The 68,425-nt window shown below is 34.9% G+C and overlaps 5 protein-coding genes across 19 annotated transcripts; 4 read left to right on the top strand and 1 right to left on the bottom strand.

Moving 5' to 3' along the window:
• The first annotated feature begins 3,322 nt into the window (after nucleotides 1-3,322).
• On the top strand, nucleotides 3,323-12,758 carry LOC110109203. Of its 7 annotated transcripts, XM_020840152.2 has the most exons (6): nucleotides 3,323-3,481; nucleotides 3,578-3,752; nucleotides 5,066-5,304; nucleotides 7,614-7,838; nucleotides 8,735-9,536; nucleotides 10,438-12,758. In XM_020840152.2, the coding sequence occupies exons 4-6, from the start codon at nucleotides 7,629-7,631 to the stop codon at nucleotides 12,360-12,362; spliced, it is 2,937 nt and encodes a 978-aa protein (XP_020695811.1). In that variant the 5' UTR covers nucleotides 3,323-3,481; nucleotides 3,578-3,752; nucleotides 5,066-5,304; nucleotides 7,614-7,628; the 3' UTR covers nucleotides 12,363-12,758. The 7 variants fall into 7 exon arrangements, with proteins under 7 accessions (XP_020695811.1, XP_028556277.1, XP_020695814.1 ...); XM_028700444.1 differs by having other exon boundaries at nucleotides 3,354-3,752; nucleotides 5,170-5,281; XM_020840155.2 differs by having other exon boundaries at nucleotides 3,354-3,752; nucleotides 5,066-5,281.
• Nucleotides 12,759-18,178: 5,420 nt separating this feature from the next.
• On the bottom strand, nucleotides 18,179-24,412 carry LOC110109238 (tryptophan synthase alpha chain-like). Of its 2 annotated transcripts, none has more exons than XM_020840206.2 (9): nucleotides 24,202-24,412; nucleotides 23,959-24,105; nucleotides 22,649-22,714; nucleotides 22,245-22,353; nucleotides 21,532-21,608; nucleotides 20,816-20,893; nucleotides 19,924-20,001; nucleotides 18,502-18,561; nucleotides 18,179-18,417 (listed from the first exon to the last, which is right to left on the bottom strand). In XM_020840206.2, the coding sequence occupies exons 1-9, from the start codon at nucleotides 24,343-24,345 to the stop codon at nucleotides 18,283-18,285; spliced, it is 894 nt and encodes a 297-aa protein (XP_020695865.1). In that variant the 5' UTR covers nucleotides 24,346-24,412; the 3' UTR covers nucleotides 18,179-18,282. The 2 variants fall into 2 exon arrangements, with proteins under 2 accessions (XP_020695865.1, XP_020695864.1); XM_020840205.2 differs by lacking the exon at nucleotides 19,924-20,001 and adding an exon at nucleotides 19,195-19,272.
• A 7,508-nt stretch (nucleotides 24,413-31,920) lies between these two features.
• On the top strand, nucleotides 31,921-42,121 carry LOC110109221 (eukaryotic translation initiation factor 5A-2-like). Of its 3 annotated transcripts, none has more exons than XM_020840180.2 (6): nucleotides 31,921-32,060; nucleotides 32,153-32,287; nucleotides 39,342-39,464; nucleotides 39,566-39,622; nucleotides 39,704-39,778; nucleotides 41,718-42,121. In XM_020840180.2, the coding sequence occupies exons 2-6, from the start codon at nucleotides 32,165-32,167 to the stop codon at nucleotides 41,817-41,819; spliced, it is 480 nt and encodes a 159-aa protein (XP_020695839.1). In that variant the 5' UTR covers nucleotides 31,921-32,060; nucleotides 32,153-32,164; the 3' UTR covers nucleotides 41,820-42,121. The 3 variants fall into 3 exon arrangements, with proteins under 3 accessions (XP_020695839.1, XP_020695840.1, XP_028556254.1); XM_020840181.2 differs by having other exon boundaries at nucleotides 31,941-32,086; XM_028700421.1 differs by having other exon boundaries at nucleotides 31,963-32,056.
• A 2,569-nt stretch (nucleotides 42,122-44,690) lies between these two features.
• Nucleotides 44,691-54,686, top strand: LOC110109195. 4 transcript variants are annotated; one of them, XM_020840139.2, is made up of 8 exons: nucleotides 47,649-48,046; nucleotides 48,158-48,252; nucleotides 50,931-51,048; nucleotides 51,163-51,281; nucleotides 51,662-51,845; nucleotides 52,022-52,165; nucleotides 53,934-54,241; nucleotides 54,460-54,686. In XM_020840139.2, exons 1-7 carry the CDS (start codon nucleotides 47,744-47,746, stop codon nucleotides 54,222-54,224), a joined length of 1,254 nt encoding a protein of 417 aa, XP_020695798.1. In that variant the 5' UTR covers nucleotides 47,649-47,743; the 3' UTR covers nucleotides 54,225-54,241; nucleotides 54,460-54,686. The 4 variants fall into 4 exon arrangements, with proteins under 4 accessions (XP_020695800.1, XP_028556272.1, XP_020695798.1 ...); XM_020840141.2 differs by lacking the exons at nucleotides 47,649-48,046; nucleotides 48,158-48,252; nucleotides 54,460-54,686 and adding exons at nucleotides 44,691-45,015; nucleotides 45,132-45,226 and having other exon boundaries at nucleotides 53,934-54,449; XM_028700439.1 differs by lacking the exons at nucleotides 47,649-48,046; nucleotides 54,460-54,686 and adding an exon at nucleotides 44,974-44,992 and having other exon boundaries at nucleotides 53,934-54,449.
• A 3,492-nt stretch (nucleotides 54,687-58,178) lies between these two features.
• LOC110109194 (probable WRKY transcription factor 4) lies at nucleotides 58,179-62,681 on the top strand. Of its 3 annotated transcripts, XM_028700438.1 has the most exons (5): nucleotides 58,179-58,693; nucleotides 58,772-58,978; nucleotides 60,819-61,495; nucleotides 61,579-61,734; nucleotides 62,116-62,681. In XM_028700438.1, the coding sequence occupies exons 1-5, from the start codon at nucleotides 58,580-58,582 to the stop codon at nucleotides 62,378-62,380; spliced, it is 1,419 nt and encodes a 472-aa protein (XP_028556271.1). In that variant the 5' UTR covers nucleotides 58,179-58,579; the 3' UTR covers nucleotides 62,381-62,681. The 3 variants fall into 3 exon arrangements, with proteins under 3 accessions (XP_028556271.1, XP_020695796.1, XP_020695795.1); XM_020840137.2 differs by having other exon boundaries at nucleotides 58,179-58,978; nucleotides 60,825-61,495; XM_020840136.2 differs by having other exon boundaries at nucleotides 58,180-58,978.
• The last annotated feature ends 5,744 nt before the right edge of the window (nucleotides 62,682-68,425 follow it).

Genomic DNA, 68,425 nt, shown 5'->3' with positions numbered 1-68,425 from the left:
TATATATATATATATATATATATCCTAATTATAGACATGATATAGAAGTATATACAATATATTTTCATTTAAAATATCATACTAAATTTTCTAATTATTTTTTATTTCATTTTTTTTTTGTATTGCAAAGCTCTCTTATCCCTAATCTCTTTCATTAAATTTCTATTAACTTTTCTTTTCATTGTTAATCCACTTAACCACACCTTGTAGCAAAAAAAGGTTTAATCTTTGAAACAAAGAGAATATCTCATGAATGAAAAAGCATTTGGCAAGGAGTTAATCTTAGTCATCATAAGCATCAAATAGGACCATGGCTTATTTTTAATGATAATGGACCATCAAATAAGAAGTAATTAAAACACGAGGGAGAGAAGAGCAATTCATCTTACAAGTTAAAACTCCCTCCACATTAATTAGCTAGCTTAAATGGGACATGCATGCCATGCATGCCTTTTCCATGACCATGGCTTGTGATCATGGGAGTCATGGGACCACTACTTATGGACCATGCTTTTCACAAATTAGTTCAATCCATAAAGGAACATGGAAAGATCAAACCATCTTTTGACCAAATATTTAAATAAGTTCTATTTTGTTATTTAAAGGACTTCATAGAGGAATTTTCGTTTTGATGATAACAATAGACTCTTCTTTTGACTTACATAGATTAATGATCAAATTTCTATTACCATTAGTAAATTATTTTATGAATGTCATTATGTTTTTATTGTGAATTTATTTCATTTTTAAACACTAAATGTAGCATTTAAGAAGAGAGAGAGAGAGTGAGAGAGAGAGAGAGAGAGAGGGTTGGGCTGTGGAGTTGAAGTACTTCTATTAGAGGGGATAGATGAATGGACACATAAAACTAGAAATAGGTAGATAGATAGATAAATATAACGTAAGAGAAATAGCGAGAGAAAAAAAGAGGTAATCGTAATATTTTAGTTCAAAAAGATGGGGGGATCAATAAAATTTCTTATAGTTAAAAAGAAATTACAATGCATGTCTCTCCAATTAAGGAAGAAAAGGGTTATAATGAAGGTGTCAATTAGGTATTGAACGACATAATGAATTATATTTAATGATGTGATAGATCATAATGGATGAACAAAACTAGCTTGTTGGCTAGAACAGTGAGGAATGAAGAGAAATAGTGAGGAAGCCAATTGGTAGGATTTTGAAGACCTTGAAGATGACCTTCTTTGTATCTTGCACGACAAATAGGTCGTTAGAAAGAGGCTTGTTGAAAGTGAAGCCAACATGATGAAGCTAGCAGAGCTGACTTACTAGATGTAAGCATCTAGGATTAGCAATCAAATGGGGAGAGATTATTCTGTGTGTATGATGTACGCAGTTCTACGTCCGGAAACGAATCAGGTGCAACCACATCAGTGCGCGATACCGAGTAGTAAAGAGCCACGGTATTGAGCGAGGGTGACATGACACATTCTGATTGATCTCCGGACAACATTCGGCGTCCGCAAAAAATAATTTTTCTCAATTGGATTTGTGTGGGTTAAATGGGAAAAATTATTGTGTCCTCCCACCTGACGTAGAGATGCGTCCTCCCACCGCCAAAAAACTAGGTTTTTGCTCGGTATTGCTAGGTATTATTTGGTAATAACGAGGAATATCATCATGTGAAGACCAATACCGAGTTATACCGAGCTATACCGAGCAATACCGAGCACATACCGAGTTTTCTCTAGGAAAAATTAGGTATTTTTTTGTATTGCTCGGTATTGCTCGGTATAGCTCGGTATAACTCGGTATTGGTCTTCACATGATGATATTCCTCGTTATTGTTTGGTATTGCTAGGTATTTGCTTGATATTTCTTGTTTTTTAGTGCGATTTTAGCTCTGGGAGAACGCATCTCTACGTCAGGTGGGAGGACGCAATAATTTTTCGTTAAATGGAGTGCATGGGTTGTCAAAAGAATATTGTTGGCCGATGTAGATAGACCAAATTGTACTGATACACTTGTGGCTACAATTGAATGTGGAAATCAAAGTATTAGACCTATTACATAAGAATATGATCATCAAGAGACTTGAATATGATAGGAAAGGACATATGACTATGACATAATAGTAAAAAATAAGACTTGACATATCATGAACATGATTTCCTTTATAAATTATTAATATAAACTTGCACAGTCAAACCACATAATATCAATGTATTATATAAAAATATATCACTAAGTGAAATATAATATTATCATATATGATATATATGAGATAAATAAGGTTTAAACCTGTTTCAGATTATGTTTGGATAATATTAACTGCTTTGAGCATTATTTACATATCTAACATCCAAACTATATTATTTACTTTTATACCACATAAATACAATTCCACTCATGTAAAATACCACTCTGTTGACTCTTGTCAAAAACCCCATCCCGACCCTTTCTCGCGCCCTTCATGAAACTCAGTGAACCAACCCAAATTCAAATTGAAGCGGGTGGCAAATCTTCTTGTTTTGAAGCAAGCGGCAAATCGCTGTGGGCGTTCTAAACCAGTGACTCACAACGATGATGGCATAATTACAATAATATAGGTGTTTTGTATGTACTTACAATAGTTAAAATGAATGGTATAGTTTAGGTGTTATGTATGTAATTACAATAATTTTAGATATTTTATATGTAAAAGCTCCGAAATATAATAATATAAATAATATATATTCGCATAATATTGGGAAAAATACATGTAAAGTTATGACATTATATAAGTGATATTATAATGTTAATTTAATATAACAATATTTATAAAATAATTATATTATTTAAGATAAATAAAATACTTATCATTTAAGAATGAAATTTAAAATATTAATCAATTAATATTAACGTATTCTTTCATTTATTAATATTATACTATTTGTAAGATAATATTAAATTCTTTAAAATATTAACCAATTTAAAGTCCCAACGGATTAATCATTGCTAATGATTAATAGCTAAATCTTCCGTTTTGATTTATCTCCTCAAATTAAAAGAAAATGAGCCCCCTTTTTTAAAAGAATTTTTTTTTAATTTATTTAAAAAAAAAAGTCTTTTGTAGTTATTTTATTTTGTTGGTAATCGTCATAAAAATGAGTTCAATGATAAAAAACTCAAGATTACATTTACATAGAATATTATTATATGCAAATAATAAAAATAATATAATATAATAAAATAAGCGAGATGAAGATCCGAAGAGAAGAAAGGGTGGAGATGGAATGATGAGAAGAGGCAAATGAGAGCGTATAAAAATTAAAAAAAATGTCATTTTTATTGCCTCGCAAGGCCAAATGGCCAATAAAGGAAATGAGAGCAGGAAATTCGATGTGGAAATCAAAGCTAGGAGGGGGAAAAAGGCATGGAATTAGAAGACCGGATGTTGACAAATTTCCTGTCACATTTCTCAGAAGGTCGTTCTTTCTAGTGAGAGAGAGAGAGAGAGAGAGGAGATTTTCTTCTCGCTGTAAGTAACGATTCTTCCCCCAATCTGATGAAAATCTCAAGCCTCTTGTCATTGGAAATATTCCATTAATTTCAACTCCTTCGGCGTTTGTTATAGTCTTCTTCGACATCTTCCCTTTTTCTTCCTTCTTCGGAGCTTTGAAGAAGCGGACTTCTTTGATCTCCATGGAAGGAGGGCTTCGGGCTTTTGGGTTCTTCTTCTTTCCGGTCATGGTCGTGATGAAGAATCCGCGGCAGCGGGCTTCGTTTGCAGTGAGAGGATGCAGGTTGAGGTAATCGTATTGGTGGGTTTTGCGAGATTTGACATTAATAGTTCTCTGATGCAATTTGGGATGTATCTGGTGTGATTTTTGTTATTTAGTTTGGATTATTACTCAGATGACTCTTCATTTCCACTTTTTAGGTATTAGCATTTAACAATTTATGTGATTGAGCTAAAGATTCTTACTTTTTACCTTCCAAATCCGTTGTTTTTCAGCTTCAATCTGATGTATGGATTTGGTCCGGAGTTTTAATGTGTTGGGTTAAATTTTCTATCTTGTGGCTGGATTTGAAAATATTTGATATTCTGTGAATGATGTATTTTTTTCTGTTAGAATTATTATAGTTATTAACTTATTATGCTTAAAGATATTATCTTATCAATATTGTCATATATGAGCATTTATAATATTTATTATTGCAACCTATACTCATTATTGAGGATATTCTCATTTATTTTTCTCTTTTCTTGCATTCATATAAGCATGTTTCTTTAAGCATCAAATTTAATCAAGTAAAGATGTAGTCTCTTATGGTTTCTAATTTTGTATAAGAGCCTCCCTTTCCTCCATCTTCTCCTCATTCATGGGCGATCGTTCTATTGTTGGAGGCACAATAGTTCTTTTCAGTGTTATTGTTGGGTCTCTAGTTATGGATATTTTGCTTGGTTCTATTCATTGCTATCATCTCATGTAAGAGGGATTTTTCATCCATTTCTTCAATTTTGTTTGGTTTCCTTGCTTTCACTTGGTTCCACTTGTCATCATTGTCTCTTGACAAGTGGAGATTTGCCCAATGTTCTTATTGTTTTTGCTTGATTTCGTTGCTTCCATTGGGTTCTGCCCGTCGCCACCGTTCTTGCCAAGCATAGCATTGCCATTAGTTTCTTTGGATTCGGCTTGGTTCAATTACTTTTGCTTGGTTCCTTTCATTGCTATTGTATCTCGTTAAGGAGGAATTAACCTTCGATTTTTCTCAAATTTACTTGGTTTTGTTGCTTTTGCTGGGTTCTGCTCAACCCCACTGTCACTCGCCAAGGAGGGATTTGCTTGCGATTTTATTTTTGGGTTAGTAAGCTCTCAATTAGTTATCTAGCCCATCATGAATTTCTAGGGTAATTGTAGAATTATTAAGAGTTATTGGGTAATTGTAGAATTATTAAGAGTTATTGTTCTTAATGATGTCACTTACAATTTGGGAACATTATTTTTCTTAATGATGTCAACATTTGGTGCATTTATTGATTGATTGTCCATGCATTGTAATGCTTTTATTTATTGATTTGTTTTCTTTAATGACTAGATATTATGCTGGGTTATTTTAGGTAACACAATGGTTGGAATGCTTGTGCCATTGTTTCAATTGCTGAACTTAAATGTCTCATCTTGTTCTCCTTCCAGTTGCAAATTCTAATTTGGGCTACTGCAGAAACATCTGAATTGCGTTCCACAAAGCTGTGCTTCTGTTTGGATGTTTTGCTTCAGATTATGCAGGATGCAAACTAGTTGCACTGACAGAATCTAATAGGAAAACTCTGCAGGTTGATTTTTCGTTCTTGACAGGGTAATCTGATTCTTGCTTAAACATGCATTTTTTTCATCTTGTTAAGCTGAATCTGTTTCTCTTTGTAGCATCGCGGTTTTATTTTTGTTGAATGATTGAGGTTCTTTCTCAACCAGTTTAGATTTAATAACCTGATAGAAATGAAATGGACATTTTCTCGCTAGAGTTGAACAAAATACATTTAGGCAATATATACAAAAACTTTGCTATTGAACTTTATTTTAGCTTCATCATTTCGTAAATTAAGTATGTCACAAATTTTATTTTTATGTGAAGCATCCAAAGAAATCTCTATCCCATGCATTCGCACTCTCTATGGCTTTACCACCATCGAGAATACACTTGTCGAGTCGTTTATTTGTTTCATACAACATAGTATAACATATCCGACGCAAACTCTCCAAATGAAGCCTTAGTGATATTTTACGCATGATGAAGTTGTTTCTTTATTTCACTTTTATTTGGGTTATTATAAAAAACAGAATGTTAATAATGTGGTTATCACTGATTTCGTTGGTACTATTAATGCTTCTAATGATTATGCAACCTTGGTAAGCAAGCTTTCATGCCTAGGAGTGTCTTAAGACTGCTTGGTTTAGAAAGTAACCAGACTTGTCTTTCCAAGGACTTAATAGATAGCTTAGAATTAAATTCCAAAATAAAAGATTCATGTGCAGTTTGTGGTTAGGACGCCATCGTAAATCATTGATTAAACAAACTATGTGTTTCGGTGTAGTATATGTAATAAAAAGGGATTTCTTGCGGGATTTCGGGCGACTTTTCGATGGATACGAGGATTATTTTTGGTCGTTGATTTCATCTTCTTTTGGGTGTTATATGAAGGTTAACAGGTTTCTTTAGGTTGATTGTTTTGAGTAACCTTAGTTATATTTCCTTTTGCAATGTGATGTTTCCAGCGATATTTTAGTACTTCTTTCTTTGTTTTCCCCTATAAAAAGTATTTTTTCTTTAATTATCTTATCTTTCATGTCTAAGCTGGGCATGCCTGAGGTTTTCCTCTATTGTTAGCTTTATTTGTTTATTAAGAGGAGACGATTTAACTTTTTTTTTGGCATTTTTGACATCTTTTAATATTTCTTAAATATGTCTCACATGTCACTCATCATCTATTTTCTTTGATTAACCATATAAATTACTGTCTATAATTCTTGAATTAGCTTTTCCATTGCACATTATGATAGGTGATTCTATTTTGGGACAGGCAAAAGTACCAGAATGGAACGAAGAAACTTCTGTTAGTGTCAACAAGGATAGTCTTGTTTGTTTTCTCTAAATTGTTGATAGTTATAATAGGAGCACAAACATGATGTCTGACATTAGTCTCATTTTCAAATTCTAGTTTGGCCTTTATGCTGAACTTTTGATGAGCAAAATATGAATTGGCAATGTAGCTTGAAGCTCCCTCAATAATCATCTCTGGCTCTGTATATTTATAATCTGAGTAAAATGTGTTTATTTCTGATTTGTGTTCAAGGGTCTAAATATCCATGAAAATGCCCAATTAACCTAGAGCTAAATATGTTCTGGTTTATTCGATGTAATGCTAGTATTTGGCTAGGGAGTCGACGGTTTATTAAACATGTGTATACCTTGGTTGATTCTTGTTAGATATGGTGCACGATGGTATAGTCCTTGTGGAGCCGTGTAATGATAATTGTAGGGTGATTTAGTATCAAATATCTTGGATTTGGCACTAGAAATGTCAGAAGGCTACGAGATCACGTGTTCATCGCATATTTAGTGTGAAAAGGATGTCAAAAGAAGTTGATGGGTCGTGTGTGGATTGACTTGCTTTCGCACTAAAACCATTAATGGCTTATGCAAACTTAACCCAATTATTAATCGAGGGATTTATATGCACCATGTTTGAAATTATTATTTAATTTGTTATGAGAATCCACATACTTCATTTAATATTCTTTTGTTTGATTGGTTGATGTAGTGTGGTGGCAGGATTAGAGCTTGGGGTAAGAGAATGGGCAAGAGAATGGGTAGAAGCTACCCTATTGAATTACTATTTTGAACTTTTATTATTTCTTTCAAACAGCCCATTGTTCTTTTGGCGTGATAAGGGATCTTCAACAAGTAACTATGACTGGATTTATTTTGAACAACTTCCTTTTTGTTGTTATCAAGTTGCAGAATTAGAATATTCAATCTCATATGACTTTTAATGGAGAAATATGGTTAACTACAGTTTTTATTGTTTTTTTTTTCTGGAGTCTCTTAGAGAATGCCTTCAGACCGTCTTCAATTTCCTTAATTGACATATTTGAATTTTTTTCTAGAAATTTGTTCAAAAAATGAATTGCAAGAGTTACATTCCAGAATACTATACAATGAGAGGCCTTAACGACACAGGAAACAGTTGGCCTTTATTCTATGACGATAAGTTGTTGAATGGTCATCTTCACAATGGTTGCATGTTTACTTCATTGAACGGGTATTCTGAATATGACAAAGAAATGCTCAAACGGACAATGCTTGAACATGAGGCCACTTTCAGAAAACAGGTATGTATGCTCTGCACATGATGTGCTTTGCGCCTCTATTTTTTTTTTCTTTTTTGGAAATGGACTAGCTTTTCTTGTTAATCAATTCAATGAGTTCTACACATATTAGTCTATGAACTATTATTATGTTGCTAATAATATCTGATATGTTATGTTTTATTTGTTTGTTAATGCTTTGAGCTTTACAAAAAACTCGTTCAAAGTGTCCATAGCAATAGGGTTACAAAAAAGTGTATCATTCAGCTTTTGTAGTATTAAAGAAGTAGATACATCATTTACTGTTCTTTATAAAGATTTTGTTACGAATCATCCTAAACCGGCCCAGGAGTGGCCGGTTCGGACATACAGGAGGCGGGCTAAGCCGCCTCCTCTTAAACCCACCGCTTAAGTGGGTGGGTCCCACCTCCTTGGGCGGCAACTAGAGAGAGAGAGAGGAGGGGGGCGGTTCATGCAAGAGAGCAATTTCAAATAAAATTATATTAGGAAGCTTTTAATTAGGAAGATGTATTTAAAGAGGATGAGAGGCTAGGGTTAGGACATGCATAATTTGAGTTGTTCTTTTGGAGAGTTCCTTGGTGTCTTGGGCTCTAGATCTACAATCTAGAGATTTGGAGAGACGATCCTCCTCTCGAATTGAGGATCAATTGTATCTTGCTTTGAGTTTTGCTTTGCTTTGTTTCCACTATCGCAATCTATCGTTTCTAGATTGATTTGTCCAAGTTTCTTGTTTTTTCTTGCTGTTTTGAACCAATTATTGCTAGGGTTGTTTGAGAACTCAAGTAAATCCGTTAGGATTGCTTGCGAACTCAAGTATTTCCTATCAGATTTCATATTTGCTTAATCTTTTTTTCTGTTTTACCACTTGGCTAACATTATTATTTCTTCTTGTGACCCAGGTCTATGAGCTTCATCGCCTTTATAGAATTCAGAAGGACCTGATGGAGGAGTTCCAGAAAAATGGCTTATACAGATTTTCCTCATGGTCAGTCAAGTCAAAGACTAGTTTATCTTCATCAGAGGCTCAATCTCAAGTTACAGGAAGGATGTGGCAAATTTATCAACAGCCTGCCTTGAGCAGTAGCCAGAGTAGGGAAACAACTACAGTCACTAATACAAATGTTTCTCCCATTAGTACTCATCAGTCTTGTTTTGGTACACTAGAAAATGGACCTATGGGAAGAGATGGCGAAGTAAATGCCAGCTTTAGAGCGTCTACTAATAGGATGTTTGATCTGCAAGCCCCAGCTGATGTATATATCGAGGCTGAAGGCTCCGAAAGATCAGAGAAGGAAGAGATTATTGATTTTTCATCACTAACTGCAACACCTTATTCGAGGAAATGCAATGGAGGTCCTGAGAAGGAAGTAAAGCTTACTTTAGCAAATGTTAGCTGTGCTAATGGAGGTGCTCACAAATATGAGTCTCATAGAAAGAAAAGCCTTTTCCATTGCTTGGCTGATCTAAATGAACCTATTGAAGATGCATCCTTGGTGGGAACAGCTTATTCATTTTCCTCTCAACATCTTGGCGTAGAAGCACAACTGGATGAAAATCACAGGCCAAATGGTTCATTGAGATCAACCAATTTATGGCTGCAGATTTCATCGTCCAAAAATCAGGATTTTGATGAAAGTGGTTCCTTACCTGAAATAAAGAAAGAACCAAGCCAAGTATGCTCTCATTTTATTGTTGAAACAGGTAAGATTGAAATCAATATGGAGAATCCACCATGCTGTCTCTTATTACTTATTTATAGTTAATTAAACTTAACATAAAATCTGTGAATTTTGAAATCATTCAATAGTAGCTAATCTAACAGTTGGCTGGTCCAATTCTGAGTCAACTACCTAATTTTCCACCAGTAGCCGACCTGTTGACCATTCGTCTATGGGTCCATCTAAGGATATATAAAATATTTAGTGTCTTATAGATACAGATTAATTATTCTGTGCAGACGTCGAACGTTGTCCAGAGATCAATCAGAATGCGCCACATCACCCATTCGCTTGATATCGCGGCTCGGTACCACTGACGTGGCGCATTCTGGTTGATCTACGGATGACATTTTGCATTCGGCCTCCGCACTGAATAATTTCTCATAGATATGTTGGCTAGACAAAGGCTAGTTTTTTTACAAGCATGAATTAAACTGAATTTTTTCGTAGTATGGTCCAAGGTTTGCTTGCCATGTTTGCATAGGATCATCTTCTATAAAGACTAGCCAACTCCATTAGTTAGTTTGTGGCTGGGGATAGTAATGAACAATCATGGACAACCTTTTCTAATCTTCACCTAAAAGTAACAATTCATTGCAATGCTTCAAGCTAATTACAATGGTCCTCTTAACTTCCTATTTAATGGTAGTGTAGACATGGTCTAATGGACGTGTGACTTATGTTTACTTTTTTTATGTTTCATGCCCTAAATTCCCCCTAGTTTAAAAATTTTAATGGCGTCCAACTTCTGGAATTTTAAACAAGATAATTTTGTTAGAATTTTACTCTATCATTGACTGATTTTAACAGACATTTTAGAAGTTCTTTTGTCCCAAATCCTTCCAATGAAATGTCTTCCAACTCTGCTTGGCTGTATTTTGCAGGGAAATCTAAATTCGATCTGAACATAGATTCTGGTAATGAGAAATACTCGATGTCCTTAGAACCAATACAGATGAGCCCAATCAAGGCCAATGGCATTCTCTTAGATGATCTAAACAAAGCTGAGACAGTATTTGGTCAGAAGAAACCTAGTTTTTTGGAAATCCCTAGAGAAGGCTCAGACTGTGCTGTCTCAGCTTCTTTGTTTCCAACATGGATGAAGCCATCAGGTGGTGAGAAGCAGTCATCTGCTCCACTTCAAACAATATCAAGCTTCCACAAATCAACAACAATGAATAATGTCATGATGTTGGACACCGCTACTGAGGACCCAAGTGGTTTTTGTGACAGATTGCAGTTGTGTAGCGATTTAAGGTCAAACCATCTTGAAAATGGAAAATTCTCACATCAAAATGGATTTAACCATGGTTTCCATCAAGATTCTCATTCGGTGTCACAGCTAAGCATTTCATATGGTAATCTGGACGTCAACTTGAAAGAAAGTGATTCTTTTGATATTCGAAATGCAGTAACTGCTGCGAAGAATGAGGCAACGAGTGAAAGGGATGGCGACTTTGAAGAACTGTCACCAGAACTCCCTTGGCTCAAGAAAAAGCCCAATTGTAATGAGTTTCTGAATCTAGGCAGGTTGTCCTCCGGACAAGATTTGTGTTTTAGCTCATCAAGTCTAGGAAATGAGGGGGAAGTAGAAATAAAAACATCGATTCCTTCATGTAAATTGGAAGACTTACCAGCAAATATGCAATGCATTGAGGAGAAAACACTAAGGAATGAGGTACCCAGTTGTTCAAGAGAAAAGAGTAATGGATTCCCTATTTTCGATCAGATTCAGCCAAATCTAAATTTTTTGAATGAAAAGCATCAGCAAGTAGATGAGTTGCAGCATGATAGTGTGTTCAGAGACATAAATCCACTTAAAAAAGAGTTATCTGCTGAAAACAGTAAGAGCTTTAGGAATCATATTGATTTGAACTGCGAGGTAACATTCGAAGATGAACCAAATGTCTCAAAAATGTCGGATAAAAGTCCAGTTGGTGTCCCATCACCAACATCAGATACTTCATCTTCTTCCAAAGCCTTCCCCTTGATAGACATGGATGCACCTGCCATGCCACTAGAACACAATAAGACCAATGAGATAGAAGCCACTCCGTGTAGCATAAGAAATGACTCGCAACAAAATGGATTCTCTGATGATATGCTCATCAAAGAAGCAGCAGAAAACATGATCACGCTGTCAGTTGATAAATTCAAGCGCTTGGATGACGATCAGAGCTGCTTATCCACTGAACCACCATGCAATAACTTGCATTTGTTTGCCGATGTGGCCTTGTTAAACGCACACATGATAAATTCAGATTTAGAAATGGATCTTTTTGAGCTGATGACACTACAGCTTGAAGAGATGAAACCTGAGGAGGCATGGTGTACTCCTCAGGAAACCGAAAATGCAAAGGAGGATGAGAAGAGTAGGGCCTTGCTGCTCTTTAAAAAGCCTCGAAGAGGGCAAGCTAGAAAGAGGAGGCAAAGAAGAGACTTTCAGAAGGACACACTCCCTGGTCTTGCCACACTATCAAGGAAAGAAATGGTTGAAGACCTTCAGTTGATTGGTGGACTACTGAAAGCATCTGGATGTCATTGGGAAGTGAGTACAGGACGACGTAACGGCAGTCGAAATGGCACGCCTGCTAAGGCAAAAAGAAGACAAGTGCCAAGAAAAACTTCCATTGCCATTACAAAGGAGCATAACAGGCCTCAACAGACATTGTTTTTATTTAGTAAGAATGCTAATAACCTTGAGTTTGAAGTTGACAGACCAGGTATGCTTGGCTGGGGGAGGACAACGAGGCGGTGCCGGAGACAGAGAAGCCATCCTCCACTAAATGTCACTACAGCTTTAACTTGAGAGGTAGAGATTGATTTCTATAGTTCTCATTTCTGTAAAGGGAGGGAAAATTGGGTCTGTTCAGTTTTCTACAGTGTAATTCTGATGGAGTTTTACAAGTTTTCTTGGTCAATATTCACTATTGAGTTGCATTTTAGTTTACAAACAGCCTGTACATTTCTAGAATAAATGTTAAATCAGTTTTTATGAAGTTGAGACTGACAACTCAATTTAGCTTGTCATCTTTAAGATTTCATTGAGGTTCGTAGGTGGAAAACTCATGGTTGTTGTGTCTTTTAGCCATGTTTGTTTATAGGTTTGTGCGTTCAGGAAATCATATGTAAATATTTTGTAGTTGAGATTTATGAAGTGTTTATGAACTTTGATCATATGAGATTTGCAGAGTATTTGGTAAAACTGATGGTAAGAATGTGTTAATGAAATCTGTATTTATTATTAATTTGTTCAATACTATTATGTGATCTAATATTATTATTTTATTCTTTAATTGAATAAGAACATCCACATTATAGCTTCATTATGCAGTTTTAATCTAGATTCATATAATGCATTGAGCATTATAAAATTTGCAAGTAAAGGACATTAAAGAAATTTCATCATCTTCTTCTAAGTCACAAGCTACCTGTTGATGATTTCTATCATTACGAGAATCTTCCTATTGACATTCTTTCATATGATTATTGCTCATGTTCTTTCTCTTGTTAAGAATCACTCCCCCTTTTGGTTCTTATCACTATATTTTTTACTGTACAATGGATGTTGATCCCCTATTAACTATTAAATTTAGTAAGGTATTTTAATTTTAGGCTTACAACAGAAAACCATGGAATCTTTGAGCTTGGACCCCTCGAGCTTGCGGGTTGATGATCATCTCAGCCTCTTTTACATCCATCATTCTCCTTGTCTTGGGATTCTGCTCCTCTCATAAGCCTTCACTGGTGATGATTACAATAATTGGAATCAGGCGATGGGGATCGCTGTATCTGCAATGGCCATCTCCAATCCCGCACAGTCCCAGCAACTCTGCGATTCCCGTTTCTCAACCCTGTTCAGCGAACGAGACCCCCTTCACATCCAAGTCTCCGTCCGACTGAAGCCTGACGCGGTATCCACACGAGGTTGCTTCTCGTGTTGGCGGAGTTACCGATGGATAGCCCGATGAGGTAACTGAGATTTCCAGATATGATCTCTTCTGAATGGCAGAATGGGTGGTTTTTGGCGACACACAATGCTGGCAAGTCCTTGTCGGATGAAAATTCTGGAACTGGAGCTAGGAATTGGATATGGAAGATGTAGAAAAGCTTTCTTCCCAATGAGTCTCAGTCGAGTCGAATTTAGGCCCTTATCGAGCTCGGCTCGTTAGTTGGAAAGCGAGCTCGAACTCGAGGTCGGGCGCTCGAGACGGCTCGCAAGCCATGGGCGGGAATTTTTAAAATTAGGCGGGATTTTTAAAACTAAAGCGGAATTTTTAAAATTTAGTCAAAATTTAGAAAAAAAAATATGAAATGTTTAACATTTAAATAAAACTTATGTGGTTTTATTAATTTTTTTAATATTTAAATTTAATAAATTAAATAAAATTATTTTAAAAATATTAATATTTATTCGAGCCGACTCAAGCTCGAACTCAAGCTCGTTTACTAAACGAGCTTGAACTCGAGCTTGAGCTCAACTCGTGAGCTCGATAAGCTCGGCTCGCGAGCCCATAAACGAGTCGAGCTCGTGTCGGCTCACGGGCCAGCTCAGCTCACTTACACCCCTAGGAGGGATCGAATGCTCCCTGGGATCTCGTGGTGGTGTGCGAGGTAGAGCATATAATTACGGAGGTGGGCTATTAAGTAAAATCGGCAGACAGAGATAAGCGGGTCAAAGTCGGGATAGCGGGTTGACCCGAATCCGATCCGATTCTTCAAACCGGTCAAAAATTGTATCCCGAATCCAACCCGTTTATTAAACGGGTCAACTCAAATTTTTCTGGTCAGATTATAAGGTTGTGGCAAAATCTTTCTAGGCATACTTTGTGGCAAAATCAGCCATCGTCAATCAGATTTTAAATGAACAAGCAATAGATGGTAATGAAAAGGATCACTTCTTCCTAACTCTTTAGTAAAAGTCCTCAAGAAGAACTGAGGATATGTTACACTTCGATATAAATGATTTAACTAAAAATTAACTTTCTCATGTTTCTTCGTTGACTAAGAAAAAAAAGGTGCCAAAACTAATTCTTTATTTGGTTCAATGTGGCAATTAAGGACCCCACCACATTCCTTCACACATTAGTTTTTCATATGTTGAGCCAATTATTGGCTCAATCCTAAGCACTAGGGGTGTCAATTTCTGGTCATGGGTCGGATCGAACCCGGAACTGACCCGATACAGTTTGGGTCATCCCGAACCGACCCGCTTCGGGTTCGGGTCAACCTGACACGACCCGAAAGTGGGTGCCAACATGCGAGGCTGCCAAACTCCTGGAGGTCCTGGACGCAGGCGCTGGCCTGGATGCGGTAGCCGGCAAGCCCTCACGCGGGCGCTGGCTTGGACGCAGCAGCCGGCAAGCCCTCATGCGGGCCTGGACACTGGCTCGGGTCCTCGGGATATGCAGTCTGCTGCCCTGCCTATTTTCACGTGATGGGCATGATGGCATGATGCAAACACGGGGGCAAGTGGGGCAGCCGGGCAGGAGTGGGATTTGCCACGGGCTGACGGGGCAGCGGCGGGCAAGCGGTGCAGCGACGGGCAAGCGGTGATTTGCCAATTGCCATGGGCTGACACGAAATAATGAGTGGTTGGGCCTGTGTGAATTGGATCGGACGGGAAAAAACTCTTCAAGATTGTGCAGAAACATTTTTTTAGGAGGGATAAATTTTTCAAATTTTCTCTCCTTATTAAGTAAAACACAATTTTGAGGATGTGCAATTGCCGCTCTCAAATCAACGTAGTTTCGCCCATGCTTAAAATTCATATAGGGATAAAAGACTATTTTTTCTCAGCTAAATCTCTTTTGCATCTTAAAGGCTTAAAGCTTTTGGGATGTTGATTGGGAAGCATGCTCTCACACAAGAAGATCCATCACTGAATTCTATCATCATGGGAGATTCATTAATATCGTGGAAATCAAAGAAATAAAATATTGTTTTAAGATTCTCAATGTAAGTAAAATATCAAACATTAGCTACAATGGGAACACAACTCCTGAAAAATTTTGGCGTGTAACCATCCAACCCTATCATTCATGAAAAATTTGTAGAAAATTTTGTGCCAAATCTTATTCACAACGTATTTGAAACTTGTTCAAATTTTATTTTGTTGGGTTTTCTTGAGTTCTTGAATGAGAGAGAGAGAGAGAGAGGGGGGGAGGGAAGAAAGGAAGAGTGTATATCAGAGCAAGGGGTGTCAATATTTAACACGGCCTGGAAAATCTGACACGAACATGATCCGGAAATTTCATGTTAGAGTCAACTCGTTTGTCATACGGGTGGGTTTGGGTTCAACAAACCGACATGTTTCAAAAATTGGGTTGGGTTGACAAGAAATCCCGAAAGTGACATGGATTGACACAAATCCGACCTCCTGCTCCACGCCCGTGACCCAGATTCGCCATTGTTGCGCTCGTGACCGCGCAAGCCACTGGCCGAGCTTGTGCTCACGAGGCCCCTCCATCCTGCAGTCGGGTTAGCACCTGGACTCTCTCGCCGTCCCGCACAGGCGCACACTCGCGCAGGCAACTGGAAACACTCGCCTTTCCGTCATCTCGTGTTAGACGCATGAGACGTCTGTAGCTAGGTTGCGCCCGCATCAAGCCCACTCCCTCTCGTTTGCTCCACTGCTCCCGCGCCCTAGCTCGCTTGCTCCCCCACGACCATTTCACCACTTCTACACTCATCTCGCGTGATGCATCTGCACCCGGAGAACTGCGCGTTCTCACTCGACCTGGGAAAATCCGGTTATCATGTCAATTCAGGTTTGGGTTTGAAGTTTCGACCCGCTTACAAAACCGAGCAAGGTTAGGGTCAACCAGTTTGAACCCAGGTTAGCTCCAGGTTCGACCCGAACTCGACCTTCAGACCTATTTTGACATCCCTAATCATACCAAAAAAATAAAATTCAAGTAGCTTAATCTTCTATCAAATTACAACCTCTTTATTTATAGAGGAATAAAATCATTAGAATATCATGACCTAAGAAACAATCTAATATAAAGCTATAAACTGCACCAAATCACAACATATTTAAATCTCATTTAAAACATGTTCAAGTTTTTCATAAATTAATATAATTGTCATGAATTTTAAATAAATAACCCGAGATTAAAATAGTGATATTTTTATTAGAAAATAAATTTCAACTATTTTTCTTAAAAAACAAAACCGGCATATTTTTTAAATTACTGTATTGTGAGGCCTATAAATTCGAAACTCCAAGTGGTTTTGGTTAAGAGGCATGAAACGCCGCCTCCGTTGTTGCCGAACGGCATGGATGAGACCGGAGAGGCATCTCTGATTTCGCGGTGGACTCTCTCGCTCTCTCTCGATCAATCAAGTGATCAACTATTGCAACCAAAGAACACTGCCATCGCCGGCAAGAGGGAGTTCACGGAGCTTTGTTGAGGTATCTTCCCAGCTATAACTCAATATTGGTTTTGAGCTCCGCCAGCCCTTTTTAAACTTCTCATATTTATATATAATGATTTATGGTATAAGGGTTCGGATTTTGCTGGCTTAACTGTGAGTAATTGTTTTTGGGACAAACTGTGAGCAATTGTAAGCGTATGCGTGGGCAACGGTAAATGTAGATTTGGCAATAGAAATATGATTTAGGTTTAGGGTTTAGGGTTCTGAAAGCATGAAAACTGTTGGATAACAGCGTAATTATTTCCTCATATGGATGTTGGATGCATAGCTTAATAACTTGGACTTCATGTGAGAAGCTATTTTAGTGGGATTTCTGGAGTCTAATATGAATCACCTCTTAGGATCAGATGATTGAGACATTAATAGAAAAGGAATTATCTTGTTTTATACATTCATTATGCCTAGGTCATCACCTGTTGTTGGAAGCCCCTTTCTCCCATTTTTAATTCACATATTTATGATCCATTTGGGGCAACATTTTTATAGCTTTACTTCTCAGATATCTATCACTTTTTTTAACCTAGAACTTTCAGCCTAAAATGCAAAACCAATTCTCACGGCAAATGAAAGCCGCCCTAGACGGAAAATTCTGTCTTTTCATGCTAAATCCAAGATTTTTGAAATCCTGTTTTTTGCCGGATTTCTGAATTCCATTGGCTCGAGAGGAAGAGTCCGCTCATTAAATCCGCTCTATAGCCAAACAGTCACATAAGATTTGATAGGACTTATAATGAAAGTTACCAAACAATTTTCAAGATTTACGAAATCCATATTTAGAGAATTTACGAAATCCTACTAAAATCAAATCTTGGGTACTACCAAACAGACCCTATATATAATACCAACAAAAACTTTAAAAAATTATACCTTTTCACCACAGTTCTATAACTACTTTTAGAGATAGCTGCAACTACCCCAAAAAACCCCCTTAATATTGAAATATTTATTGTGCATTGTTACCAAAAGTTTTTTGGTTAAAGACTTCAATTCAAGAGGCCGACTATTAAATTTTCTTAATAACTGCTGACCATTTTTGATGGAGTTCCTATTTCTAAGAAGGATTATGATTGTAGATATGAGCAAATGCTTCTACAAAGTAGAATTTTGAGGATTACAATTTAAAATACATAATTTAGACTTGTTGCAGCAATGCAAATAGCTAATGAAATTGCATTGAAGAATCAGAAGCATTTGAAAAATCATGATTTATTTGATAAATACTTTTTCTTACAAACGATTTATTAGCAAAAAATAACTAAAAATAGAATATAATTTGATTAAATTGGTTTTCAAGGTAGTGCAGAAGTTAAGGATTTTGTAAACGTCTCCACAAGTCTTAATCCTTCTTCAGAGGATTTACTTTCTCCTAATAGCTTGACAATGGCACTGCCCACAATCACACCATTTGCTCCCCATATTGATAGCTGCAAAATTTATTAAACCTTAGACGAAAGCTAAGGTTTGAAATATGAAAAGCACAATTATTTCATTCAGTAGCATATGCAAACCTGCTTTACATGTTCTGGTTTTGATATTCCAAATCCAACTGCTATGGGTTTTGAGGTTTCCTGAGATGTGTGGATGGAACGTTAGATGTTCTATTCTCCATTACATTCTAAACTTAATATGTGACATTCTAGAGCTTAAAACCCATACTAGTATCCATTTTAAAATTGACTTAGGCTTTGTTCGGGATGGCTTTCTTCCTGCTTCTTAAAGCAGCTTTCAAGTACAAAAATTAGAACTTTTGTACTAGAAAACTGCTTTAAGAAGCAGGAAGAAAGCCGTCCCAAACGAATACTCTTTAAGAAGCAGGAAGAAAGCTGTCCCAAACGAAGCCTTAATTTTAAAACAAATTGAGGCTTTGTTTGGGAGAACTTTCGTGCTGCTTTTTAAAACCGCTTTCGAGTATACAAATTTTTAGTTCAACAAATTTTTGTACTGAAAAGTTGCTTAAGAAAACTATAAAAAAGTTGTCTAAAACGAAGCCTGAGTATCAATTTGAACATATATCATTTCAATAATATCAGAAACTGTCAACCCAACAAGGTTATGGTAATTAGAAGTCTTATTGTATGTTAAGTGCCCCTTGAAGAAGTATGAATAGTAAAATTATTTGACATTGATTGCTTTGTTTTGGAAAGTAAATGATGAACGTTAGAAAAAAAAAAAATAGAAAACCCAAGCATTATTGTATTTACCTTTTTAAGTTCTTCCAATCGAAATTGTACTTGTGAATTCAAATTTGAGCGAGAACCTGTAACTCCATTTGTGCTAACCTATTTAGACATGAAATTAATATTCAACCAGTATTCATGAAAAACCATGCAATATCCCTCTGTACAAAGAAAATATATGACCCAATTAATTTATCTTTATTTTGTTTCTATTTTACCTAGATTAGGGGTGCAACCGAGTTAAGCCGGCTCGGGCTCGACGAGTCAAGCTTATATATCAAGCTCGAAGGCTTAACGAGCCCAAGTTCGAACACTCCGTTGATGACTCGAGAGGCCGTTGACTAGTTCGCGTAAGAGAAGACGACGCAGACGGGAGCGGGATTCGCAGCCTGGAGCGGGATTCGGGAATCAGATTTCGTAGGCGGGAGGAAGCGGGATTCGTAGGCGGGAGCAGGCTTCGATGGAGCTTGCGGCTTGGGAGGACGAGCTTGCGGCTTCTACAATAGGACGACAGTCGACATAACTTGGGACAACGAGCGGGATTTGTGGACAACGCAGGTTTGGAAGGAGCTCGACGAGTCAGAAACTGTCAACCCAACAAGGTTATGGTAATTAGAAGTCTTATTGTATGTTAAGTGCCCCTTGAAGAAGTATGAATAGTAACATTATTTGACATTGATTGCTTTGTTTTGGAAAGTAAATGATGAACGTTAGAAAAAAAAAAATAGAAAACCCAAGCATTATTGTATTTACCTTTTTAAGTTCTTCCAATCGAAATTGTACTTGTGAATTCAAATTTGAACGAGCACCTGTAACTCCAGTTGTGCTAACCTATTTAGACATGAAATTAATATTCAACCAGTATTCATGAAAAACCATGCAATATCCCTCTGTACAAAGAAAATAAATGACCTAGTTAATTTATCTTTATTTTGTTCCTATTTTACCTAGATTAGGGGTGCAACCGAGTCAAGCCTGCTCGCGAGCTAGCTTGGGCTCGACGAGTCGAGCTCGAACAAAATTTTGAGCTCGAATGCTTAACGAGCCAGAGTTCGAACACTCTGTTGCTTGACTCGAGAGCTCGTCGAGTAGCTCGCGTAAGAGAAGACGACGCAGGTAGGAGCGGGTTTCGGGAATCAGATTTCATAGTCGGGAGGGAGCGGGATTCACAGGCGGGAGCAGGCTTCGACGGAGCTCGTGGCTTAGCTTGGGAGGACGAGCTTGCAGCTTCGACGACGGGATGACGGTTGATGTAGCTTGGGATGACGAGCGAGATTCGCGAACGACGCAGGTCGGGAAGGAGCTCTACGAGCCGCTCAATTCGACTCGTTTCGTGAGACGAGTTGAGCTCGAGCTTGATATTTGGCTGTCGAGCTCTACTCGAACACCCCCTAGCTCGAGCTCGACTCAACTCGTTTGCACCCCTAACCTAGATGGTTAACTACTTCATTTGAAAATTGCTGAAATTTAAGGTGCTAGATATCTGACCTTTGATCTAAATTATCTGAATTGCTAAAAATAATAGCATTTTTTATGATATTATAATAATGATTCATTGTTAGACATTATATTTAACTGTTTAAGTGGGATGTGAAATGTAAGCTGCATATGGAGATTACGTTTGAATGCCATCAAATGGACTTACAAGGTAGAGAAAACCATCACTAGCATCAACAATGGCTTTCAGTCGATAATTTGAAGTAGTTGGTGCAGCTAATAGGACCTGTATCAATAGAATTTAATGCTTCAACATAATTAAAAATATGCCATACTAAAGAATTAGTGTTTAAGAAATAGCCCATATCCACTTATTCATAAAATTTTAATGTTTCAGTTTGTGTTAGTTCAGGAAGGAAATTTATTTATGTACTCATTAACTCGTAGGCTTCGTTTGTGATGATTTTTTACTCCTTCCTAAAACAGCTTAAAATTTTTGTATTAAAAAGCTGCTTTAAGAAGCAGTAAGAAAACCGTCCCAAACAAAGCCTTAATTTAGTTTTTGTTTTGATGGAAACTATTATTTTAACTTCTGGCTGGTTTGGGACGGCTTTCTTAATGCTTCTTAAAGCAATTTTTTAGTTCAAAATTTTTAATTTTTGTACTAGGAAGCTGCTTTAATTAGAAGCAATAAGAAAGTGTCCCAAACGAAACATTTACCTTTCTTTTAACATTTCTATTATTTAGCGAATCTTTATTTATTTTTTATTTATTTATTTTGTTCTTTTTGCAATGAATGCTTGTAGAAAATCTTGATTTATCAATTAAAAAAAAAAAAGGGTCATAGATAAGTAATGAGGAAAAGTACGTTTATATTGGAGAATCAATTTGATTTGATGATTAAAAGATATATCAAAGGGATACCAAATCAATATTCTTCTTATTAGCCCTCTTCTTTAAACTCCCAATGTCCTCAAAAGGAAGGTCTGGCACAATAAGTCCTGATAAAAAAATAATAAAAAAAAAAAAAAAATTATTTTTTACTTAGTTTGTAGTGCATGGATACCTAAATAAAGTATTTTCTGCAAGAAAAAGTTTGAAATATTTGGGTTTGGAACTTCAAATTTCTTTTTTTTTTGTTACAATAATAGTAAATAGCTCTAAAATTCAATTTACCCTATCCAGTGACTCAAGAGAATCCAAGCCCTCATAGGGGTATGGATGTGAATCCATACAACTATGAGGGTATTTGCCAATTGTGGATATTGATTAACAAAAAAAAAGAAGGATTATTTCTTGTGTGTAAATAAAAAAGTGTTTCATTACAACAAGATGAATCTTACAAATACAATAAACAAATATACAAACTAAGGCATCACCATAGGCTTCGTTTGGAACGGTTTTCTTACTATTTCTTAAATCGTTTTTTTTTTCTTATAAAAAGCTATTTTAAGAAGCAATAAAAAAGTTGTCCCAAACGAAGCCTTATACAGAAAGGAACTTCATTAGGTCTCTGAACTTCACAAATTTTCTGAATAGATCACTCCATTTGAAAACCCTGACTAAATTTAAAGCGGTGAAAATAAAATACCTATCAAGATTGGAAGGTAATCTAATGTAAAAAAAAAAAAGATTACCTTGAATGCCTCCATAATTCAAAGCAGACATGAAACTTTCTTGATTAATTTTCATTATCTGATTATAATAGGAAAACAAAATGATTGGACATGATAGTTCAGGAACTACCTGCATAGGAGATTAAAAAAAAAAACTTATTAGTAACGGGGTATCTACCCGCTGTCATCTCTTAGGAGGTGCATAGCGGTGTAACTAATCTTTCGGTGAGCCTATCAGCAATCAACCCTACAAGTGTAAGACCAACAGTTATTTTAAAGCAGCTTTTTTAGTACAAAAATTAAAAAAACTGTTTTAATAACTAGGAAAAAAATCGTCCCAAACAAATCCTTAGAAGTTCTTGTTCATTGCCCTTTCAAAATCATTGGATTAGCACTAATAGAGCTACTAGTTGAGTGGACAATACCTTTCCTAGCATTGAAATAATGGCCTGAAAATTGACCCCATTGGTCAATGCCCGAATTGTAGAAGCCTACAAATTGTGAAAAAAATTAGAAAATTAAGCAAAGTTTGTCTGGTTAGTTCACATGATTTTTTTTAATTAAATCAAAATGTTACAAAGTAATTGCGATTTCGTTGATTGGATTTTTAGACTTTATTTGGGATAGCTTTCTTACTACTTTTCAAAACAATTTTTAGTACAAAAAAATATTATTTTAAGAAGAGGTAAGAAAACTGTTCCTCAAATAAAGTCTTAATTTCACACATCTATGCCAAAGAGTTAGGCTTCGATTGGGACGGCTTTCTCACTGTTTCTTAAAGCAGCTTTCTAGTACAAAAATTTTGTAGTAGAAAACTGCTTTAAGAAGCAGTGAGAAAGCAGTCCCAAACGAAATCTTAGTAAGAAAAACAGTAGAACAATGTAGCATGAGCAGAAGCAGTAATTGTAATAGCCAATAATTAGTTTAACAGCTCATCCGACACCTAATAAGAACAAATATAGTAAGGATTCAAGCTTCCCCTAAGAAGTGCAGATAAAACCATCATGTTGTAGGAAAAAATCTATTCTAAGTTTTACTATTTTTATTTATATTATAGTATACAAAATATTAAAATTAATAATTAATTAAATATTAATATTAATATTTTTGAAAGATCAAAGTAATTAATTTAAAATTATGGTGGAAATTAATTTAACAATATTTATTATATTAGCTAATTAATTAATTTGAATAAATTAATTTAACATAATAATAATTATAAAAACTATTTATTTAATTTAGTTTAACAATACTTAATTTAATCAATTTAATTTAATTTGACAATAAATTATTAAATTAGTTAATTTGATTTAATAGTTTTTTTTAAACTATTTAACAATATTTTTTAATTAGTTAATTAATTAATCTAACATAACAATAATTATTAAAACTACTTATTTATTTTAGTTTAATAACATTTAATTTAATTATAGTTACTTGTCAGAAAATTTTAAATTTCATCGAAAATCCTAACAAAAAATTCGAATTTTTGACAGATTTTTGGAAAATCCTGTAGTGGAAGCTGTTACGCAAGTGATTTTTATTTTATTTTCTTAAATTTGATTACTTGCAACTTTTTTAACGTGGAAAAAGCCTTACAATGGTAACTAAGCTATTGTTATAGAAAAAATCTTAAATTCCACTGCTAATATTTCTTCTTTTCCATCCAAAATAGAAGACTCCAATCAATTGAGAAGCGAAGAACATATTACAGTATGATTGTATGATCAAGTACCTGAATCACCGGACCATCTAAGATGGGATCAGGGTAAGGCAAGCCCACTTCAATGAGATCTGCACCGCAGGAGCTCAACAATCTCAATGCTTTCTCTGTCGTACATAAATCCGGATCTCCAGCAGTGATGTAAGGTATGAATCCAACCTAATCAAAAACATTGAAATTTACGTTCAAATATATCATTTTAATATAATTTTTTCCATGTATATATAGAGAGATAGAGAGAGAGAGAGAGAGTACTTTTCTTTGTTTCTTCAACCTGGAGAAGGTCTCAGAGATGGTCAGAGGCGACTTAGGAGAGATAGTGAAGGAAGGATTGATGGAGGTCTTAGAACCTTTGAGCAGTGCTGGAAGAAGGAGCGAGTGATTCGTAGGAAGAGCCATTTTTTGATCTTTTTGTACAAACTGAAACCGTAGAGGGTCTTTAAATAGAGAGATTATTATGACAGAGTCCGGACACATAAAATCATTCGGTTTTATGATTGTGAATAGTAAAAGTGCATGAGTAAACTATAAAGCAATTTTTTAATTTAAAAATTTTGAAAAAATAACTGTTTTAAGAAGTAGTAAGAAAGCCATCTCAAACAACGCCTAAGGCTTCGTTTGGGACGGCTTTTTTACTGCTTTTTGAAGCAACTTTCTAGTACAAAAGTTTTAATTTTTATACTAAAAAGCTGTTTCAAGAAGCAGTAAAAAAGCCGCCCCAAACGAAGTCTAAGTCTTATTTATAAAGTATTATTGAATGCCTATCATTTTCATCTTTTTAATTTTATGAAAGGAACTAAAGGGTGCATTTCATGGTGTTCTAATCGAAGTTGATAACTGTGATATTTTATGGCCTTTCATGTCCACGCTTTTGTTGTGCTGAAAAATCTATTCTTTATTTCGGCATTTTTTAATTCACATGAAACATGATGTTGGGTTGAACTATAGATATATTGCCTAAATTTGAAGTAGTAAATGTGTTGAGATTTAAATAAATTTAATTTATTATAAAGTCATAATTTAGTTAAGCTTGAGTTTTTTAAAGCTAAAAAAAATTATTCATATTTAATATTAATTTGATCAGATGAGCAAGCATGAATCTTGATGTAGCATCTAAATTGTATTTTTTTTAAATTTATTTTAAGAGAGTCTAAATTATTATTTCAATAAATTTATGACTGAATTGAATGCTTGATGATACGAGCATAGCAATGCCAAAAGTATTTCAATTTGAGTCAAAATGTGCTCGAATCAAGCATTTTAAGTACAGTTAAAAATTTTTATGATATTAATGGATGGATAAAATGATCTATGAATTTTGAGTGCGTACAGTCAAAATGAGTATCTCGACGAGAGGAATCTAACAAGCCTATGATCACTCGTGTTTTTAATCATTAAGATAATTAAATTTATAATGAATGGCTTACGATCAAAATACTCATTATAGGTTGTCTGATAGAGTGCTTTGAAATTTCGGCTTAATTTATCAAATTGTCTATCCCAGAAAATTATAAATACACGTATTGTTCACATGAAAAAGATCTGAATGGGCAGAAAGCTTAGAGATGTAAAGAACTCCAAAGCCTTGCCAAAATCTGATATTGGCGATAATCAATCTCAATTACTGTTCAAACATAACTGTCATGTCCAACCACCATTTATTTACAGACATAGCTCATTTTGTCGTCCAATTGTCTTATCTCAACCATTATCATCCGACAGCTAACATTATTGCTCGACTACTAGCACTAGACCGCTATTATTTAAGCACCTGATGACCATCATTACTTTTCAGTGTATCTCCAACATTCATCATCACATTCACATGAAGTCAAGCTTGTGTTTCATACTTTATAATTTTGTGACAGTGATTCGGTTCACTTTTTTTATTCTAACATCTAAGAATATAATGCATACCCTTAATAGTGAGAGAGTAAGCTAGCTATTCTCAAATAGTGAACGGTTGAGGGTGGGCAATTGTCCATTCTCAAATAGTAATTTTAATTAATAATAATGACTCTTTGGGTAATTTTGTCCACCCACTCCTCATTATGGAAATATCTTTATATCTAATTCAACATTTATTATGAAAGCTTTGATTGGCTTGAATTACAACATTTGTTAGGGATCTAACTGTGACATTGATTAGGAGATCTAATTATAGTATTGATTAGATTTTTCATATTTGTTTATATTTCAAATTTATATATGGTGATTTGTGGGCTCTTCTTTGTGTGCAATTGTAATCATGTTTATCCACAATAGTGATATCATTCTCTCCCTATGGATGTAGACAATTCTTCGTCGAACCTTGTAAATCACATCATGTTCATTGAGTTTGTTTGGTGATTTTCTATTTTCTATTGTTTATTTGCACAACAATTGATATCAGAGCAGGATTTCGATATGATTTTACAGTAATTTTGATATCTTTGGTTTTCTGGGTCGAGCGGAGACGAGCAGGTTTGCAGTTAGACGTGTGCGAGTGGGTGCAAAGTTCGTGTACGAGCACGGCGGCCGCACAGGAACATGGCACATGATTGAAAGTTGAGTGTGCGAGAAGGTGTCGGGTTTGATTGCGTTGTGGGTTGCGCATGCATAGCGAGCATGTGCAAAGGTGGGCTGCTGCACAAGGAGCATATTTTAAAAAAATTATCAAAGATGAGTTCATCTACGTTCTTCCATATTTTGATGAATGTTTATTACATATGTCTCATAGGATGAAGAATCAACTGTCAAAATATAATTTTTGGCATGGGGATTCTTAGGGACAAGACAAATAGGAAGGTTTGGCTCTCACAACGAGCTTATGTTCAGAATGTGCTGAAAAGTATAAGGTTGATGACTTGAGCAAGGATGTGAGTCTACCAATTACATCTCATTTCCAGTTTAGCTTAGATCAGTGTCCTAAAGATGATCAAGAGAGGAAAGATATGTGATCGGTTCCTTTTGCTAGTGCAATTGCAGTCTGATATATATCATGGTTTGTATTGGACTAGACATTGCACAAGCAATTACTGTTGTGAGCAGGTTCATGCATGATCGGGAAAGGAGTCATTAGAACATTGTGAAGAGTATTCTTAGGTATTTAAATGGTACAATCGTTATAGGCTTGGCTTTTGAGAGGCAGTCATTGTTATTGATTTATGTGTGTGCTACACTGGCTCAGATTACGCTAGTAATATTGATAGGCGTAGGTTTACGACTGGTTATTTATTCACACTGACAAGAGGTCAAATCAGTTGGAGATCGGTTCTTTATTCTATTGTTGCTTTGTCTAATACGAAGGCTAAGTACTTGGTAGTTACGGAGGCGATGAAGGAAGCAATATGGATGCATGACCTACTAGATGCCTTGGGAGTTGATCAAGAGTCTATAATGGTATCCTGCGATAGTCAGAATGTGATATTCTTGGCCACAAATTTGGTTTATCTTGCTCATACTAAGAACATTAATGTAAGGCACCATTTTGTTCTGAATTTGATTGATGAATTTAATGTCCAATTGAAGAAGATCGATAAGAAGGAGAATCCAACATAAATGCTCACAGAGGTTCTACCCGTTTAGAAGTTCACCTAATATATGAGTTTGGTGAACATTCAGGCTCATGACTGATTATTCATTTATTTCTTAAGAACTACTACTGGCTTCATCCCTTGGGGAGGTATGTAGGCAACCATCTTGTTATAGTCGTTTTGATATTGGAGTTTGTTTTGTTATCTTCCACTTATTGAAGTGAAAGACGATGTGAAGATTGTTATGAAAATTTTTTCATATCTAATTCAACATTGGTTATAAAAGCTTTTATTGGCTTTAATTACATCATTAATTTTTTTTGGGGAAAAACCCGCAGAGGGACCTACGCGTTCAATAAAAAAAATACAAGCCCTTAAAGAATCATAATGCTCTCTAAAAATATAGCCCTCGAAGAAAAACCTAAGAGCCAGTTATCCTACCTATTACAATATACAGATTGTTATGGAAACCTTTTCATATCTAATTCAACATTGGTTATAAAAGCTTTTATTGGCTTTAATTACATCATTAATTTTTTTTGGGGAAAAACCCGCAGAGGGACATACGCGTTCAATAAAAAAAATACAAGCCCTTAAAGAATCATAATGCTCTCTGAAAATATAACCCTCGAAGAAAAACCTAAGAGCTAGTTATCCTACCTATTACAATATACCAAAATTAAAAGACAATCAGAAAAGGCCCAAAAGGGGCAACTAGCCATAAGAGCATAACCATTAACCAGCATAATCCACAGACGACACTATAGCAAGCAAAAGGAGTCCACTAGCAAACAAATGACAACATAGCAAGCAAAAAGAGGCCACCTGCTAAAGACCAAACAAAAATAGGAAGAAGCAAAAGAGGCCACAAATAAAAATCCAAGTAAACCCCCACCAAGCAGCAACACGCCAACAACCCATAGGAGGGAACCACAACAAAAGCGAGCAAATAAAAGATCCAACTCGACAACCAAGCACACATATCAACCAACCACCAACCAAGAGCCAGTAGTTAAGGACCCCAATCATACAAAAAAGAAGAAACTTGAATAGATAAAGGCCAAACAATATAAACACCAAGACAAACAACAATTACTTCTTTTTTATTTACGTATTTGATGTTTACCACACCACGAGAAAAGACTTTTTAAACAATATGAGTTACATTCAATTTATACAACTCTTGAAAATCATCCTCCGGCTCATCCATTTTATCCTCAATATCCTCGCAAGGCGAATAAAAGGATCCATCCAGCCAATCGAATTAATCCACACAACCTTGTAAAAAATTGGAAGCCAGTTGATTTTTTAACTCGTTAGTAGAGATAATCGTAACAGGAACATCAACAAATAAAACATTATCTTTTGGTTCCATACTACCAGCATAACCATCCTTAGAGACAAAAGAAATAAGATCATTTGAAATAGGCAATTCATTATTCAAATCCATACCATATGTATCAAGATGCTGAACAACCAAACCAACTTCATTTTGAATAAGCACATCAATGACCAAAACTGGCAAAGGAATAAAATCTTCACCATTTTCCAAAGAATTGGATGCTATAAAATTAGTCATACAAGGATTAGTTTCCACAACTACAACAACATCCGCATTAACACCAATTTCCATAACCACATCAACATCCACATTAACACCCGAAGAAGAAGCCATATGCAAAAGAGAAATCAGAGAAACAACAACATCCACATCCCTTATGATAAACATCATGAGGAGCACTAGGCACGACAATAGGAAAAGTATCAGGATGAACCATAAGATCAGAAACCTCACTATTATCCCCCTCAAGGTTAGGAATAACAACATCAACAATACCATTAACAACATTTTCCATAAGTCCAGTAATATTCCGAGTAGAAACAGTGAGAGGGATAGAAGATCGACACTCCCCCCACACATGCCCAATAGATTTAGAATGACTACAAAATGGAGGGAAAGCCTCCATTTGAACAAGCTGAATGTAACCACACTTATCTGGACCAAGTCACACTTTGTCTGGATACTTTTTGGTAATGTCAAGCTCAACCAAAACACGAGCAAGAGAAGGCTGAGAGCTAGTGGAGTTGGCGTTGTCAACTTTTAATAGACGAACTAAATGAAGCACCCAAAGCATGAAGAACACAGGGAAGGGGGGAAGAGATGCGGCCTTAAGTTTGGAAAAGAGATTCATATGAGAATCATAGGAGACTAAACACCAATATCAAGAGAGGGAGATCATTTAGTTAACTTCATGTAATAATTATTCACAAAGTAAGATTTGTGACATAACACTTTGCTATAATCCAGATCATTCATCAATTTAATCAAAACATGTGTTAGGTTTAGCATCGTTACCGAAAAATCGGCAATCCGTTTCAGGTTAAAAAAACGTATGGATATAATTCAAGCTAGGACGGCAGGAAGGAAAAAAAAACCAACCAACAAAAACTAGAAAGGAGCCACAAACGCAAGGATCTCCTCTTCGGAGATCCACAACGAGTGTAAACCGCGAAAGGTCAACATTTTAAGCTCAGGAAAGCAAACATCGAAGAACCAAAGAGGTCATCTAAGAAGGAGCGGGATTTCGTAGATCCATTAAAAAAACTAGGATCCAAGATCTGATTCACCGCCATTCCGGTCGCGCACGGCCAAAGGTGGACGAAACGGGAAAAACCAACCACAAAACACAGAAAATCACAAAAGACAAGGAAAGAAAGACTTTCCTGAAGCCAACAATGGCATAGGCGCCAGATTATGGCAATGATTAGGAGATCTAAGTATGACATTATGACAATGAAAGAAAGACTTTTAATTACATCATTAATTAGGTCTCTAATTATGGCAATGATTGGGAGATCTAATTATAACATTAAATAGATTTTTCATATTAGTTTTCGACTTTTCGTCATATATATTTAAAATTTAAGAAATTTAAATTTAATTTTCTATTTTAGGATAAACCAAAATTTGCCAAGACTCCAAAGAGTTAAGAGCAACTCCAATTAAAAGCAAAGACTGTTTACTGAAAAAAATATGATCTTCGAATTTTGATTTGGTGCAATATTTTAAATGATAAATGTTTTTTTTGGTTAACAATGCAATCCGATGGCTGATTTTTAGTTATTGGCAAATGAATTATATATTTGATTACATTTTAAGATTTATGAATAGTGATGAAGCTTTTCTGTAAGATATCAGATGCTCTTAAAGTTATTCATCATTATAAAAATTTTGGAATCTTAAAACCGGCGAACTAATCAATGGTCGAGTTTTGATCAAGAGATCAGTTTATAACGAGTTGGGAAAACTCGATGAAGTTCACATTTTTATAATCGAATTAATCTCGTTAAAATATATGTTTTTTACTCGAGATACTTGAGATTATTGAGTATATGATATATGATCAACTATTAGTTTATTATAAGTAAATCTTGTAAAGTTGATTGTAAAGCAGCTGTGAAGAAATTTTTTTTTTTTAAGATTTTATTTGGGACGACTTTTTTATTGCTTCTTAAATCAGCTTTCTAGTATAAAAATTTTAATTTTGTACTAAAAATATGTTTTAATAAACAGTAAGAAAGCCGTCTCAAATGAAGCCTAAGCAAATTTCTAATACAAAAAGTTCTTAAAAATAATGAAAAAGCAGTGGTCAAATATAAATATGATTATGATCCAAAAAACAATGCAATAAGAATGCTATTCCGAATGAAATCTTAATATGATATTTAACAATTATTTTCTTCACAATTTTCATAGCATTAGATTGTCAGTTCTACACAAATTTGTATATAATTTAAAATTAAAAGCATATTTTTTTCTTAATTACATATATTTTTAAATTTAAAAACAAAAGCTTAAATTTCGCCATGATTTTTATTGTATTAAATTACTTGCTAAAATATTTATTAAATTCATAAATAATATAATGCAAAATTTATTATAATCAAATTTATAATTAGCACCCATGAGTTACCTAAATTTATGAGGTCAATTGTAAAATATATCATACTTATATAGCATTTTACCCAATTAGATACCTTTCAATTAAGGGATTAAGTAATTATTATAATAAAATAATTCAAAATAAATAAATTATAGATAAATAATAAATAATCACATAATAAAAGAATATGAAATATGACTTTATACTTAAATTTGTCTTGTTAGTTTAGTAAGCTCACCTTACAAGTTATTTATAGAGTCGAGCCCGAACTGAGTTGACTCACCTCGCTAAACAGCCCTATTTGGACAGAATTCGAATCTGGCGCTGGGATAGGATAAGGTTCGAATCCAGCGGTGCGTTACTTCCAAGCTATCCCATCACAAACTGGGCCCCACTCTTGCTGGTACAGCTTAATCCCTTGGATAATAGAAAAGCCACGTGTTTGCATACGGAATATACCACGTGTAGTATTACGAATTTTGGTGAAAAACTGAAGTGAATTAAACAGAACCTGCGGAACATCGTACCTCCTGGATTTTTATGCCCTTTTCCGTCCTTAACGCCGAAGCCAAAAGATAATTTCTAATTTTGATCCAATTCCTCGTCCGCCGCCGCTCGCCTCATCGACGGCAGCTTCCGTTCTAGTTATCCGTTGGTGCAGACCTTTTACCCTTTAATTAGGTATTTATTTTATTGATTTCTAATGGTTTCATCCGGGAAGATTACTGTTTCTTTGCTGATGTGTAGAACGAAGAGGTCATGTCGGACGAGGAGCAGCACTTCGAATCGAAGGCCGATGCCGGCGCTTCGAAGACTTATCCACAGCAGGCTGGAACGATCCGTAAGAATGGATACATCGTTATCAAGGGCAGACCCTGCAAGGTTCGTTCTCGATGGCGTCATTTTCATCTTTATATTCTGTATAATTTGGGGGTTTCTTTAGATGTTGGATATTATATGGAACTTTGGATGGTTGTTAATTGCTGAGTTGGTATTTTTTTTTCACTGTTTGTTCTTGCCTATCTGTTTTCCGAGCCATTGATCTTATATATAGGTGCTATTTGGTAGCAGGATTTAACCTAAATCCCGCCAAATACAAAGAAAAAAAAAACATGTTAAATCTGACGACAATTTAATCATCCGTTTTTCTACTTTTTCCATTAAATCCCGGATTTTCTATATATGGGAGTTCGGCAGATTGTGGAGAAAGGCGCGGAGAAATACTGGTCTTCCGTCCTCTGAGGCATGACATGCTGTCGTCCGAAGGCGAGCTCTATTGCCACGAGATGTTGAATTCGCTCTCCTGGAGACGGAAGGAGCAAAAGCTGACAGACCTAATGCAACGATCGATTTTACGTGGTGTCGTTCTCCTCGAAGTAGTTGCTGAAGGCTGAAGCCTGTAGCTCGACTTCACGTGAGGCTGCAGCACTTGCTAAATGGCAAGGACGAAAAACAATAATTAGTCATTTAAACAACACTTAAAAACTTAATTAAGCAAAGAATAATATAGTTATTAATTAATATTGTTTATTAAATAACACCCAAATAATTAATTAGATAAATAATATTATAATTAGTAATTAAATTCTTAGTAACACTTAAATAGTTACTTGTAATTAAATATTTAGATACTTAGTTATTAAAGTGAAATTTAAATAAGTGATCACATAATTAATAGTGTAATTAATAATTAAAAATTTCAATGGTCTAATCACTTTAAATCTTGAAATAAGTTGCCAAACGATTATTCAAGATTTAATTGGATTTAACCTCTATCATGCCAAACAATTCTTAGGAGCTGTTTGACAACAAATAGGATTTAACTTCAGTGGGATTTAGTAAATCCTGTAAATCCATATTTAACAAATCATGAGGGTGTTAAATTCTGAAAACTGTTTGGTATGACAAATATTAAATCTTAAGAAACTATTTGGTAACATATTTCAAGATTTATGACAGTTAGAGATTTAAATGAGACGAAGCAGTGTTGAATTGCATCAATAAGATTGTTATAAATTCAAGATAAGTGCATACAACATAATAAATCCAAGTTGAATACTAATCACAATGGTAATTATTTAACTATAATTTACTTTAATGAATTTTAAGTGTTATTTTAATTTTTTACTATTAATTATCTCACAATCAATTAAATATTCCATTATTAATTTATTAATTAATTAATATTTACATTACTGAATATCTAATTATTTATTTATATTCCAATTTATATCAGTTAAGTTAATTAGATATATTCTTAATTAAGGATAAGTCATTCTTCTCTACCATTACCTGGAGGTCCTTAGTATTGTCTAGGGTTTGCTTTTCCTCTTCTCCATTCCTTCGCTATCACCTACTTCGCTGAGGTAAGAGTTTTGAACGAACTCATCAAAACTTCATAAATTTTGTATCCAAGTTGTCCCTTTCAGATCAACATAATTCTTCACATTACCTGTGCGATGAGAAAACCCTGCTCGCAGTGACTACGGATGAAGACGAATCGCAGAGGAAGACGCTGAGGTGGCGGTCAAGAGGCTGAGGCGAAGCATGACGAGGGCGGTTGCAGCTACTCCCGACATGGGCGCCACGGGAGAGAGTTATCGCCAGTGTAAATTCCATTAAACCGCCAAACCGGGAGATTTACTAAATCCCGAATTTACGCCGTAAATTTGTAAATCTGGGATTTACCTAGGATCGGGATTTACGAAGCACTTGAAAAATGTTTGGCAGGATTTATCGTAAATCCGAGCGTAATTCCCATACCAAACAACCCCTTAGGATTTAATAGCCCCCGTATTTATTAAATCTGGATTTAGAGGATTTACTAAACCCTACTTGACCCCATGTGGTTATTGCCAAACAATTACACCCATATTTACCTTAATCAAGTTGAATTGGATTCAAGAAGTCCTTGACTGAGAGTTGACTTGAACCAAATTCAATTTGGAACAAAACTTCAATTCACCCACAGCCAAAACTGATTATATAATAAGTTGGCTAGAAGTTGACTCTAATTTCACCTCCAATTTTAATTTGTTAAACTTGGGCCTTGATAATAAGTCGAGGAAACCAACCAAATGACTTATGGAGTCACTAATTAGTCAAGGTTATTTTCCCAAAAGTGCTCGTCAACTATCCTAGAGTGCTTCTAGGTTATTATGGGTTACATCAAAAGAGCATTACAAGACCCCCTCAATTCAGAATTCGCTTGAAATTCCCCTTACTACTTAGACCATCTCCAACCGAAAATCTCATTTTTCACTTCAAAATGGCGTTAAACTAAAAAAATGCTGTGATTCATCCAATCGAACTCCAAATTTGCGAAGGTAACCTTCTTTCTTCTTTTCGTGCGTTTCTTCGGCAAGGTAGGTAGAGATAGAAAAATAGCGGGGATGAACAGTGCAACGCCAATATTGGCGTCCCACTGTTCACCCGCAAGCAAATAGCAGAATTTTTACCGTTCCGCCGGAGCTCTGCACCAACGCCTTTCAAGCATTTGGAGTTCGGTTGGAGATGCCCTTATTGATTGTAGCTCTTATTCGTTCTCTATATACTCTATTTAATTATGCTATGTAGCAATTTTGTAATGTCTACAATAAGAATTAGGTTCAATGTTCATTAGTTCGATCGGTGTTGAATCGGATAATATAATAAATATTAAAATTATTCAATTATAATATAATTTATATAATAAATGAAAATTTTAAAAGTGAATATATAATTATCTCAATTAAGATATTTGAACAAACTCTATTAAAGAGATATAAAGCGCGGTAAGAAGCTTGATTAATCATTAATATGAATATAAATATATGCATATTATAAATATAAATACACGATTAAACATTTTTTTAAAAAATTTAAAATATATATAATATAAATTTATAATACACATTAAAAAAATTTGTAGCCCAAACTACCCAAAAATTTTAGCCCAAACAACCTAAAGTCATATTCTAACTCATATAGTTTTCATGTAGCTTTTTAGTCTCACATCATAGAATAGTTTATGGTAGTTGCCTTTAACTCTTTATATAGTGTAAAGTACACATATCTTACAATGAATCATGTATTTGATATGACATGTATATATCATGGTTGAATTCGTTTCCATATCTTATAAAAATATTTTTAAAATACATAAGAATTTAATAAACTAAATTATATTACTTAAAAATTTAATTAAAATAAATATTTTATATAATCGGCCGGATATACTAAACCAGGAATGGTTCGATAGTTTTTCGGTCGAACCAACAGTTGAAATCGGTTCAAGCCAGTATAATGCAAATGTGGTTTTTGAAGTTAACTAGACCAGTAATCTGGCTGCTTCACGGTTGAACAGACCAGTTTGGTTTGGTTTCAAAATGTTGCCAATAATTGATAGTAATTTTTCTAAAATATGGATCACTTGTGCCTCGTGGGTCTACAAAGACAAACTCTGAGTTTGGTGACACAAATTAGCTCTTCCACGATTCGCAGCTGGCCGTCGTCGGTAGCCGCTGGCCACCACCTCCATCAGCCACCACGATTGGCCGTCACCTTTGCCGGCCACCACCTCTAGTCATCACTGCCGTTGGCTATCACCTTCATCAACAACCACCGTTGGCCGCCGCCCATCAGTCGCCACTATCCTTATACTTTACACTATATTCATTTCACATCAAATCAAACAAAAAAAATTCACTTAGAATTTACTTCACACTCATCCAAACGGCTCCAAAGTATTTCTTTTACACTACATTCATTTTAGCCAACCAAACAACCTCTAAATATAAAATTGTTGGAATTAGAAAATTTTTATTTGCTTACATTTATTGAGAGGTTTGATGGAGAAGTATATAGAGAATAAGAAGGATTTATATATGATATTTATTGATTCAGAGAAAGTAAAAGGAAAAAGTTTCAATAGAAGTGCTATAGAGACTTCTAGAAAAGAAATGAATTAATAATGCTTATATTCAAGTCATTAAGGAATGCAAGAGCTATTACTTGTGTTCAAACACAAGGTGGTTTGACCAAGTATTTTCCTATTTCAGTTTGATTACATTTAGGATCATCCTTAAGCTCATATCTTTTTGCTTTAGTCATGGATGTCCTTAAATAGACATTTGCAAGAGGATGTACCATAGTGTATTCTTTTTGCTGATGATATTCTTCATATTGATTCTACTAGAGAGAGTTGAAGATAAACTTGAATTATGGGAGGTCAACCGTATAGTCTAAAGGCTTTCGTTTGAGTAGATCTAAAACCCAATACATAGTGTAATTTTAGTAATAATATATCTAGTGGGGAATTGTGACTTTGGGCGATCAAGTCATTAAGAAGAGTACACATTTTAGATATCTTAGGTCTATTGTTCATATTAATGATGAAATTGATGGGGATATTATGAGTAGAATTCAAGTTGGATGGTTGAAGTGGAGGAATGCATCAAGCTTATTATGTGATAGAAAAATACCCCTCAAACTTAAGGAAAAATTCTATAAGATAGTGGTGAGACCTGCAATGGTTTATAGTGCGGAATGTTGGCCATTAAGAGAAACATAATATATTATGTTAAATGTTGCAGAAATGAAGATGCTTAGGTGGATGAGTGGCTTTATTCTTAGAGACAAGATACGAAATGAGTATATACGTGAAAAGGTTGGAGTAGCTCTAGTGGCCAATAAGACTAGGGAGAGTCACTTTAGATGGTTTGGTCACATAAAACGGTAGCCTTACGATGACCCGGTTAGGAGAGTAGATCTATTAAATTTGACTTATGTTAAGGAAGGTAGAGATGGACCTAAGAAGACTTGGTTAGAAAATATTAGAAATGACATTTTTTTTATTAGATTTAAATGAGAATTTGACTCTTAACAAAGCACAATGGAGAAAAAATATTCATGTAGCCGACCCCACATAGTAGGATAAAGGCTTGATATTGTTGTTGTTATATTATGTAATATATAATAATAAAAAATATAACCTTGTATTAAAGTATAATTTCAAATGATAGAGTAAATTGTTTTTATTAAATGAATGTTTGGGATTTTTTTAAAATGATGGGTTTAATTTTAAAAATTCTAATAATTGAGAAATATATAAAGTGGCTCGTAAGGATGCTAAGAAAGTAATATGCGATGCAAATACATTAGGTTTTAGTGATTTATATAATAGATTAGATACTAAAGAGGGAGAAAAATATATGTGTAAGTTAGCCAAACAAAGAGATAGGAGTAGTAAGGATTTAGTTCAAGTGAAGTATATTAAGGATGAAGATCAAAAAATACTTTTCTTAGAAGATGATATTCAACAAAGGTGGATGAGATATTTTGCTAAACTTTTTAATGAAGATTGTAAAAATAAGATTGACTATAGTGATCTTAGCACTCTAAATGAAAATAAAGATTTTTGTTTTTATCGGCGTATTAGTAAAACTGAAGTTAGAGAGGCTTTAAAGAAAATGAAGGGTGAAAAAGCTGTTGGACCTGAAATAGAGGTGTGTAAATGCTTAGGAGATGAAGGAATTTCATGGCTTACTAAACTTTTTAATACTATTTTGAAGACTAAAAAGAAGCCAGATGAGTGGAGATTGAGTGTGTTAATCCCTATTTTTAAGAATAAAGGTGATGCACAAGATTGTGCGAATTATAGAGGTATTAAGTTAATATGTCATACTTTAAAACTATGGGAGTGAGTTATGGAGCATAGGTTGCGGCATGATACTAATGTTTCTCAAAATCAATTTGGATTCATGCCGGGTAAGTCGACTATGGAAGCCATACATTTATTAAGAGGTTTGATGGAGAAATATAAAGAAAATAAGGAGAATCTACATATGATATTTATTGATTTAGAAAAAGCATATGATAAAGTTCCAAGAGAAGAGCTATGGAGAGTTCTTGAAAAGAAAGGAGTCAATAATGCTTATATTCAAATCATTAAAGATATGTATGCAGGAGCTATTACTTGTGTTCAAACACAAGGTGGATTGACCAAGTATTTCCCTATTTCGGTTGGGTTACATCAAGGATCAGCCTTAAGCCCATATCTTTTTACTTTAGTCATGGATGTTCTCACTAGACATTTGCAAGAGGATGTACCTTGGTGTATGCTTTTTGCTGATGATATTCTTCTTGTTGATAAGACTAGAGAGGGAGTTGAAGGTAAACTTGAATTATGGAGGTCAACCTTAGAGTCTAAAGGTTTTCGCTTGAGTAGATCTAAAACGGAATATATGGAGTGTAATTTTAGTAGTAATAGACCTAGTGAGGGGATTGTGACTTTGAGCGATCAAGTCATTAATAAGAGTACACGTTTTAGATATCTTGGATCAATTGTTCAAAGTGATGGTGAAATAGATGGGGATATTATCAGCAGAATTCAAGTTGGATGGTTGAAGTGGAGGAATGCATCGGGCTTGTTATGTGATAGAAATGTACCCCTCAAACTTAAGGGAAAATTCTATAAGATGGTAGTGATTGATGTTGATGTTGATGTTGATGGAATATCAGTACTCTATTTATTAAAAATTGGATCCTGATATTGTGATCAAAATTGTTATATTAATGGATCTCAAGGCTCTTGGACCTATTTTGAGATAAGTGCAATACATAGGTAATATTATCTCAATACATAGTAATTAATGTGGCACTTATCTCAAAATGGATCTAATGGTTTTTGAGACCCATCTTGGCCACTTTTAGGTCAGCACATTTCTAGGTGCTAAAAACTTTTGGGAGGGATTGTTGATTGTTTGATCTCGTCTTAATTTTTAAGCTACTCAACTTTGAGCAGTTGTTCTATTGTACTTTCAAAATTGTTTATGAGGTGCGGCGTTCGATTTACGTTTGTTGAAGTTATTTGCAAAAACTCTGGTTGGTTTCTTGTTTCTAATTCGTGTGATTTTATAGTGATTTAAGGTGCTGATTTTATATTGTTTTGCACTAGGTTGTTGAAGTTTCAACCTCCAAGACCGGAAAGCATGGTCATGCAAAATGCCACTTTGTTGCGATTGATATCTTCAACCAGAAAAAGCTCGAGGATATTGTGCCCTCTTCTCACAACTGTGATGTAGGTTCATTTTTTGTTTATCTTTCTTCCAAACGCCAACATGGTAAATGTTTGTTTGTTTAGCTATGAATCTCCTAATGTTAATTAGCTTATTTTCGCAGGTGCCCCATGTTAACCGCACTGATTATCAGCTTATTGATATATCTGAGGATGGATTTGTATGCTTTTTAACTATTTCATATGTACTGTTACTTCAATTCTTATTTTATGTGCACCTGATATCGTGTTTTATATGATAGTTGAGCCTTCTTACTGAGAATGGAAGCACTAAGGATGACCTTAGGCTCCCAACTGATGATAATCTGCTTGCTCAGGTGTTGTATGGAATTTTATTTGATAAAGTTGTTCGTTACCTTTTTATTTGACTGGGGCTTTCTGGATCTTTTTTTTTTCTGAAAACACAATTGATGATATTACTTGCTCGGCAATCTTTTAGTGGCTCTATAATTCATTAGTTTGGCTTCCTTCCTTCGTTTGCTCATTTTTATTTGATTGCATGCATTTTTTGGCATATCAAGTAATTTCTTTGTGCACTCAAGAAAATATTTCTTAAAAAATCACATAGCTTTGATTGTGAGCAGCTATAATTTTTTTTTATTGATCTTGATGTAGGAAACCATTACAAGTAAAAGGCTGCAATGGTGGTTGGATTTTCTTTCGATGTTGTTGAGGAAAAATCAAGTTGGGGCTCACTTAGTTGCTTGAAGTTGGGAATCAAGTTTTGAAAAAGCAATGAACTTTGTTAAATTCAAAATTATTTGGGTGTAATTTGATTTTGAACTTTTCAAACCTTCTCAAAACTCCCCTAAAGGATGATTTATTTTTTTTCCAATAAAAATGAGTAAAAACTAAATCATTATTTTCTTAAATATGTTTTCTATTTACTGGCAATCAAATGAACCCTTTAAACAAATTAATTATAAAGATGATAAGAAAAAAACAAAAGGATTTTGGCTGGAGATATTAGATATGCAAATGCTTTCGTGCATTCACTGATAGAGATCAAATGGAGAAATCTGTGGACCGGTCTAGCCGGTCCAGATAGGACCAGCTTGCATACAAAATAGTCGGAAGTTCCGCCTCATCCTATCGCCCCGACATGAAAGAGCTGTTTAGGAAGGATTTTTGAGTGAATTAGGAGGGAAATTTCAAAATAGGGGCTGTTTAAAGATTTCCTTTTGAATTTTAATAATTAAGTAGTATGTTTTGTTAGGGTTAGGACATCTTGAATTCAGTTGAAATTTGAGATCTCTTCTGTTTAGGTTTTTGGGCTCTGGCGACACCGATTTGGGAGAGATAGATCTTCCTCTCGATTAGAGGATCAATTGTATCTTGTTGTTATTTTTCTTCCGTTAGTTTGATTATCGCAATAAAATTACTATTTTTCTGATTTTTTCTTTGGATTTGTCAATCATTCTTGCTGATTTCATCAAGATGGTTAAGTTTTATTTGAGAATTTCAAATATTTCCTAACAAAACCGTGACAGTTCTAGTTTCAGTCAGTCACTTTATTTGGTTAAACAATAATTCTTGTACAATGCTTTTAATCATCTGTTTTATTTTGTATTTAGTATTGGATTCTGGATTGGATCATCATTATTGAGAGATTTTTATTTTCCTACAGCATAGCTCTGGGTGCTTGACAAGTTTATTTTCTGTACTCTATTTTTTTGTTATCCAGATGCAGTGTCATCTTAGCACTTTTCTAGTTTTAAATTGATTGACCAGCATTCTTAAGAAACTTTTGTCGTTTCCATGGCATCTTTTGGGAACCTTGAAAAGTAGATTTGCCCTCTTATTTATTCATATGTATACCTTCAGCACTTCTAAGGCTTTGTTTGGGACAGCTTTCTTACTGCTTCTTAAAGCATCTTTTTAGTACAAAATTCTTAATTTTTGTACGAGAAAGCAGCTTTAAGAAGCAATAAAAAAGCTGTCCCAAACGAAGCACAAGTTTTAGCGTCTAAAATTTCGTTTGGGACAGCTTTCGTACTATTTTTTAAAACGACTTTCTAGTAAAAATTTTAAAATCCAAAAAAAAAATTATGCTGAAAATCTGTTTCAGAAAGCAAGAAGAAAGCCGTCCCAAACGAAGCCTAAATCTACTTCATTCAATGTGCTATATGATGCATTATATGTTTAAAAGCTGGTCATTTATTTTGATTGAATTTTACATTTGATATATAAGACTTATTTCCCGACATATTTACTCAATATCTGAATTCAGTTTTACATGATTTTATGAACATATAGATCAAAGACGGTTTTGCGGAGGGTAAAGATCTTGTGGTGACTGTGATGTCTGCTATGGGGGAAGAACAGATCTGTGCGCTCAAGGACATTGGCCCCAAATAATTGCACTTTCTTCTGCGTATTTTGGTTGCAAACAAATTTATGATGAGTTATAATGGGATGGTAGAATCCTTCGATCTATTATTCCTGGTTATCTAAACTTCCCCATCTGCTTGGCCTACTTGAATTGTGCCTCTAATTCCTTTTTTTTTTCTTTTGTTATGTTTTATTGTGTGATGCATGAGAGTTTTCATGTTGCATGCAATGGTTATTTTATACAAAAAGAGCTGATTGCTATAAGATGAAATTTACATACTTTTTTTTTATAACTAGTCCTCTAAATGCAATTTGTCACTTGTTATATAGCTTTTGGTCTTTCGTTCTGGGTATCAATGGTGCTAATAATATGATGAGCTTCTTGTCTAGTTATCTTATACGTATGGTTTTTTTTTCACTAATTGTTTTATTGTGTTTATTCATAATCATTTTGATTTAATGAGTTTTTTTTTTAGTTTTATATTTCTGGAGTTGGGAGTGACTATTGGGTAAATGTAACTTAGTACAGTTAGTGGTAAGAGATCTGTGTATAAAGAGATGAAAGTGATTGTGATTGTCATGAGTAAAGATATCATCATAGAATTCATTTGGGGCGGTTTTCTTATTGCTTCTTGTAGCATTTTTCTGGTAGAATAATTTAAATTTGTATATTAAAAAGTTGTTTTAAGAAGCATTAAAAAAGTTGTCCCAAACGAAACCATAGTGTTGCGCACAATGTAGTGAGGATGTGAAGATTTTGTCACAGTGGAGATAATCTATAAAGATGTTGCTGAAGAACTGATGCCCTATCAATGGAGAAATTATTCTATGCGGATGCTGAACGTAGTTTATCGTCTGGAGATCAATCAGAATGCGTCAGCAGTATCAAGCCGGGTACCGAGCAGTGTTGTGCCGAGACATGACGCATTCTGATTGAGCTTCGAATGGCATTTGGTGTCCGCTTAAAATAATTAATCCTATCAACGGGCGATATCTGCATGAAGGAAAGCTTCCATGACACAGCAGGGGTGTACCCCTGGTTGTTTGAATTACGACGTACCTTTAGCCTTCACATAATACACCGACATTATCTAATAGTAATTTTACCTTTTCTCTCATGTAAAGCATGCTCTGATTTACTTTGCATTGTATTACCAAAGCAAAGGGAGTTTTTTAGTGAAACCTGTGCTGTAAAAGGTTTTTTCAACAAGCTTTTGAGGAATAAATGTCATTTATGTCATCAATATTAAATTTATATAGAATTCTTAAAAAAATTCAACCAGAAAATTATTTTGTTTACTTTATATTTTATTTAAGGGGTTATTTTTTTAATCTTTTATTCAAAGTAAAATAAATTCAATGCTAAAATTATAGCAGTGATTGTGAATTTGTGATTATTTCTTTTTTCTTTGTATTTATTTTTAAGTCAATTAAATAGTCACTTAGTAGAATTATTGGGGTGCCAAATTGGCTTAACCGATCTTTAGGTATAATTTGGCTCCGGCTAAAAAACTTCTTGGGCTGTATCCGGTCATCGGACGAACAGAATAGGTTCAGATATCCAATAAAAACATGTCATGTCACCTGCGCTTTAGGTGCGCTTTAACTGTGTTTTACCAACATTTTTTACTGCGCTTTTAACTGTGCTTTGATTGTGCTTTACCTGCACTTTTGATGCGCTTAATTTAAAATAATATTTTATTAATATTCGGACCTATCTCCGTGTCCGGTGACCGGATACAATAATTTGCCGTATTTGAGACCCATAAGATGTATTTGATTGTGAGTCAATTATTAATATCCTATATGCCTTTAGCCTCCTGGGAACTCATATGTGCATGGCAATGCTAAAAAAGAAATTTAACATAAAAATTTAAAGTGTTTTTGTTTACCTTGCAACCATATAAGTTGGAGGTATTTATCAAATAATATTAATGATTTTTTTAATATTAATAAAATTTAAAATTATTATGTTATTGTTTTGGGAGAATATGCGAAGTTTTATTTATTTTTTTCCATAGGTAAAACTGTTTGTAAATATTTGCAAGTGATAACATTTTATGTAGGGGTATTAAAAATGGGTTATGGGTCAGGTTCGGGTTGAATCAAATATTGGCACGTTACTGTTTGATTTGACCTGAATCAGATCTTTTTTTATAAACGGGTTAGAAATTGCAATCGGACCAACCCTCGCCGAGTTATCGGGCTGACCCAGCTTGGTTAGGCGGATCTAGTCTTGGTTGCCAAAGCGTCACGCATGGTGTGGGAGCGATTGAGCTAGGTGAGATGCGCGGGAGCAAGGTGAGACGCTTGAGGCAAGGGCTGAGCCCTAGGGTGCTGGGCATGCGAGCAGTGAGTGGGTGGGCTATGCGAGGGGGGTAGCATTTTGGTTATTCATGGGCGAGTTGGGCATGCGTGATGTGGTGCGTGTGTGAGATGGGCACATAGTAGGTTCAAATCATCTTTCGAGTTGATCCAAACCTAACCTGAAATGTTAAACATGTCAAAAAATGAGATCCGTAGCCAACCTATTCTTAAAACCGATTGATCTTAACTGGAAAAATTCAGATCAAATTTGAGCCATATTTTTGTGCCATATCAATTTTTGACACCCTTAGGGGCTGTTTGGTATTGGATTGGATTTAAGTTAGTAGGATTTAGTAGATCCTGTAAATTCTTATTTAGTAAATTATGATGTTGTTAAATCATGAAATCTATTTAGTATGATAAATATTAAATCATGAGAAACTGTTTCACAACAGATTGGACTAAATCCTTTTGGCAATATTGTAGGATTTGAATTTAGGCCGATTTATGCAAGCTTGGGATTTAGATGATCCCCCGAAAACCGTTTGGCTGGATTTAGCTTAAATCCAATAGATAAGACTACGTTCATCCTCTTTCGTTCCCGTTCGCTCCAATGGCCGGTGCCCTAATTCCGAGCTGCACTCTGTTACACTCTTCGCATCTCTTGAACTTCAGGGCACGAAATCGGCCGAGTTCTGCTCTGCCGACGACAGAACCCTTTATTTCCTCTCGGCCCGAAAAATTCGGCTTCCAACTTCTGTCCAGCCGTTCTAGAAGGCAGTGCTTTCCCTTGGTTGCTGCGGCGGAATCGACGGCGACGTCCAATGTTTTGGTAGGAGACGACGGTTCGATAAGCATCGATGCACTGAGGCGCTTCTTCGATCTTAGCATCGGCAAGTGGAACGGCTCCTTTTACGTCTGTGTCGAGTTACCTGCATCTCTTTCTCTTATGTTGAAGAAGAAGAAAAAAAAAAAAAATGGAAATACTAGCTTTTAAATGTTTATATTACAAAGGTACGTTGTGGCATGCAGCAATTTGATGGCAATGGGCGTATGCTTCAGCATGTGAGCACGAAGCTCTCTGTAAGCACGTATGGGGAGGATGAACTAATAAGTCTTATTCAAACGTGAGCCGCTTTTCAGCATTATTTCCTTTTTTTATTCATTAAGGGGCTGTTTGGTATTGGATTTGATTTAACTTTAGTGGGATTTAGTAAATGCTATAAATCTTGAGACCGTTAAATCCTGAAAACTTTTTGGAATGACAAATGTTAAATCCTGAGAAACTATTTGGCAACAAATTTTAGGATTTAAGACAGAGATTTAAATATGAAGAAATTGTGCTGAATTTCATCAATAAACTCGTTATAAATTCAAGATAACTCTATACCACATGATAGATCCAACATATGCTCGTACGATAGAAACTATTACATCTAGAAATAGTACATGATACTATGATAGAGTAATATTGATCTAGACACCAATAGACTATTATTTGATAGTACACTTCAATATGATAGGGAAGTTGATCTATCTTGCATTAGAGATTAATTTCATCATTACATCTCATGTGCGTAAATACTTGAAACAGTTCCTTTCAAATTTCCAAAGTCTTCTTTATCACATTGTGCAATTGGGCATATCGGTGATTAAATAATTCTTGCTAAACTACATATCATCTAGATGTACTTCCACGATAGGCAACCAAGTAATATCGATATCCTTGAAATTGTGCAATTAACTTATCGTGTTAGCTTTGGGTTAACCTACAATTACAAAGTTGTTGTTTTAAGAAGCATTAAAAAAGTTGTCCCAAACGAAACCATAGTGTTGCGCACAATGTAGTGAGGATGTGAAGATTTTGTCACAGTGGAGATAATCTATAAAGATGTTGCTGAAGAACTGATGCCCTATCAATGGAGAAATTATTCTATGCGGGTGCTGAACGTAGTTTATCGTCTGGAGATCAATCAGAATGCGTAAGCAGTATCAAGCCGGGTACCGAGCAGTGTTGTGCCGAGACATGACGCATTCTGATTGAGCTTCGAATGGCATTTGGTGTGCGCTTAAAATAATTAATCCTATCAATGGGCGATATCTGCATGAAGGAAAGCTTCCATGACACAGCAAGGGTGTACCCCTGGTTGTTTGAATTACGACGTACCTTTAGCCTTCACATAATACACCGACATTATCTAATAGTAATTTAACCTTTTCTCTCATGTAAAGCATGCTCTGATTTACTTTGCATTGTATTACCAAAGCAAAGGGAGTTTTTTAGTGAAACCTGTGCTGTAAAAGGTTTTTTCAACAAGCTTTTGAGGAATAAATGTCATTTATGTCATCAATATTAAATTTATATAGAATTCTTAAAAAAATTCAACCAGAAAATTATTTTGTTTACTTTATATTTTATTTAAGGGGTTATTTTTTTAATCTTTTATTCAAAGTAAAATAAATTCAATGCTAAAATTATAGCAGTGATTGTGATTATATCTTTTTCTTTGTATTTATTTTTCAGTCAATTAAAAGTCCCTTAGTAAAATTAAAGTGTTTTTGTTTCCTTGCAACCATATAAGTTGGAGGTATTTTATCAAATAGTATTAATGATTTTTATTACTATTAATAAAATTTAAAATTATTATGCTGTTTTTTTTAAGAGAATATGCGAAGTTATTTATTTATTTTTCATAGGTAAAATTGTTTGTAAATATCTATAAGTGATAACATTATGTGTAGGGTTGTCAAAATGGATTATAGGACAAGTTCGGGTCAAATTAGATATTGACCCGTTACTATTTGATTTGAGTTGAACTTAACATGTTTTCGTAAAACAAGTCAGAAATTGCAATTGGACCCAGTTCCACCGGGTTATCAAGTTGACCTGACACAATTAGGCGAATTAGCCTAAGTTGCCAGAGCGTCGAGCTTGGTGTGGGAGTAGGGGTGTCAATTTTTGACACGACTCGGAAAAATCTGGGTTAGGGTCAACCCGAACCCGAAACGGGTTGGGTTCGGGTTTAGCAAATCAACCCGTTTTAAAAATCGGGTCGGGTTCGAGTTGACCCAGCAACCCGAAAATGATCGAGATTGACCTGTTTTTTACCCGAAAATCGAATATTGACCCGATTTTTTACCCGAAAAATTAGCAATTTTAGGTCAATTTCGGGTCATTCGTGTCGGGTCGGGTTGACCCGAACCCGAATCGGGTCGGGTTCAGATTGACCCAAATAGTTAGGGTCAGTTCCGAGTTCGACCCAAACCCGACTCGCTAACCCGAATTGACTACGTGGGAGCGACTAAGCTAGGCGAGGCGTGGGGGTGCTGGAAGTGCAGCGGGTATGCAGGTGAGCACATCATTTTGGCCGTTCGTGCACGAGTTGGGCATGCGCTGTGCATGTGTGAGATGGGCACATGGTAGGTCCAAATCGAATTTCCGAGTTGACCCGAACCTAATCCAAAATTCAAAATAAGTCCAAAATTGGGACTTGAATCTGTACTTTTATGTCATGTTAATTTTTGACAACATTAATTATATATTTATACGTCTACATTTGCAATTTTCAATTTGAAGGGAGGACTGCAAGTCCAACAGATAAGACTCCCTCTTCGTTCATTTTCTTTCGTTCCCGTTCGCTCCAATGGCCGGTGCCCTAATTCCCAGCTGCACTCTGTTACACTCTTCGCATCTCTTGAACTTCAGGGCACGAAGTCGGCCGAGTTCTGCTCCGCCGTCGACAGAACCCTTTATTTCTTCTCGGCCCGAAAAGTTCGGCTTCCAACTTCTGTCCAGCCGTTCTGGAAGGCAGTGCTTTCCCTCGGTGGCTGCGGCGGAATCGACGGCGACGTCCAATATTTTGGTAGGAGACGACGGTTCGATAAGCATCGATGCACTGAGGCGCTTCTTCGATCTTAGCAGCGGCAAGTGGAATGGCTCCTTTTACGTCTGTGTGGAGTTACCTGCATCTCTTTCTCTTATGTTGAAGAAGAAGAAAAAAAAATGGAAATACTAGCTTTTAAATGTTTATATTACAAATGTACGTTGTGGCATGCAGCAATTTGATGGCAATGGGCGTATGCTTCAGCGTGTGAGCACGAAGCTCTCTGTAAGCACGTATGGGGAGGATGACCTAATAAGTCTTATTCAAACGTGAGCCGCTTTTCAGCATTATTTCCTTTTTTATTCATTAAGGGACAGTTTGGTATTGGATTGGATTTAAGTTTAGCGGGATTTAGTAAATCCTGTAAATCTTAAGAATGTTAAATCCTGAAAATTGTTTGGAATGACAAATGTTAAATCTTGAGAAATTATTTGACAATAGATTTCCGGATTTAATACATAGAGATTTAATTATGAAGAAATTGTGCTGAATTTCATCAATAAGTTTGTTATAAATTTAAGATAACTCTATACCACATAATAAATCCAACATAAGCTCGCACAATAGAAACTACTACATGTAGAAAGAGTACATGACACTATGATAGAGTAATAATGATCTAGACACTAATAGACTACTATTTGATAGTACACTTCAATATGAGAGGGAAGTTAATATATCTTGCATTAGAAAGTAATTCCATCATGACGACCGATTTCTTTGGCAATATATCTGAAACCATAAAATCATGAAATTACTACAAAATGTATTCAAAGTTGAAATATTCTAAATGCTAAGAGAAATGCTTACCCGAGCATTCCACAAATCTGTTGCGATGCATGCCTTATCACTTGTTCCTGAATTCTTTCTCTTATTGTCACATGTAATTTAGGATTCTCATAAGACATTTCAACTTTTTCATATTCATCATCATGCTCTTTTTTCGTCTGCAGCATATTCAAATACATATCAGGCCCATGAGATAATGGCTAAATGTATATTATGAAAATTTCCTAACAGTAGCTAGTAGATTCGCCAACCAGTTAACAATATTTAATCATAAGCCACTTGATTTACTCAATTCATTCTTTTTATTTTCAAATTTCATCCATATGCAAACAACAATTTGAAGGCGGGATTATAGAGAAAAGATTGTATCATCATATGATGAAAATATCGTTGAATATTTTTTTTACATATAATATTTCCTAACGCTTATAATCTACAACAGCAAGATTACTCATATAACTCCTCAATATTGCAATATAAAATAATCCATGTAAAATAGTAAGCTTACACAACTATAATAGATACATATTTTCAAAAGTTCAACAAAAACAACCCTACAATATGTTGCACAATGCTATATAACATAATAGCTATCGTTAGAACAAAAATTACAAAGGCGTTCATTCATTTATGGCATTCCAAAGAACTATTTGAGTATAACATGACAGCTTTTTTCGCAAGCAGCAGCAAACCGAAGCAGAACAATTAATTTCAAACACAAGAAACAAAAGAAAAACTATTAATTTCGCAAGTCTTGCTTTCGACCGAGGTATACCAGTGCGACGACGAATGCTTACTCGCAGGATTGCAGCCGAAGAAGCGTACCAAGTGGAGGAAAATGGTCAGCTGAGCGAGGACGACCAGAAATCAGAGAGGCTAGGGCTGCAGATGAGAGCGAAGCAACCGCATCGTCATTGTAGATAAGGACCTTCGTTGGTACTCCGCGACATGGGCTGCCCCACGGGAGAGAGCTTGCGCGAGTGGAAATCCCATTAAATCCTCCGAATGATGGAATTTTGATTTACGTGGACTTACTCGGATTTAGCTTCGGATTTACAAGACTTCAAAAAACTGTTTGGTTGAATTTACCTTAAATCCTGCTTAACTCTCTGCGCAAATCTGATATCAAACAGCCCCTAAGAGTTTTATGCTTCATTTTTATGCTTTTGTTAAAGCTGTGCATATGAGGGTTTAATTTTAGTGGGTTTGATGGTTTTACTTCAGCAAATATTATTGGAAAATAAGTGATACTTATATGTAACATGTTTACTTATTTTGAATTTGTTTTGGAGATTAATGGTATAAGTGTATAACTTATACTGTTAAGAGTGAATGGCTAAAATAGAGATGTGCGCTTGGAGCATTATATGAATAAGAAGATATCATGGAGACTTGATGATAGTTTTATAAAATTACTATTTGGTCGGCTATATTGTACAGATCTAAGTGTTGAGTAGTAAAAATACTGTTGATAATTAGGTTGACAATTGTTGAAATAAAAATAGTGTGATGGATATGATAGTTGAATGATAAGTCGGAAATTATTATGTTACAAGGATAGTTGGAATAGTTTATATTGAATATATGGTAGTTGAAGGTAGATTTTGGTGGTTTGTCCGTGTGTACAATGAAGGGAAAAAAATACACCTTTAGAGAAATAGCTAAGATTAGTGTCAAAGAATTATGAAGGAAAAATGTGTAAACCTAAGTAGCATGGATAGATGTTCGAAATGAACCACTTAATAAATAGGAGCAAAGAAGTACATTGAGGATTCATAAATCCAACATCAAATAGTTGGGCATATTTTTGTCTAGCTTCTTTTGCTTTAATTGAGGTATGAAAATTGAGGTTTAATGAGTTGCACCACTGGAATCTGCATTGAGTATAATTCAATTTAAATAACCTACTTAAGTAGTTGCAGCTTCCTATTTGGTTATAATTCTTTTCTTTGTGCACTTTTTTTTTAACAGTTTTTTTCTATCTTAGCTTTATATTTATTTTTATCTAGTTCTGGATTACTACTTCTTTTGATTGTTTCATGTTTTCAGCAATGTTTTTGGCTTATTAATTCTGCCATTTGCAGATTATATTTTGTAAGGTCATATTTTACCCGTATTTTTCTTACCTAAATTGAGTTTCTTTTTCTGCAACATGTAGGTTATACATAAAGCAGCCTCCTTCCAGTACAATGGTGTCGGGTTATGATTCTGAACCTGAATGGTTGGAATACAAAATTAAAGAGACTAATATGCTCACTGTTGATAAATATCAACAGGTTACAATTGAACTCCCGTTATATCTATTAAAATTGTCATTGATAACTTCGTTCAATTTGCCTGTAGGATTCTTATGGGGATTATTTTGATTAGTTCCCATAATTAATCTGCAGATTGGGTTTTTTCCAACAGAAAAAGCTTTCTCTCTTAGATATCAAACTGCCGGAATGCTGGAAACTGTATTGCGTGCTGGTGTGCTCGGTGAAGATGACATTGGAGAGGAATCTCCTAGGTAAACTCGAAAACTGTCCTCCACAAACACCTCCAAACACAACTCTTTAGGGCCACAAGAACAGGGCAAGGAATGGATATCTGTCTCGCTTGCTGGATATCTGGAGAATTGGTCCATTTGCTGTTATTGTTTTGCCTAATTAATTGGTAGATGTAAAGAATAGAATTACTAATAATTTGATTTAATTACAAAAGAGCATGCTTTCCTAAGTTGGCTTCGACCTTTAGTTATATATGCAGAATAAAATACATATATATCTTGTATTGTCAGAAGTTCAAAATTGGATATCAATTCCCTTTATTGCTATCACTTATTCGTATTCATGACTTGATCATTTTGATACCGAAGTTAAAAATTGTCTTATCTTTTTTCTAATATAGAAATTTGAAGCTTCCTTCTCGTTTCCCTTCTGTTGTTTGTGAGAACTGCCTCTACTCCCTGAAAGAAGACATGCGAATAAGAGCTTTCCATATTATGGACCCCAAGGGTGTTGTTGATATGCTTCTTATTTTTCTTGAACAACGAGATGATGCACCGTCAAGTATCTCTTCTTTCAGCTTACAAGTAAGTTCTGGTTGAATTGGCAGACATTGTACTTAACTGATTTTAATTGAGTTTGATTAGAAAAGGTCATTGTTCCTTATGAATTATGATAATCATATACCTATCAGAAATCAGTAAAACATAGTTCCTTATTCATTTGAATTATATTCTCATGCAATGTCCTATTGATTTGGCAGGATGTCCCAGACAGGATAATTCCATTCCTTGGTAAATGGAAAGGTCACTCTATAACCAAGCGTAGTGGTGTTTATGGTGCAACAATTGCCGAAGCTGACACTGTTGCTTTTCTTGAATTAGATGAGAATGGTCAGGTAGTCCAGGTATATTATAGCCTAACTAATTTTTAGCATTTCACAAGTCGCAACAATTGCTGAAGCTGACACTGTTGCTTTTCTTGAATTATATGAGAATGTTCAGGTAGTCCAGGTATATTATAGCCTAACTAATTTTTAGCATTTTACAAGCACATTTTTTAAGGTTTTAGAATTCATCTATTAGGATAATGATAAGAGCAAAAATTTAATGAAAATGAGAGAAAAATCGCACAAAAGATTTCAAGCATGGGACCGGCAATTTTATATGATTCAATAAGGCTCACCTACCTCTACGATTGCATAGAGATCAACTATAAGTTTTAAAAGTGGTATATAAAGAGAGAATTATAATTTATATGAATGAAGACAAATATTATACTATGTTTGTATTAACGATTAAGAGGGAATATAACCATATGTTGTGAAGATGAGGGTTGGATGTGAAGAAAAAGTGTTGATAGTACTTCTCATTCTTCGTTATGTACTATGAGAACTTATTCCTCTCTTCTCTTTTTTCTTCTGCGTCTCTCTTTCTTTTTTCCTTTATTTGCTTCTGATTGTGGATTGTTTTATTAGTGAGGATTATGTTCATTTTTATGTAGAAGAGTTCACTTTCCAACATTAATGTTGGGCCACCATTGATAGCTTTTGTAACCTATATTGTTGACTTTTGTGGTAGCCTCCATTTAAGATTTTATCTTAGCTTTCATTTAAGATTTTATGTTAACCTCTATTTAGGGCTTTGTGATAGTCATCATTTAGGACTTTATAAAAACAATCACTATTTTGAATAATTAGAAAATTGACTACACACTTGATAACATCCCACTAGGAGTTTGAATTTCTAATGTACTCGTTTACTAATTATATTTGAATAATTTCTTGTATGGCACCTCCATTTCATCATTCACAGGGTTAATTAAGGTTTTACAAAGTCTCAATTTTTTATAAGGTATCACTTTTGCGAGCATATCAATAAAAAATTTTTCTCCTTTAATTTTGATAAGTTGTGAGGCATCAGCTCCAAGCAAGTTGTGTATATATTGTTCTTGAGTTATATGTGACCGAGAGTAATAGATGACATGCTTTACAAAGTAACTAACATTTTTACTACACAATATAAAGTAATATCTTCTTAAGGTCGACTTAATGCTTCTAAAAAACTCTTTAGTCAAACTTTTTTCTTATTGGCTTTAGTGATTGCCACATATTCTATTTTTGTGTTTTATATCATAATTATCTTTTGAAGTTGTGTCATCTAACTAAAGCAGTACTACCCAATGTATAGATATAACCAGTGGCATGGTTCGCCTTGGTATCAAATTAAACGATTTGTAAAACAAGGATCTGTGAAATGCGCTGCATGTCAAGGATGTATTATAGCATTCTTTCTTTTCTCCTCCTGGCCAGTTTCCATCTATATTTTCTGTTCCTTTAATCCCTCCTACATTGCACGCTCACGTATGCTTGCACTATACTTGATTTATTTATTTTTTAATATTAATATCCTGATGAGTACTACGTCCTGGAGATAACCAAAAACAATCAGACTTGAGTTTTTTTTCTTGGGATAGCTTTCTTACTACTTTTTAAAACGGTTTTTTAATTAAAAATTTTATAGTAGAAAACTGCTTTAAGAAGTAGTAAAAAAGCCGTCCCAAATAAAATCTTATTGGCCACAATTTGAGGCAGCTTGTATACCAACAAGCAACAACTAATTTCATTCCTTGAGCATCTCTCTCTCTTAATTCCAACTTTCTGATTGAATGTATAGGATATAACCTCAACTTCCACAAACGGATCAACAGCCAACATTCATTGGTCTGGAACCGTTTCAGGCAACATAATCAAATTTGATGGAGGCTTTCAGCTGACCCTTTTACCTGGAGGAGTGTATATGGGATTCCCCTGTGACATTGCCAAGAGTGTTTCCCAATCACAATCCTTCCATTTAGAGCTCTGCTGGATCGAGTCGCCGGAGAAGCGGCAGAGACTTGTTCGCACCTACGACATGGATGGCTTAGCCGTATCATCGACGTACTTCCTCGAGACCCGAGTGTACTAAGTCCTCCACTTCTCCAGGTTTGCACTTCAATACTTTTCCCTAATATGTCATCTGTTCTGTTTTTAGTGATATTTTAGCATTTGGCAGCCTATCCATTCAAGCTTTGTTTTCATCAATAATCTATGCTTCAGGGGTAAAACTATCATTTCATATTTGCCAACTCATTCTTCTTAACCTTTTCAACATAAAAAAACAAAATTTTGAATCTATTTGATGCAATTTTTTAAATTTACAGCCCAATATGCTGTGTTGATCTAATTCTAGAATGCTTGATTTGAAAAAGTGTGAAGTCACTATAACAAGCGTTTATATTCTTCTGCCAAATGCTGTAAATTATATACATAACAGGTGTTTAGTAGCTAAATGTTATAAACTTCTGTCTTTTCGTTGTCTTCCAAAGAGGTGTGAGTGGAAGGAAAATAAGTTAAAAAAAAAAAGAAAAAAAAAATCTTGTGCGTTTAATTTTTCTTCTTTGTCTTTATATGTATTTATATTCTCCTTCCCTACATTCCTATTTGAAGGCCAATAAAAGGACAAAAATCCACAATAATTGTTGCTCCATCCCTCTTTAATTCCTTAATTGTATTCCTAAAAGATTGTTAAGGATTTTTTTTTTAATAAATTTATCCAAAGAAAAAGAATGTATTACATTTGCTTTTAAATAAATTTTAGAATTTTGATTCAATTTATCTTAGGCGTGCTCAGCACGACTGAAGACCTGTCAATATTGGACCCGAGCCAAAAACCCAACCCGAACCCGACCCGAAAATTTCGGGTTTGGGTTGACCCGAACCTGAAGCGGGTCAGGTTCGGGTTCGGAAATCGACCCGTTTGCAAAACCAAGTTGGGTTTGGGTTGACTCGGAAACTCGGGAATGACCCGAATTGACCCAGAATAACACATAAACCCGGCTGTCCCGCGTCAATTGTCGGCGTCATCGAGTCCTGCTTCGCGCACTTGCGCCACCCTGCTGCCCGCTGCCCTCTGCCCTCGTTTGCCCTAACACGTCGCGCACTCGAGTTTGCCCTGCCCTGCCTGCCGCGGGATTTGGTTGAAACAAGTGGGGTCGGGTTGACCCAAACCCGAAGCGGGTCGGGTTCGGGTCCATAAAATCGACCCGTTCGCAAAAACGGATCAGTCGACCCGAACCCGAACAGTGTCGGGTTCTACCTGAACCCAACCTGTGACCCAAAATTGAAACCCCTACACGACTGGGATAAATTATTACGTGTGGTGTTCAGATGGGAGAATTGTCCGTATTTTGTGAGGGTTTACAACAAAAAATAAGACTGTATATTTGTTGTGTACACTCACAAAATTTGGACGGTTCTCCGTCCTTGACTACGCATGTAATAATCTCTCTCAGACTTGAGCGAAGTGGCAAGGCTAATTTTGGCCATGGCTGCCATCGAATTATACGCGGTGTGATGTGGTTTATCCTTTTATTCGATTCCCTTTAAGCCCCTGTAAATATATTTATTTATATTTTATATCTTAGTATTTTTGGATTATTTAACCAATGAGAATAAATGAGTTATTCAACAATGGTTTTCCCGCTCATAATTTAAGTGTTTTTTATATGGCATATTTGATGCTATGTATTAAATAATAAATATATGATATATCAAAAAATGACTGGGTATCAATATTTATTTATCAGCTTAGAGGAATGCAATGGACATCTCTTCAAATAATTATAATTTTGCATTTAAATAATTGAAATTGTGCTCTTGATCAAACTTTTGTGATGTTTAAAGTTTTGTTTTGGACAACATTCTTATTTTTTTTATGAAATAATTTTCTATTTTAAAAATTTTTAATCTAAAAAAAATTGTACTAAAAAATTGCTTCATAAAGTAGTAAGAAAGATGTCCCGAACAATGGTTTTGTTTGGGAAGGCTTTTGTATTGCTTCTTAAAGCAGCTTTCTTGTACAAAAATTTTATTTTTTATATTAGAAAATTGTTTTAAAAAGCAGTAAGAAAGTCGTTTCAAATGAAGCCTAAGGATCTATTTTGATTAACTCAAGATTATTTTAAAATTTTTGTGATAAAAAGTTGCCTTTTGTAATCATAACAGTTAATCTTTCTCGATAGTAATTTCACAATTAATTTTTTGAAATATTGGAGTTATCTCGAATATATACTAAGTTAGCATGTTATATTTATAAAAATAATATTTAAAATAATATATAAATTTATAATAATAAAATTTTATATTATAATTCATATAATATATGTTATATCAAATTTATAATACATATTGCTTAATTTTGTAGTCAAACTAAGCCTAAATTTAAAGTGCAACATGCCCAAATAAGTTCAAATTCACATCTAAACTATTCATACAACTGTTTTAGTCCCACATCATATGAGGAGTTTGAGGATGTTGCTTTGAACCATTTATAAAGTGTGAAGTACTCTTCTTGCTAAACAAATTATATGAGTTATTTAAGATAACTTGTATATAATATGGTGAAATTAATCATCATTTAATGAAAGTATAAAATAATTTAATAACTAAAATATGTTGTTTAAATGTTTTTTTTTTTTTTAAATCGACTGATTCTTTCAAGCTCGAACCGATTTAGCGGTTCACCAGTTGAACCGCCGGTTCAATCCAGTTTGATGCATAATCGGTTCTATAGGCTTTATCGGACCGGCCACCAAATCAGTTCACAGTTGATAGCACATAAAGTTTTTTGTATACGAAACAATGAGAAGTATTTCATTTCTGGAAGAAGAAATATGAAAAAAAAAAAAATTGAGTTGAGAATAATAATTACTAAATTAGCCTAAGGCAAATATGAAGTCAAGTGTGTACATTATGAAGACCTCATGTTCAAATTAAGACTTTGTTTGGGATGACTTTTTTACTGCTTTTTAAAACCGCTTTCTAATACAAAAATTAAAAATTTTATGCTAGAGAGTTGCTTTAAAAAGCAATGAAAAAATCGTCCCAAACGAAGCCTAAATTGGGCAGTGAATTGTTCATGATAACTCTACATTTGGAATTATCAATGGCATATGCTCTTAGATTTGCAAAATCAGATGGCCTTCAATCTGTACCTTAGATGAGTCATAAGGTGGTATTCTTCAATCTTGGGGTGTTATTTTGCTTAAAATGGGGCTTCTCAATCAATGATGGTGAAAATTAGGTTACAAGAATTTCTTTAACACTCCTCAAAACTCATGATAAGAGACCACCCAAATATATTTTTTTGATGTTGATGTGGATCTTAATGAGTTCCAACAACTCAATCAAGGAGTGAGTCAACTTCCGCTTAGTTGCCGTCTGAGCTGTTATTTTTACTGCTTCTTAAAATAATTTTATTGTACTGTAAAGTTGCTTTAAAAAGCAGTAAGAAAGTTGTCCCAAACGAAATCTTAATCCTATCTAAAATTGGCGCTTCAACAACCAGTTTGATATTTTAAACATCTATCATATTGATCTAGAAGAGAGTTCTAGAGCGAAGAATTATTCAAGTGACTTGCAGCCCAAACATTACGTCAAAAATAGCTTAACAAATTTTAAGTGACTTAGGCTTTGTTTGTAATAGCTTTCTTGTTACTTCTTAAAGCAGCTTTCTAGTATAAAAATTTAAATTTTGGTACTAAAAAGTTGTTTTAAGAAGCAGTAAGAAAGCAGTCCCAAGCAAAACCTTACCAATATCTTAAATTTTGGTGGTGTTTGTTTTGTGTCAATATTCACGGCGAAAATTGTTCGACAGATTTGACTTTCTTCTCACCCAAAGCATCAATGATATTATCTTAGATAATCAAAGTGAGACGATCTTCCATCCTCCTATCTTCTTCATGCAGCTTTCAGCCAACCAAGCATATGTAGCTGTGAAAAGATTTGATTGAGAGTGACTAACAGGTAGGACCCAATGACCCATTGACCCAACTGGCCAAAGACCTTGAATTGGACTACTAAGTACTGTAGCTGAACAAGTATTTTCATTCTTCTGGTATTGTTTTTTCAATAAAGAAAGAGAAGAAGAAAAAAGAGTCAGTTTATTTCCAAATTCCAACAAATAACCTACTGGCTGCATTTAGTCAACGCTCCAATTTGCAAAAGAAGTAATTTGGAGGGAGTTATCTTTCTCTCTCTGTCCTTCCCGTTCTCTCTCTCTTCCGAATTTCCACAACGTCGACTTGTTCCAAGTTCCAACCTTTTCCCTCCCTCCAAAAACCTCAAATCAATCCAAAACAGAACTACGCAAAACCTTCCAAAGCAAAATCAATACAAAAACCCCAAACACAGTAAAAGGGAACAAAAGCGGGAAAAAAAATTGGATTTTTCCTCATCCACCCAGTCATGGCTTAACTCCTCAGGTTCCTTTACCGCAATTCAATGGCGGAAAACATCAGAACAGAAGCTACAGGTCATACAGAAGCGAAAAGGCCTTCAATTTCTCTTCCTCCGCGTCCCAGCGATGAAAGCCTCTTCCGCCTTGAGCCTGCGGAAGCAAGCCCTAATCCGATGAACTTGGTTTCGAGTTTCTTCTCCGAGGATCCTGAATCCGACTGTCGTTCTTTCTCGCAGTTACTCGCCGGCGCGATTACGTTGCCGGAGACGAGGACGACGGCGGAAGCGGCGACGGGGGAAGGGAGAGGAAGAGGAGGCGGTTTGAATTTAGGGCAAAGCCAGGCGATGAATTTGTTGGCGGGGCAGTCGCCGTTTTTCATGGCGCAGTCGGATTTAAGTCCTGGAGGCCTGCTTGATTTCCCTGCTATCTTTTCGTCTAATTTGGTGGGTTTCTTTTTAAACTCTCAATCTTAAATGTTTTACCTTTTTTCTTTCTACTCTTGCTTTAATGGTAGTCGGTACAGGTCCTACTGATCTGACCTGGATAAAGCCGACCTTAATTTGAAGATTTTTTATTTTGGATTGTTTCAAGTAAAAATAATCACTTTTGGATAACGATAACCCATTTAACTTCACCAGAATTTTGAAATTGAGATTATATTCTATTTTTTATTTATTTTTTTTAGAAGTTTAGATATGATTTACATGTTCTTTTATTATATATAAAAACTAATATCAAGTAAAATCAATTTCAAATTTGAGTTGATTAAAATTTGAATTAGTTCTAACTTTTTGAAAATAATTATCAGCCTGGTTTACTGGTTATGTAGATTGCAGAGTTACAGAATGTTTTGTTCCTGATAGGACTTCTAAGGGCTCGAAGGATTTGTACAGAATTAAAGGTGCCTTGTTTGTGCTGTTCTGATTGTTGGCCTTTGATTTTATTCATGAAGTTGTTGGTCTCTGTATAGAATTATGATGCTGCCTGGCTTTATGAGCTTCAGTTTTCTACAGGGAAGTTGAGAAGAACTTTGAAACTAAAGTTAATGGATTAAGACTTTGTTTGGGATGGCTTTCTTATTGCTTCTTAAAGCACTTTTTAGTAAAAAAATAAAAAAATTTGTACTAGGAAGCTGCTTTAAAAAGCAGTAAGAAAGTCGTCCCAAACGAATCCTATCCCCCGTTAATAATATAAAGAATAAAATAAAGAATCTAGTTTTTAGATGTCTTTTTTTCCTTATAATTTGAATTTCTTTGTTCAATATTCATCAATAGCATTTACTTTGTGAGGTTAAGGTTGTATGTATAATAGCATGAATTAGAAGATTAGGGCAATACATCATTAATTTTAAATATTTCAGTGGTATGCTAATAAAATTTACAAGCATGCATACATATACATATAAAATTTGTTGTCATCATCATCTCGCCAGCCTTATATCAATTATTTGAAGTTGATTTTCTTTTATTGAAATTTATGATACAATAAAATATATTGTTCCCTACAAAATTTTGTTAGCTGTTGTGGTACTCCTAATCTTGATCAATAGACTTGCACTTGTAATATGTGAATGATAGAGTACTCTCATGTAGGGGTGTAAACGTTGAGTCGAGCTGGAGTCGGGGGATGTTCGAGTCAAGCTCCACTGTCAAATACCGAGCTCGAGCTAAAAAATCTAGCTTGAGCTCAACTCGTTCCAATTTAAACGAGTACAAGCCGCTCGTCGAGCCACATGTGGATCCTTCTGTGTGGTCAGTTTTGGCTTCATGCGTGCAGTTTTTTTAAAGTTAAAACTACATAGAGAGATAGAGAGAGAGGGCAGTTTTTTAAAAATTATAACTGCACAGAGAAAGAGAGAGAGTGAGAGGGAGAGAGAGAGAGAGAAAGGGAGAGGGCAGCTTTTCTGGGTTATGTCAGAGAGAGTTATTTGCATTTATTGTTGTCAGAGAGAGAAGAGAGAGTGAGAGAGGAAAACAATTGAGATTCACTTTGAATTCTAGAAATATATGCCCCGGGAATTTAAACTATAGGCAGGAGTGTGGTTTATACAGCATGTAGTACTAATTTTTTAAAAATTTTCGGATTTAATAATTTCAAGCCGGCTCGCGAACTCGCGAGCCGAACCTAATGAAGCTCGAATTTGAGCTCATTTAATAAATGAGCTCGAGCTCGAGCTCGAGCCATCTCGACTCACACCCCTACTCTCATGCCATTAATTTTCTCAAGAGTCATATTTGTTCTTTTTGATTCATGACATAATTTGACATCGTTGAATGCGGATAGATGCAGGGGCAACTTGGATTGGCACATCAACAAGCTTCCCATTCTCAACTGCAAATGCATTTGCAGTCGGAAAATCCATCCTCTCTTTTCTCAGCCTCGTTGTCGCGGTCATTCCCTACAGTTAAGATGCCAAAAGTCCTACATATGCCAGCCACAACTTTGGATTCAAACGCTTATTGCTCTGAGGTTGCTAGTGCCTCTCATTCTGATCAAGTACCTTTTCCAGTGCCTATTGTTGTCGATAAACCTGTCGATGATGGCTACAATTGGCGGAAATACGGGCAGAAACAAGTGAAGGGAAGTGAATATCCCAGGAGTTATTACAAATGTACCCAGCCAAATTGTCCTGTAAAGAAAAAGGTTGAGCGTTCTGTGGATGGCCAAGTGACCGAGATAATCTATAAGGGAAAACATAACCACCAGAAGCCTCCATCAAATAAACGAGGAAAAGAAGCTAACATGCCAAATGGTTCAGCTGAGTTAAATGGGCACATTGGATTTCTTACCAATTCGGAATCCCATTCGCAAGGTAATGCTATCACTGGTTTATCTAAGAGAGACCGTGAATCCGGAAATGTTGCCTATGATCAGTTATCTGGTTCTAGTGATGGTGAGGAAGTTGGTGATCATGAAGGAATGGATGAAAGAGATTATGGTGAATCTGACCAGAAGAAAAGGTTTGATTTTATGGCTAAAAACGTTGATTCCATCTATTTTACTTGAGTTGCTGAGGAAAATAACGGTTTTTTTTTCCTGGTAGGAACCTGGAAACCAAGTTAATTGAGTCAGCTTCTCATAGAACAGTAACAGAAGCAAGGATCATTGTGCAGACAACAAGCGAAGTGGATCTCCTGGATGATGGCTATAGATGGCGCAAATATGGGCAAAAAGTGGTTAAAGGCAATCCTCATCCAAGGTCTTTTTTCCTTCATTTAATTTTTTAGCAAGTATTATGTGTATGGTGTAAGTTATTTATTAGCGGGAATTTCAAAGATAATTGAATGTCCTTGGAGATGATGCCAAATTATCTCTCTCAGCTTGGCCAATTTTTCGCATAGAAGTTCGTTTGGGACGACTTTCTTTCTACTTCGCAAAGCAGTTTTTTAGTATAAAAAAATTATTTTTTTACTAGAAAACTGCTTTGCGAAGCAGGAAGAAAGCCGTCCCAAGCGAAACCTTAAGTTTTAAACCTACTTTATAGTCCTTGTCCAGATTATAAATGTAACATGTTGATGCTATTTCATCCATGATTGAAAAAGTAGATAAAAAAACTGCTAAATCTGGCTATAATTTGCAGGAGTTATTACAAGTGCACCAACGCAGGATGCAGTGTTCGCAAACATGTTGAGAGGGCATCAAAAGATCCCAAAGCAGTCATAACAACTTACGAAGGGAAACATAATCATGATGTCCCAGCTGCTCGGAATAGCAGCCACAGCACCGCGGCTGCTGCTTCTAATAGCTCTAAACCTCAGAATATTCATGGAAGATCAGACCCATTAAACAATGTGCATCGGCCAATTGCAGTTTTTCAATTGAAAGAAGAACGGGAAATAATGTAAGACTTTTGACCGTTGGTTTTTTTAAATTCTGATGGTTTCAGATCCATCATCTTGCTGTTTCAGCTGCAACCTGACAGGTAGTAACAGGTTTTACAGTTAACCCGAAAATACAAGATTGATTATCTAAGCCTGTATGTATTTGTTCATGTTGTATTGTAACAATGATTCATTCCTTTCTGTACTTGTCAGGTCTTGTTTTGGTCAGTGTGTTTAAATTCATATGTTAAATCAATAAGATATGTCAAAAACTATATTTGTAAATTATTCTCTTCAATGAAATTTTATAGTGGGTTTTCTGTAAGTTTTGATTTTTTTTTTTTTTGGAAACTATGATGTGTTTTATGCTTTCAACAGAGACGCATGTTGTGTCGGATATGTGCATTGTCTTGTATAAGATCTATAAATGTTTAGTGTTTATTCAAATACTTTATAGTCACTTTATTTATTGTTGTTAAAATATTCATGAAGTTGGTCCTTATATTCATTGGATGATAAAAATTAATTTTCAAATTTATGTTTCATATTAATTGTGTAGACTTAACAATATTTCATCAAAATAATTGAGGATGTCCCACTATTTTTGATTTAGCAAATTCAACTCCATGGGAATCATTCATATGGTAATATTCTAAATTCTTCCAAATTATCGTTCGAGTTTAAAATTTCATTAGATTGTACGTATTTTCCGTTGAAAGTAGGGTTGTAATTTTCGAGAGATTATTCTGTGTTGTTCGAACTCGTCCCGAGGTCAATCCGGATGCGTCATGTTATCCAATGCATTGGGTGACATGACATGCCCGGATTGGCCTTCGGACGTGTCCGGACACCACTTGTAATAATTTTTTGTAACTTTAAGTGTCTTGTCAAGCACGATATAATTGTCTAGAATTAAAACATAACCAATTTTGTTTAAATTGTACTTTAAAAAAAAAGTAGTTCAATTAAATTTAGAATTTCTAGTCGACAAAATGATCAACCTTAAGCTTTGATAATAATATGATTTATAATGTCAATTTGATGTGTGAAAACACATAAATCATATAAAAATACACTGTTTAGAAGGAACTTTTATTACGTCCTCTGATCGGACGTAGCTCTACGTTCAGTCAGAGGATTGTTACTAAATGTTTAGTGTTTATTCAAATACTTTATAGTCACTTTATTTATTGTTGTTAAAATATTCATGAAGTTGGTCCTTATATTCATTGGATGATAAAAATTAATTTTCAAATTTATGTTTCATATTAATTGTGTAGACTTAACAATATTTCATCAAAATAATTGAGGATGTCCCACTATTTTTGATTTAGCAAATTCAACTCCATGGGAATCATTCATATTGTAATATTCCAAAGTCTTCCAAATTATCGATCTAGTTTGAAAATTTCATTAGATTGTACGTATTTTCCATTGAAAGTAGGGTTTCGAGAGATTATTCTGTACGGTCTCCGAATGTGTCTGTAGGTCAATCCAGACACCTCATGTCATCCAATACATTGTGTATTGGGTGACGTGGCACGTCCTGATTGGCTGGCTTCCGGAAGTGTCCAGACACTGCACGTAATAATTTTTCGTAACTTTGAGCGTCTTGTCAAGCACGATATAATTGTCTAGAATTAAAACATACCCAATTTTGTTTAAATTGTACTTAAAAAAAAACTAGTTCAATTAAATTTAGAATTTCTAGTTGACAAAATGATCAACCTTAAGCTTTGATAATAATATGATTTATAATGTCAATTTGATGTGTGAAAATAAAATAACTCATATAAAAAATACACTGTTTAGAAGGCCAACAATGTCGGCAATAACTTGTTTTATTTTGATGTGAGGTAATAAATATGGTAAATCTAAACTAAATGATAATATAACCATTATTTAAATAAAAAAAATAATGATAAGAATAACACCACAATCTAAAAACTCAGTTTGCATCAGATTTGATGAAATTCAAGAATGCTTGCTAAATTTAAAAAAAGAAGAAGAAATATTTAAAAGAAAATAGAACAAGGAAAGAATTCATGAAGAGAAAAGTTAGGTCTCATGACAATACAAAGAGATGACATACCCCCAGAAAGTGATTATTGCACTTGCACCACAACCAAGGAATCCAACATTCAATAATCATTCTCAAGATTGAAAAAATATCTAAGATTTTTATTGAACCAAAAATTAATTTTATTTATCTTAGGTATTGATAGAAGCTTGTTGTTGTTGTTGTTGATGATGTTGATATTGATGTCGTCGTCTTAGGCGTTGATATTTATAAGCATCTATTTCTTAGTTGGATGCCTCTCATTGGCTTGATTTTAACTAAAAAATTCTAATATATGTGGGCCCCGAGAATTTTGCTTTTGGGTGCCTGATAGGAAATACTTGAAGATCTCAAGTAAATCCTAACAAAATTGACGAAAATAGCGGGAAAACACCACAAATCCAATGGAAAACGAACAAAAACTAGGTCTACCTCTACCTTTCTTAACATAAGTTAAATATAATATGCTCATTTCGTATATACAGTGAAGGAAAGAAATAATGAAAAAAAAAAAACACTAATTGAATTGGCTTGATTTGAAGACTTTGGCTTGGTTTGAGATAGCTTTCTTACTGTTTTGTAATGTTGTTGCATGTAAAGTAATATTTTAAAATTATTGCAGAAACCAATTTTTTTGTTCAAATCATTTTTAAAAACAGTGAAAAAATAATTACCAAACAAAAATTATAATAGATATTTGAAAAACAAAATAAGAAAGCTGTTACAAATGAAATTTAGTTTGACACGGCTTTATTGCTACTTCTCAAAATAATTTTTTAATACAAAAATTTTAATCTTTTGTACTTGATACATCATAAAAAAATTATCTTGATCAGGCACAAATCTTGAAGCAAAATCAAGTTGGAAGCTTCAAGAATTAAAATTGAGATCATATGATCTCTGATTTTTGCAAACTACTTCTCAAAACAATTTTTAGTACAAAAATTTTATTTTTTTGTACTTGATACATCATCAAAAAATTATATTGATCAAGCACAAATCTTGAAGTAAAATCAAGTTGGAAGCTTCAAGAATTAAAATTGAGACCATATGAACTCTGATTTCTGCAAACTTATAGTTGAACTGAGCGCCTTGGAAACACGAACCCAATGACACCAAAATCAATCCAATCCGACGTCAAAGTGCCACCGGAAGTCGGAGTGCCCCCTGAAGATGAAGTGCCACTGCCAGACCACCGCCTCACACTGGAGTGCTGCCAGACCAAGACTTGAGGCCTAGACTTCTGCCATACCACCACCTGATGCCTGGAGTTCTGTCGGAGTACCACCCTACTACTACGGTCCTTCCAACCTACCTCACAAGACAACGGTATTTCTGATCCCAGTCTCTTGCAGACTACGATATATTCTTCCGACCTCCGTCACCTACTATGGTTCTTCCGACCTCCCTCGCTAGACAACGGTCTTTCCGACTACAGTCTCCTGCCGACCTCTAACGCCTACTACGGTCGGGTTGGGGGGGAGCCAAGAGAGAAGAAGGAAGAAAGCTCCAGCCGCCTAGCTCCTCCTCGACCACCGTCAGAGTTCTATCGCACCACCACCGGAGTTCTGCCGCACCACCATCAGACCATCCAAGGACGTCAAAGTGCCACCGGAAGTTGGAGTGCCCCCTGAAGTTGAAGTGCCACTGTCGGACCACCGCCTCACACTGGAGTGCTGCTAGACAAATACTTGAGACCTAGACTTCTTTCATACCACCACCTGACGCCTAGAGTTCTGTCGGAGTACCACCCTACTACTACGGTCCTTCCAACCTACCTCACAAGACAACGGTCTTTCTGATCACAGTCTCTTGCAGACTACGATATATCCTTCTGACCTTCGTCGCCTACTACGGTCCTTCCGACCTCCCTAGCCAGACAATTGTCTTTCTTATCCCAGTCTCCTACCGATTACAGTCTTTTTTGACCTCTGTTCTATCAACTATGGTTTTGCCAACCAAACAAATATGTCCATGTTGATTATTGTAACTCTCACAATGTAATGCACTATATATGATGTACATTTGTGACATCAAGCCAAGACCTTCTCCTAAGGAAGGGCCTCATTTGTAATCAACTGCAAATACTAGTTGATTCTTTCAAACTGGGACAGATCCCGTTGTTTTTCCCCTTTTTCAGGGGTTTCCATATAAAAACTCTAATGTCTCTTATAAATGATGCATCTTCTCTCTTTCATATGCTTGTGTCCTAGATCTTCGTACAACGCTATGACGTTAAAATATATATTTCTCTACTGCCGTGAATATTTCAGGACGCAACAGTACTAAGAAACTGATTTAAGAAGTAGTAAGAAAGCCGTCCCAACGAAACCGAAGTCTTACGCTTTGTTTGGGATAGTTTTCTAACAGCTTTCTAAAACAACTTTGTAGCATAAAAATTTCTTGAATGTATTTAAAAATTAGTGGTAAAAAAACTGTCCCAAAATAAAATTTTAAATAGATATGTGACTTATTCATAACTCTTTTTTCTCTTGTATCTGTTCATCACTACAGGAAAATCATTATATAACGGCAAACTTTCCTGTAGCATAATTATTCAGGCCATTACTTGGAAGACTTCAAATGCTGTATCATAATGGCCTTTATTGAAATCATGTTTAGAAGTTAGGACCACTTCAGCTATATTTCCATACAAAATATATAAATAATAATGGAGGTGTTGAGGTGAACAATTGCGAATTAATTTCTTTTGTCATTTCCTGTGGAAAAACTGCTCGCATAAAACAAGGGAGTTGGGAAGGAATGCATGGACATTAATGTCTTAGAACTGTGCATTTTTTTTTTCATTATATACACATAATCACAAGCCCTCACTCGCTTCTCATTGATAGGAGAAATTATTGTGTGCGGAATCCGAATATATTTGGAGACGAATCCGGATGCGCCATGTCACCGGATGCATTGGGCTCTGGTGACGTGGCATGCTCAGATTCGCTTTCGAACACGTTTGGATTCCGCACACAATAATTTCTTCATTGATAGAGACTTACATCAACGAAAACAGACATCTCAATGCAAATGAACGGTGATGAGCATTTCCTATAACTCTTCCTATAAAGAACTTACATTATTTTAGAAGCAAAAGGAGTATTTGATGCGTGAAATTTCTTGGAAAGAGCACTCTTAAAATAGCTTTACTAGAACGTTGTTGTAAGAAGCATTAAGAAAGCCGTTTCAAATGAATTCATAATGTTATTACTATTTTGAAGTTAGAACTATTATATTGCTTTATAATCAAAATATAGATAACTTTCTTACTATTTTCTAATGCATCTTTTTAGTATAAAAATTTTTAGTTCAAAAAGTTTTTGTACTAAAAAGTTGTTTTAAAAAGTAATAAGAAAGTTATGCCAAACAAAGCCAAAGAAAGGAGTGTTTACATATATTTTACAAATTTTTAATTTATTTACATATCCAATGTTTAAATTTTTATATATTTTTTATATATAACTTACTGTTTAAATTTAATTTAAACATATGTATGAAAAAGTTTGTTTTATCTTAAATAAGTTAATTTTACTATTATTTTTTTATGTAATTTAAAAATATTAATATTTTACAATTAAATATAAAGATTAAATGTTAGATATATATATATACATAAAAATTTTATGATATGTATGTAAATCACCTACGAGAAAAAAAAAATGTTTCCTTGACATCTTGAACCTTAGAAGTGTAAGGTATCAAACTCATTTAATTTCATTTAAAGCTCATTGAATTTAGCTTTCTAGTCTACTATGGAATTGTCTTGTAAGGTCAATTTATATTTAGTTTTGACATTAAAATCAATCTATAAACTATTACTATTTTCCTAGTCAAGTTAGCTCTCAAGTTTTAGGTGATGAAGTTAGTCAGCTCTGAAGTTGAGTTTTAGGGTTTATTAGGGGAAGCTACATTTCTGTATAAATGTGATTGTGAAGTTGTTGTTAATAAAATAGATTTTTTTAAAAATTGCTATGGATATATATATATATATATATATATAT

This window comes from Dendrobium catenatum, unplaced genomic scaffold, assembly GCF_001605985.2.
Source record: "Dendrobium catenatum unplaced genomic scaffold, ASM160598v2 fragScaff_scaffold_1520, whole genome shotgun sequence".
NCBI lineage: Eukaryota > Viridiplantae > Streptophyta > Magnoliopsida > Asparagales > Orchidaceae > Dendrobium > Dendrobium catenatum.
This window is presented reverse-complemented; position numbering and strand designations above follow the sequence as displayed.

What these genes read in the sequence shown, in the direction of transcription:
- LOC110109203 (XM_020840152.2), top strand. Translation starts at nt 7,629, where the DNA reads ATGAATTGCAAGAGTTACATTCCAGAATACTATACAATGAGAGGCCTT. An exon ending in AGGCCACTTTCAGAAAACAG is followed by an intron (nt 7,839 to 8,734) that starts GTATGTATGCTC and finishes CTTGTGACCCAG; the next exon opens with GTCTATGAGCTTCATCGCCT. An exon ending in TCATTTTATTGTTGAAACAG is followed by an intron (nt 9,537 to 10,437) that starts GTAAGATTGAAA and finishes TGTATTTTGCAG; the next exon opens with GGAAATCTAAATTCGATCTG.
- LOC110109238 (XM_020840206.2), bottom strand. Translation starts at nt 24,345, where the DNA reads ATGGCTCTTCCTACGAATCACTCGCTCCTTCTTCCAGCACTGCTCAAA. An exon ending in GGTTGAAGAAACAAAGAAAA is followed by an intron (nt 24,106 to 24,201) that starts GTACTCTCTCTC and finishes GTTTTTGATTAG; the next exon opens with GTTGGATTCATACCTTACAT. An exon ending in TAGATGGTCCGGTGATTCAG is followed by an intron (nt 22,715 to 23,958) that starts GTACTTGATCAT and finishes CACAATTTGTAG; the next exon opens with GCTTCTACAATTCGGGCATT.
- LOC110109221 (XM_020840180.2), top strand. Translation starts at nt 32,165, where the DNA reads ATGTCGGACGAGGAGCAGCACTTCGAATCGAAGGCCGATGCCGGCGCT. An exon ending in ATATATCTGAGGATGGATTT is followed by an intron (nt 39,623 to 39,703) that starts GTATGCTTTTTA and finishes TTTATATGATAG; the next exon opens with TTGAGCCTTCTTACTGAGAA. An exon ending in ATGATAATCTGCTTGCTCAG is followed by an intron (nt 39,779 to 41,717) that starts GTGTTGTATGGA and finishes ATGAACATATAG; the next exon opens with ATCAAAGACGGTTTTGCGGA.
- LOC110109195 (XM_020840139.2), top strand. Translation starts at nt 47,744, where the DNA reads ATGGCCGGTGCCCTAATTCCCAGCTGCACTCTGTTACACTCTTCGCAT. An exon ending in AGTGGAATGGCTCCTTTTAC is followed by an intron (nt 48,047 to 48,157) that starts GTCTGTGTGGAG and finishes TGTGGCATGCAG; the next exon opens with CAATTTGATGGCAATGGGCG. An exon ending in AGAATGGTCAGGTAGTCCAG is followed by an intron (nt 52,166 to 53,933) that starts GTATATTATAGC and finishes TTGAATGTATAG; the next exon opens with GATATAACCTCAACTTCCAC.
- LOC110109194 (XM_020840136.2), top strand. Translation starts at nt 58,580, where the DNA reads ATGGCGGAAAACATCAGAACAGAAGCTACAGGTCATACAGAAGCGAAA. An exon ending in CTATCTTTTCGTCTAATTTG is followed by an intron (nt 58,979 to 60,818) that starts GTGGGTTTCTTT and finishes GAATGCGGATAG; the next exon opens with ATGCAGGGGCAACTTGGATT. An exon ending in AAAGGCAATCCTCATCCAAG is followed by an intron (nt 61,735 to 62,115) that starts GTCTTTTTTCCT and finishes TATAATTTGCAG; the next exon opens with GAGTTATTACAAGTGCACCA.